Consider the following 72,089-nt stretch of genomic DNA (forward strand, 5'->3'; position numbering starts at 1 on the left):
TATACTGTCTTCATATATCAACCAGATCAAGTCTTCATTTCTCTTTTTCTTTTTTTTAATCTTTGTTCTTTTTCCATTCAAAAATTTCCAAAAGAAATTTCAAATTAGCTTGTCAATTACCACAGATAATTATCTCTGACTTGATTGAAATTGGATAGATACATACATTCATTTGTCTCCTGATCTGTAAAGAAAACTCTCATTTAATTTAGATCTTCTTTTATTTCTCACAATACATTTATAGCTATGCATATAGAGATTCTGTGAATTTTTCATTAGATTTATTCCTGGATATTTGATAATTTTATTCTATTGAAAATTCTGTATTTTTAAAGTAATTTTAATATTCTAATCTGTGCTGCTAGGATATGGAAATACAATTGATTTAATATATTGACCTTATATCCAATAATTTTTTTCAGTTTACTTATAAACTGTAAAGTTTATATTTTGTATTTCCTATGTACATAATCATATCAACTGCAAATATTGACAGTTTTGTTTTAATCTTTTCTATCCTTACATATTTTATTTCTTTTTCTTGCCTTAATGCATTAGCTAGTACCTCCAGTACGATGTTGGTTGGTAGTGAAAACTGTGGGCATCTTTGTCTAAAGTCTCAAACTCAAAGGCACACATTAACATTTTGCTATTAAATAGGATATTTAATATTTGTATTTAATCAATGTTTTTTATAAGGTTAAGGAAGTTCCTTTCTATTTCCTATATAACAGGGACACTTTTTACAATCATGATTAATGGATATGAAATTTTACCCCATTTTTATCAACTTATTAAATGAGATTCATACTTTAAGAAGCTAGCATACAAAGTTGAAAGTGACTTTAAGCATTTATTTGGCTATGTGATTAAAACTTGAATTTAAAGATGGCCTACATTCAGTGAGGTCAAAATAATGAACTTCCAGAATACGGAGGAAGATATCCAAAGGTTTAGAAACATAAGAATGTGGTATGTATTTATCATGTGAAACACAGTAACCTATTCATTATCTATCCCCCGGGAGGGCTCAGAAGACACCCCATTCACTAAGACATTGACAAATACCTTAGTCAAGTATCACCAGGTTCCATGAAACTGGCTCTCAGGGGTCAATCTTCTATAGGCCATCAGTGTAATGAGCTCTTTTTTTTTTTTTAAAGAATCTATTTATTTATTCATGACAGACACAGAGAGAGAGAAAGAGAGGCAGAGACACAGGCAGAGGGCTCCATGCAGGGAGCCCGATGTGGGACTCAGTCCTGGGTCCCCAGGATCACATCCCAGGCCGAAGGCAGCGCTAAACCACTGGGCCACCAGGGCTGCCCTGTAATGAGCTCTTTATGGAATGATTCCTTTGTGGCAGCAATTAACCACAAAGGTACAATAATAAGCCAAAGGAATGTCATGGCTATCAGAGAGCCTTGATCTTTAGAGATTGGCCATTTAAACATGATGGACTTAAAAATTAAATAGATGACTATCTTTCAAAGTAGTATTGAAGGGGTGTCTGGATGGCTCAGTCGATTGAGTGTCTGCCTTCATTTGGGGTCGTGATCCCAGAGTTTGGGGATGGAGCCCAGCATCAGGCTTTCTGCTCCATGGGGAACTTGCTTCTCCCTCTCCCTCTGCCTGCCACTCCCCCTTACTTGCGCGCTCTCTCTCTGTCAAATGAATAATAAAACCTTTAAAAACAAAACAGAAACAAACAAAACAAAAAAGTAGTATTCAATCTATACAAATAGAAGGCAAGGAGAACCCTATGTCTGAATAGAAAAAAGTTAATACAAAAAAAAAAAATAGTCTTCTCACCAAGTCCCTAGACACAAGTTAGATGGCTAATGGGGAGTCACACCAAATCTTTTTCTCTGATATAACTCCACGCAATATAGAACGTGGCTAAATCAAATATGGAACTCTAGACTATTAAGTTGGCTCCCTTTCCATATACATTTTTTGAATAGGGTCTCAGGGCCCTAGTGTATTTTCTTATTTAGTCCTTTTGTTTTGAACTAATACTAGTTTTTCTCTCAAGTATCATTTCCTTATTCTTCTAGACCATAAAACACCATTTTAAAAAACCCTGAATATAGATAGGCATCTTCTGGGTCCCCTTGAAGGAGTCTCCCGACACATCAATGCCTGGGAACCTAAAATGCTGCCATAGTTCACAGTATTGGAGACATATGAAAATCAGACCATACATAGAATATTGGAACTGATGAGTTTATGGACCAACCTCATAGTTATCTCCTTTGTTTCTGAATGGTGTTACGGAAGATATACTAAGGAGTTTGCAGGATCCTTATACAGCTCCTAGGCAAAAACAAGTGAGCCTATGATTGTTAAATGATAGAGAAGGAAGTGAAGACAGGAGTGAAATGATATATGGAAAATGTCTGAAGAGAAACTGGGATGAATTTTGTGAAATAGTTGACCAACTACTGTTGTGGTAGTTGTGGAACAAAGTAACTGGATGGATATGAGGTTTCGGTAAGTGATGGGGGGTATAAATTTACTATTTCTAAGATACAACCGATCTAGGAAATGGCAAAGTCCACAATGAGACAAAGGAGGTGTGTGACTGAGGTAGGGTGAAAAATACTTTTATTTGATATGAAATTAGACTGAGAAATCGGTATTTTGAAAGCATCTTCCAACTCAAGGATAAGGGCAGGAGACAGGTTAGGGCTTAAGAGATGAAGTGCTGAATCCTCAATAAATTAAGAAGGGAAGCATGTTCTAAGTTGAAAAACATAAGCTCCAAAGGGACGCAGTTAAATTCAAGGAGGAGAAATTGAGTTGGGAAGTTCTGATCTTCAGTTATTTGAAGTATTAGAGCAAAAGAGGTCTATACAAGTGAAGAAGATTTTTGCAGTATAGTATCTGTTGAACAGAACCAGGCTTTTGTTAAGCACTGAATGTGTACAAAAGATAAAAATGGTGAAGAGTGTGAAGATGTAGAGACGTTTCTTAATGTAGAAGACAGAACTCTAAAGCAGAATAAAGAGAACCAGAGGAGAATGTCAGCCAGAGCATGGGCATGAGGGCTCCATCGAGAAGGCTGGCATGCGTCTTATGTGGGGAACAAGTGGATACAGTACGTTGGATACACGTGTGGTCCGATAAAGTCACCTGGCTGAAACATTACAAGAAAGTGAAGGCCAACTTCAGTTTTTCCTTTATTTTTATTTTATTTTATTTTATTTTATTTTATTTTATTTTATTTTATTTTATTTATTTTTATTTTATTTTATTTTTTTAATTTTTTTAATTTTTATTTTTTTTTACAGTTTTTCCTTTAATCCTGCATGTATTTACTCCCCGTTCGCCTGTCCCATCCCACCCTGAACTTCACTGTTGTAGCACTTTCTGTACACACATACACATACACACATACACATCCTTCTGTGAAAATGGAGTAGTGAACATACCTTTTGCAATTAGTGATCAAACCCTCCAAATATAAGACATCCCAGGAAATTCTAAAGACCTCCTTTATCTTTTTATTCCCTCCTTCTTGAACTGCAAAGCATCTTCCCAAAGTATAGTTTCCTGTACTTATGTTTCTTTAAATGTAAAGCCTTTTTGTTTCCTCTTAGCAATTACCAAGACTAATTGATGATTCAGCCCAGCCATCAGGGGCTACTCCCACAGGGCCTCTGGGTCTCTCCAAAGAGAATGTGAGCTGACTCCTACTCTCTGTATTTAGAACATTCCGACTTGAGATCAAAATTTTCTTTTATCCAAACTCAAATACCTTCACAACTATATCCCGGCCATTTATAGTAGTCTTAAATAGTCTTACGTCTTACAGCTTGCGAGTTATACAGTCATGATTCTCAACTTGACACTGAAATAAGGGCTCTATAGTCCTCTTAAACTAAGGTGGTCATATCATTTATCATCCAGAAAGGGTTGCTTTTGAGAGCAAAAGTATGTGTTATTAACAATTATAGTGAGACAGTTGACATGAACCAAGACCATTCTAGTGTGATCACTTTATTTTTAACCAACCTAGGACTTGGTGATGCTCCTTTAAAAGGCTCAGGATTCCGAATTGGAGAATGTACCAAGTTCTTATGATGACAGGGATCCATTATATAAGTCACTCAGCCCTTCCTACTACAGTCAGAATGACTTCAGTTTATTACCACATAAAATCATGTGTGCATATTTATTAACATACCTGGCTTAGTTTACTTGGAGATGAGTGGGGCCTCCATACATAGCGGAGTCAGACCAAAGCCCTTTTCTCAATATAAATAACTCTGTGCTAGAACACCGCTCAATCAGTTTAAGGACTCTGTTGCCTTGGCCCCTTTCCTATAATAATCTCATTAACAGAGTTTCAAGGTCCTACTATATATTTTTTTAGTCTTGTTGTTTTGCAAGAACTCCAGTTTTTCTCTCAAATATCAGTTCATTATTCCTCCAATACAAATAATTATAATTGACCACCATTTGCCTGTAGGGAAGCTTAGAATACCCCCATACATTTCTCCTAAAAGATCACCATAAGGGAAACAAGATTTTCCTTTTTATTCATCCTGAATAGCGTAAAATCTCAGGCTCATGAATGAAAGATAGGACTAAATGAAAAGGAAAATAAAAATAATAGTTAGCTTTTATTGAACCCTTACCATATATGTGGCATTGTCCTCACAAAGTATGAAACAGAAACTGTTATTACAGGGCAACTGGCTGGCATTTGGGGAGGATAAATCACTTGCTTAAGAGCATGGAGATAATAAATGCTACAGGGAAACTTGAACCCAGTCTGTAATATTCAATAATTGGAAAACATGTATACTTAAAAATGTTTTGAATTAGGAAATACGCATACTTAAAAATGTAAGGCTAGTTAAATGTTTGTAAATTGCTTTGTTTCTTGAAAGATGTTCAATAGCATGATTATAAGTCATTATTTTCATGCATATTGTAAACATAGGCAGAGAATCATGGACAAGCTTAGAATTATATACTCTACCCAAAATTGCTGCTTTTTTTGTGTTTGGTTTTCTTTCCCCCCAAATAATTATCTGTTGCACAAAAATAGATGTAGAATGTAGTTACTCATGTCTAATCAAACCCACATGATTCTTAATGAAAAAAAAAGCCTATATTGAAATTAATATCACAAACCCCAAGTTTCAACTGCAGCAATTATTTGAAGCAGGAGGAAACATTCCAGAGATGGTAGACACAGCCACAGCAGCCTCAGCTTCTCTTACGTCATGGCTTCTAGCTATATACGTTTTAGATTTTTTACTAAGGATAGGTGCCAACTATTCATGTTAACTTTTTTGCTAACGAAGAAATTAGCAGATACACGTTATGTTTGATCACGGGCCCATTTTCATCTCTCACAAGAGAAAAAGGTGAACATTAGGGTCCACGAGTTTTGTGAAGGACGTCTAGGCAGATTGTGATATCGACTTTTACAGAAAATGTGATGCTTCCCTTTTGCTGTTTCCAGAGGTCACGTCTAGACCAGATATTACAGTTTAAAAATGACATAACATGACCTCATGAATAATCTGAGGTCTAACTTTGTGAACTTCAACTACAAAGTTACATAGAGATTCACCGAATATAAGCTAGATGTAGGTAATTTATATTTTGGTCATGCCTTAAAGGAAAAGATAAGAGGAGAAACGCTGTGGGGAAGACTAAAATGAACAGTCACCATATAATGGGCAGTTAGTCAATTTAGGCCACCTGGCTATTTAAAATGCTGATCACTTCCAAAGACCACTGGTTCTTCTCCCTCTCTGAATTGTTTACTTTACAAGATGCAAGATATGAGACAACCAGAAATTATGTGGAGGAGATTCAAAGACTATTCTCAGGGTCTGGAATTTCAAGTGACTTGTTTACTAGCATCTAGGAGAGAGTTTGGGTGCAATCGATTTTCTTTTTAGTGGTCATTTTTTCAAAATACCCTGTAGAGCCAAGAGCATGAACAAGTTTTGTTTGCTTGCCCTAAGATATTTAATCCTCAATCCTTTGTTTTAAGCATTTTAGACCTTAGGATCTTGATGAAAGAAAGTCTTGATTCGGTTTTGTGACACAAGTGAGCAGCCATCGCTTGCAGCCCCTGGCCTGTCATGTGTAGGATGAACAGTTCGGATTGATTGCGTACTAAGCTCCCCTCCATTTCTGAAATTCATTCATTTTAGGAAGATATGCTATATATATGCATAGGAAGAGATGCTGTTTATGTTGTTTCTGTTGTTATTATCTTATCCTTGACTCTCTCGTATCTTTGAAAACACGACATGTAGAGGAGACCAGTAAAAACCCCACACTACCAGGGCATCAGCTTCTATAATTCAACAGAAAACAAATTTTAAAACTGCATCTTCAGTTAATATGAGTTAATGACTTTCTCCGGATTCTTGTTTTCTTCTGTTGAAAAGAGTTTCTCTGTGGATTTTTTTTTATATTACTTCCGTATCTAAAGAGGTCGATTTCTTTTTATTTCCCCAAGTGAGAAAAAAAATACTCTAGGCATGAAGTCACAGGTGAAAATATTTCTCAATGCTCTGAAATATTCTCTCTTATACCATTTTGAGCTTCTCCAAAGACCGTGTTTGAGAACACAGGAGAATGCACCTCTTTGCTGCATGGATGGAAAAGTATGAGCAGTTCAACTAACCCTGCCTGCCAGAGATGTGAAGAAATTAAGCTTATGCTTCTGGATCACAAAGATGATCTTCCCATTTCTTAGATGGTTTTATTTTGAAGGTTATTTCTAAATAAAATACTGAACTCGGGGTCTTCCAATCACTGACAACATTCTAAAAGTGTACATCGGGTGCTTAAGCCCCAACTGAGGACAGATTATGCAAGTAGAATATGGAAAGTAATTTTATCATGAGCCTTTGAGGGTGAAAAATGGTGATTCCCATCAAGCTGAAGGTGAACAAATGCCCCAAAGCCCTCTTAGGAGAAAGGACTAATGCAGTTGAAAATCACAGATCTTGAAGACCCCCTCTAACTGCTTAGCTCTCATGTGGATCAAAGGCTCTGAAAGTGCATGGGACAGACTGTGGGCATCATAAGTCAGCAGTGTTTGAAAGATAAAGTTAAACAAGTTTTCATACACCAGAAAAGAATGCAACGCAATCTAAATAAGATACCAGAGGCAGGCGATGGAATGAACTCAAACAGATTGAATTATACCATAGGAAGGAGCATATTCAAATAAGAATTCCTATTACATACTTTAGGGGGAAAATAGTGTGCTGACACAAATATTTGAATTGTAAAATAGCAAAAACAAATAAAAACAAACCTTAGTGCAAAAGGCACGAAAACAGCTTTAAAAATTAGATTTAAGATTTTATTTTTAGAGCATTAGTTCACAGATAGTTTTTTTGCTTGTTGGAAGACGAGATTTGCAGTCATTTTTACAGGGTGACGCATCAGCGGAACATTTTGGGAAAGGAGAAATGGGAAGGAAATGTCTCTCTTATTTCTGGATGCAAACAAGAAATCCGTCCGGGTAAGTTACCACCAGTTTTATAGGAGAAGGTGGTGTTTTACAAGCACTTATAAAAATAGTGGGACTTTGTCTCAGCACTGTGACATTTTGATATATTGGATATATTTACTTTTTAATTAAACTTTCTTATCACTTCAAACTGTTAATAGAGAAACAACTTTGTCTTTAATAAGGCAAATGTTCTAAAGGAAATAATGCGAGTGGGTTTACCAACACTATTTACAGTCCTTGAGATGCTACGACAGATATTTAAGATAAAGTTATTAGTCTACCTTGAAACTGAAAATAAAATATCAGGCATTTTTCATTAGAAAAAGAACATCAATCCTTTTCCAGTTTTGTCTTCCTTGTTATTTTATCTCTTCTTCTTTGTTCTTTCTTTTTCTTTCTTTAGTTGCTTAAACTCTCACAAAGTAGTTTATCTGTCCTGTAAAAGCTTTTCTCACACTTTACCACGTTTCAACTTGTTTTTATTGTACTTTTACAGTTACAGCGATCAAGTTCCCCTTAAGAGAATCTGAGGTGCTTTGCTAAATTAATTCAGAACTCCCCTTGCTTAGAATGGATGCCCTTTTCTTTCTTTCTTTTTTTTTTTTTTTTTTTTTTGCCCTTTTCTTTATATTGGAAACTGTTCTAACGGCAGATAACCTTGAAGTCAGGACACGTCATGACATATTCATCTATTAATCTCATGCTTATGTTAAATGCTTCAACTAAAGCTAAAATCGTGAGGAAAACATTGAGCACATCTTGTTAGGGACAAAATTTAAAGCTGGAGACAACTCATCTCTGGGGATCCAATACCTGCAAAGTTTGGTTTATTTTCCAAATAATGTTAAGTATCGGGTAAGTACATTAACTTGGATTGTCCCTGTATTCTGAACACATTCTCCGTGAGAGAGTGTTTGGGCATAAAGAGACTTATTTTCTTGAAATTACATGCTTCAGAAACCTTTGCTCCATGCAAGAAGGATCTGGAGTCTTGTTGGCCTAAACATGGACAGATGTAAACTACTCCCCATGACTTTCTCCAAATCTCATAAATCTTATACTCTGCCCCTACCCACAGCGAGAGAGAAGTACATCTTCAGAAAATAAGTAATATCGTATTTCATAATATTTTCTGACCATTTAAGTCATTGCTGCGATTCAGCAGGAGAAGAATCAGTGGCTTAAAAATCCGACAGCTCTGTTCAGGTTCATTCCCTTCTGGTCAGTGGAGGAATCAGCCAACTACAAACTCTTTACCAGTAAAATGGAAATACGTAGACTGCATTGGTTTCCTGACAGCATTGTTAAGGCTGAGTCATATTTTGAAATCACAGTGAAGATTGGTGGTGTAGCTGCATAGAAATAATAATGAGGATAAAATATCTGGCATTCTGCTTAGATGGCAAATGGCTTTAATTTTGTTAAAAAAAAAAAAAAAAGATCTAAATCCACGCTTGGACTCCACGAGGGCAGATGGAGTCTTTAACGCACAGTGTAGACTCTGAAGAAGCAGAACATCCTCATCTCACACCTGCCCTGGGGCAGAGAAGTAGCTACGTTAACTTACGGCGCTTCCTCCTCCTTAAAATGTTCTTTATTCATAAATCCCAAGGCACATCGAATGGTCATTCTTATGCAAAAGACAAGCAAATAAACGAACAAGCAAAAAGAAAGACCTTACTGGTGTTTTAAACCTTCCCCCCTCCCCAAAGGCATGTGAGATGGGAGCAGAGGAAGGCAGGGGGGGGTGTGGATCTAAAAAAAAAAAAATCGATCAATAACAAAAAATATCTGATAACGGTGAAAAGTAATGGTGGTTCGGCGGGCTTTTCTTTCTCGAGAATTCTCTCGCTACGTGACTTCTGGTACTTCGGGCTTCCCCGCTGGCCGGCCGGAGGGGCGCGGGATGGGGCCTGCGCGGGCTGGGCCGCTCCTCCTGCGGCGGAGGCTCGTGCTCGCGCCCGGGCGCGTCCTCGTGGAAGCGGGACCAGCTGCTTCGGCCGCGCTTGCTGCGGGCGCCGGGCCCCGCCGCCCCGTCCCGCCCCCGCCTGGGCCCCGCGCGGCCCCGCAGCCCCGCGCTCCCCGGGGGCGACGCCGCAGCCCTCGGCCGGTGCAGCGAGACGACAAAGAGCCAAGAGGAGGACGCTACGCGACGCTGCCCCGGGAGGAGCCGCCCGGCGCGCAGGGGGTTAAAGGCATCATCGCAGCCATTAGAGGGAAAAGTTGCGGCGCGGCGAGCCCGGCGGAGCGGTCCAGCCCGCCCCTGCCCACTCCCCACTCCCCACTCCCCACTCCCCAGTCCCCGGCTGGCGCGGCGCTCGGGGAGGCGGGGAGCGCGGGCTGACGCCGGAGCAGCCGCCGCGCCGCCAGCGCGTGTGCCCCGGAGCCGCCGCAGGATGCTCGCCGCGCCGCGCCCGGGGCTCCGAGGCTGAGCCTCCGCCGCGCTCCGCTCGCGCTGCTTTTTTTTTTTTTTTTTCCTTTTTTTCTTTTTTTTGGAGGGGGGGGGGCTTTCTCGGCTGTTGGCTACGCTGATGTGACCCCCCCGTTCTCCCCTTTCCGGAACGATGGGGACCTTCCTGGCGCACGTTGGGTTCGTTTTCTTGTCCGCTCTGTGCGTGCAGCCAGGGCTGCCTGCCCAAGGTAGGTGCGGCCCGGTGGGCGCACAGGTTGGCCTGCGGGGTGCGCGCGTGCGGGTGCGGGTGCGGGTGCGGGTGCGGGTGCGTCCTCTGTGCTCAGACGGCGGCCGAGCAGACCTCGCGCGGTCCTCAGGCAGGGAACCGCGGAACCGTGTTCTGCGTCGGTTGCTTTTCTGCAAAGTTTATTCAGTAGGAGGCAAAAGCTAAAGCCGAGAGCAGGTCTACCGGGTGCCTGACGACGAGGGGGGTGCCTGGGCGAGCGCGCACGCGGGTGAGTGTGAGTGTGCGTGAGTGTGTGTGCTCGGACCCGGGTGCACGCACGGGGCAGCCCCTCGTGCATGCACGATCGTGGCCCACAGACCGGGCCGGGGTGGGGGCTCCCCACGCCAGCCCCCCGGGGCAGCCGGGCTTGCTGTAGACTTCCCTCTGGCTGGCTCCTCGCGACTCGGTTTGCGTGTGTGTCTATCAGAGGACCCGTGCAAAGGCACGACTCGCATCGCAAGCAGCAGAGGCGGCAGCTGCAGCAGAGGCGGCAGCCGCCCGGGGACCCCGCGGGCAGGACCTCGCAGGCTGCGGGGGTCGTTCCAGCATCACGAACCGATCAGGTCCCCGCCGCCCGCCGCTGCATCCCTCCCGCCAGCGGAACCGCCGTGCCCCCCCCCCCCCCCCAGCTTGCACAGAAAAGTCGTTTTCACACCAGAATGGTCTCCTTGAACTGAATCTGCGACTTGCTTGTGTATAAATACAGGCGCACTTCGGTTGTGATCGTTTGGGTATTTCATAACGATGTGAGCATCAGCCCGTCTTTGAAAAGTGGGGGGGGGGGGTGCCTCCACCCCCAAATCAGCCCTGCGGCCCCCCACCCTCCTGTCTGTGAGTGTGTGCTGCAGCCGTGCACTTCCGTTAGCCACAGATCTCTCCAGGGCTACTTTTAGGGAAACATCAGTTCTTCCCAAACATGCCTGAGACCCCATAATAAGAGCAAACCAGCCAGAGCATTCCAGGGTAAAGAAATGCCTTTGGGAGAAGGAAGGGGAGGGAGGGGAGGGGGCATTTCATTTTTGTGAGTTTCCCCTTAACTCTGTATTCTGCAGACTAGCAGGGTCAAGACTGATAGTGAAGAAGGAAAAAAAAAAAAAAAAAAAAAAAAAAAAAAATATCCAGTGACTTCAAAACAGGCTTTACTCTGAACTAAAACCAAGTGTGTGATTCCCCTATGCCAGGGTGTATGGCGATTTACAATACAATGGCTTGATGGGGACAAATATAAAGGGTTAATCTGGGGGGGGTGGGAAGACACATTCACAGCTTAGAGAGTGAGCATTTTGTTTGGCTGCTGTGGCCTTAAAACCGCGATTGCTAATAATTGCTTTTGGTGCATCAGGAATGTGCATTTTGACAGGGAATTATGATGCATTGTCTGGTTACTCGAAACATCCAGTTAGTCATAGACTGTTTAGAAACTTCGAGCAAGAGGCTCTCCCTCCTATATTGGCAGATTTGTCAGACACGTAGCTCGCTGGATCCCTCCGTAAGTTTTGGGTAACGCTGCGGTCTGACAAAGGGTAAATGCATCCACCCGTGGGCATCTCGGCTACCGGGGCCGAGTTCCTTGGCAAGCCCCTTCCTTAAGCTTTGCATTATCTGGACTTGGTCGACGACAAAGTTATTTCGACGTGACACTGCAAAGGAACGGGGACCAGGCAGAGGAAGGGGGTTGGGGCAGCAGGCAAAGTCCGGGATGTCACAGAAGTGTTTTGTTAGCCTTTTTATTATTATTATTATTATTATTATTATTATTATTATTAAAGTCCACGAAAACTGTAGTGAGCTCTCAGGGAAAGGGTCGCGGACACGCGTGGTCTGGATATCCCAAAAGGATGCGATTTCTGTTTTGCAGCCAAATTTACCGAGTTTCCGCGGAACGTGACGGCGACCGAGGGCCAGAATGTGGAGATGTCCTGCGCCTTCCAGAGTGGCTCTGCCTCGGTGTACCTGGAGATCCAGTGGTGGTTCCTGCGGGGCCCCGAGGACCTGGAGCCCGGGGCCGAGGTGGCCGGTGCGCAGGTAGCTGAGCGCCCCGCGTCCGTCCCGCTCACGCCCTTGGGGCTCCCGGGGCTCCCCGGGGACCCGCTGGCTCGCCCGGCGCGGGTGGCGCGGGGATGCCGGGCGGGGCGTCAGGAGCCAGGAGGGACTCGCGGAGTGTCCCCCCGTTAACCCCGGGGTCACCTGCTCCGCTCAGGACCCGCTACCGCTCGCGGGCCGCGGGGGCCACGGTGTGCCCACGTCTCCGGACGCACCTGGCCGGGCGCTGGGCTGGGAGGGGGGTTCTGGGTCCCCACCGCGCGCGCACACCCGTCAGCTGTCACCACTGAGGCTGGCGGAGGAGAGATGGGGAGGGAGGGGGGGGTCAGGGGAGGCGGGCGTGGGAGGAGGAGGGGCAGCAAGTGGAGCGCGGGAGAGTGGGGGCGGCGGCGGGAGGCGGGTGTGGGGGAGCGCGGGGAGCGCGGGCAGCGGGAGCGCGCGGCGGAGGCGGGGGGAGGGCGCGAGGAGGGGGGGCGGGGGGGGCGGGGGCGCAGCTGGGCCAGTGGGGCGCGCGGGGCGGAGGGCCGGGCCGAGCAGGAGGAGGAGCCCTGGAAGAGACCCCCGGGACGCGAGGCCGGCGGGCCTGGAGGGGGGGGGGTCCCCCAGACTTCCGCGGGCTCCCGGGTGCAGCCCTGCGGCCCCGCCGGCCCGGACCCACCTCCCCGCGCGCGACTCGCCGGCGCCCCCGCGCGGTCCCGCCGCCCCGACCGCCGTGCTGGCCGCCTGGTCCCCGTGCGCCGCCCCCATCCGAGCCCCGGGGAGCCTGCGCCCCGGGCCAGGTCCCCCTGCGCCGCCCCCATCGGAGCCCGGTGGGCTGGGCTGCCTGGTCCCGGTGCGCCGCCCCCATCCGAGCCCCGGGGAGCCTGCGCCCCGGGCCAGGTCCCCGTGCGTCGCCCCCATCGGAGCCCGGTGGGCTGGGCCGCCTGGTCCCCGTGCGCCGCCCCCATCCGAGCCCCGGGGAGCCTGCGCCCCGGGCCAGGTCCCCCTGCGCCGCCCCCATCGGAGCCCGGTGGGCTGGGCTGCCTGGTCCCGGTGCGCCGCCCCCATCCGAGCCCCGTGGAGGCTGCGCCCTGGGCCAAGTCCCCCTGCGCCTCCCCATCCAAGCCCCGCGGGCTGGGCCGCCTGGTCCCCTTGCTCCGCCCATCGGTGCCCCCGAGGGCTGCCGTCGGTGCTCCACGGGGCTGGGCTGCCTGGTCCCCGTGCGCCGCCCCATCCGAGCCCCTGAAGGCTGCGCCCTAGGCCTGGTCCCCGTGCGCGCCCCAGCCGAGCCCCCGCAGGGCTCTACCACCTGGTCCCCTTGCTCCACCCCATAGGTGCCCCGCGGGCTGGGCCGCCTGGTCCCCTTGCTCCGCCCATCGGTGCCCCCGAGGGCTGCCGTCGGCGCTCCGCGGGGCTGGACCACCTGGTCCCCGTGCGCCGCCCCCATCCGCGCCCCGTGGAGGCTGCGCCCGGCCCAGGTCCCCGTGCTGAGCGGCCTCTCCCCCCCGCAGGTGGAGCTGGTGCCCGACCGAGACCCGGACAACGACGGGACCAAGATCAGTGTGAGTATCACGGCGACAGGCGACAGGGGGCGCCTGCCTTTGTCACCTGCCGGGCCGGCCAGGCCCCAGGTGGAGGAGCATGAGGGCCTTATAGGTCTCTAAAAGCCTTTTTCAGCTTCTTGCCCCGAAAAAGGCAATGTCATGAACGCAGGGCAGAGCCAGCTTTCTCTTTCTTACTTCTCTGGGTACCTACCAATTGAAGCAGATTTAGAGACGATACAATAAAATCATTCATTTCAAGACCGCAGATATTTCAACGATTACTAGAGAGTCGTTTTGCCAACCAAAGAGTGGGGAACTTTTTCTGTTAGTCTTTTAAACAGTTACAAGACTATAGGAGTATAGGACTGCAATTCCAATCTTCATTCAAAATCACAGAACTAGTTACCCTTTAATAGGAAGTAAAATACTAACTTATGACAATCTTCCTAGGCAGGAAAAAAAATTAAAGTATCCACGAGGATGTTGAAATTATATTGAAAACAACTCAGTTCTCAATGTAATTCATAAGGCATGCAACGTATTTCTAATGAACATGTTTAAAGCCGTAAACATATAAAACCAAAAGCCAATATAAATATAAAACATAATTGGAGGAGGTTGACCTATCGAAAACATAGAGATGTATTGCAACTGTATTGTGTATTACTTTTTAATAATTCTATATGAAGTTAGAAATAAAAAGGAAATTGTGATTTTTTGACTATCGCCAGTGAAGCCTTCTAGAATCACTTTATGTTGCTAGATCTGCTTATTTCATTCATAAACAGTAAATAAGTTTTCATTACTAGAAATGAAATAGTTTTTATAAAGTCAGAAAGTACAGGGTCTACTTGGCATATATATATGTGTGTGTGTATGTGTGTGTATATGCTCTATATAGGAACATAGATAAGTATATATTATTTTTATTTATATTCATTTTAGGAATCTAACAATCCAATGACCACCATTAAGAAAGAAAATTTATACTGAGGCTGTTAAAATAGTAAAAAAGTGTATAAGATTGATACTATATCACAAGCAAAAGTTTAAGAATATATTGTACTAATAGAGTCAGAATCTGTAAGTGTATAATCTCAAACTGGAAGCAAATGTCAAACAAAAATAAAACTACAATTTATATTCATAAACTCACTTTTTAGAATATTTCAAGTCAATTATAGAAACTACTGTTTTCATACAGTGCTAGAAAGCTTTACTGGTAAAATCAATTGTTGACAATACTTATCTTAAATATTTCATTTTTTACGTATATAGTGGCTAGATTGTTTACTGACTACTCCTATGTCACCCTTCACCCATAAGTATATCCTCCAAAGACCAGTGGGGAATAGCCTTACACATCTCAAACTAGGGCGCCATACAGTTAAGATACATGATCAAGCACATAACTACTAATACTATTACGTATTCCAGAAGTTCAAGAAGTCTAGTGAATCAGCAAAAGTTCTAGTTAGAAACTGAGGTAGAAAAAAGTTTATTCTGTTCTCAATTTAACAGGATGACCTTGATCATGTGTCTTAAACCAGCAGTTGTTAACTTAGAATTCTCAGGAAGGCTTTTATGAAACACTGATCTGAGCTTTGCCTCCTTGAGATGCAAACGTAATGTTTCCACATTAATCCAAATGAGACCATTTTCTTTCTTTCTCTTTCTTTCTTTCTTTCTTTCTTTCTTTCTTTCTTTCTTTCTTTTTTTTAGAGGGAGGGAGGGAAGAGAGAATCTTCAGCAGGCTCCACGTGCCCAGTGCAGAGCCCTAAAGGGACTCAATCTTAGGACCCTGAGGTGAAATCAAGAGTCATAGCTTAACTATGTGGCCGAAGCCACACAGGCACCCCCAAATGAGACCATTTTCTAACAGCTCCCAAGATGATTTTAATGTGCTGTCAATGCTGAGAATCAAAACCCAAACCCCCAAGCCTCAGTTTACTTTAATGTAAAATAATAATTATGTAAGTACTCCAACTATTTCAAACTTTTGTTAAGAGACTCAACTGAGGCTATATTTGAAACTATTAATCCCTATTCTTTTTATTTATTTTAATTTTTTTTCTATTCTTTTTATTGTTTGTATATTTTTTTTATTGTTTGTATATTAATATGTAATTTTTCATACAAATAAATATATACCATAGTTGTGGTTCAAATATTGGAAACTATTTGTATATACGACTCTGTATGTAAAAGACAGATGAATATTCAACACGTTTCCTTACTTATGGCCATTTGAAAGTGTAAACTTTCCTCACTTCTTTTCACTATCTTTCAAAATCATGCAAATCCTTAAATCCTGAGTGTTTTAGGAAATCCATCATCCTGTCAATCATGGATAATATAAGATTTTATGTAAAACCTGGCTGTTCTGATAAAGATGCTTCTGAGCATACATGTGTATATGTGTATTATACATAACACAAAATCACATATACTTTTAATATTTACATATCATTTTGCTGTTAATCTGACATAAAAATTATTAGAAGAAATATGAGAGCCAATTTCAATTTTGAAAATCAGGCCAGTGTCTGATTGATGGCATCTCCAATTCCAGGAGCCTAAAGACACTACCTCGGCCGGGGTTATCCACTCTGACCCTAAGACTCCAGGTGATCTTAATCTGTACCCCGAGCCGTGCCACCCCATAACTTTTGGTAAGACTGCACCAAACATTTGAGAGGCCTGTTAAAGATTCAAGTCTATTTTGTTGGTACCTTTAGTGAGGCACCCTAATGTGGGGATAAAACATCCTCAAATTCTGTTGTGATCAACAGAATACTTTTGTGATCTCTCAGGGCTGTCGCCAGCAGTGAAGAAAAGAGGCTGTACAAACTCAATCCTTTACCATATTCTGTTTGTGCTTCATTTGGCTCGGCTATCCAGGCAGAGGTCAGTCTCAGGGTTGGAAAGTGGCAAAACTGCTACTGGAACGTGGGAAATGGGGACCACGTGGCTACTGGAATCTGGCGCTGGCTGGATTGAACTAATTATTCCATGATTTTGTGAAGCCAGTTGTTAATGCAATGGGATAAATATGACCTTCGGATTTGACTGTTGAGAAAATAAATAGCTCTCTGACTGTGGCTATGAGGCTATTAAGACCCTTTAATTTTCCCACATTAGCAAGCTCAGGAGCAAGGATGGGAACAAAATCATTTGATGTAGCACTTTATTATTTTTTTTTACCTGCAATTTTTCAGACAGTGAAAGTCCAAGGCAATGACATCTCTCACAAGCTTCAGATTTCCAAAGTGAGGAAAAAGGATGAAGGCTTATATGAATGCAGGGTGACAGATGCCAATTACGGAGAGCTACAGGAACACAAAGCCCAGGCCTACCTGAAAGTCAATGCCAACAGCCACGCCAGGAGGATGCAGGCCTTCGAAGCCTCGCCCATGTGGCTGCAAGATATGAAGCCTCGCAAGAATGTCTCAGCAGCCATTCCCAGCAGCATCCACAGCTCTGCCAACCAGCGAATGCACTCCACCTCCAGCCCTCAAGCGGTAGCCAAAATTCCCAAACAAAGTCCACAATCAGGTATGGAAACCCATTTTGAGCCTTTCATTTTACCACTCACAAACCTCCCCACAGGAAGATTGGTCAAGTAGGGTAGACAAATTGATGTGTGATGGTTCTAACTGAGACCTAGTTCAGTTGACATAATGATGAGATGAGACACGGGGAGCTTGAGGCTCGCCTTCACAGAGGATGTGAGTTGCCCCCTTAATCGCTGACAGTGCTTCATATACAGGGACCTAAGAGCTGGACTTTTTTTTTTTTTTCCCTTCTGTATTTACACATTATAAGAACAGTAAATCATGTAATCTTGGTTGCATTATAAATGCATGTTCATTTTCTCTACAGATTTATGTATTGATAATGGCCCAAATTAAGAGACTTTCACTTAATCAAAATGTAAATGAAAGAGACACAACACATTTTCAGCGGCCATAGCTTTAAGGCAGGATTGTTTTCCAAGGGCTTTTGATTTTGAAGGAGAAACTTCAGCTGCCTGTGATGAAAGTGATGATGATAATGGGAGGAAGTGAGGGGGGATGAAAGGCAGTAAGTGGTGCAGAGATAAGGCAACTCCCGTAAATGTGCCTTCGATGCCAATTTAGGAGCTTAGTCACACATTTCCAAAGTCAGCTGTGCAAGTTAAAGCTGTTCTGAATAGCATTAATTTATGCAATCACTCAGCCAATGGAAACTCATTGAAGTTTTAACCTTGATGTGGGATAAAGGCTTCTTGGAATGAGCAGTACCCTGCACGACCCGTGACTGTTCTGTATTTTCTTCAAACACTTGACGTAATATTACAGGATGAAGGGAGCATAAAAATACTGATCGTTCTTTAAGTTTTTCCCTTTACACTTTATCATTGAAGAATTATTGATACTACTATTGATAATAGAAAATTACGTTGCTAACATCCAAGGTCACTTCAGCCATTAAATACGAAACCTGGTCACTTCATTCGGATGATTTCGATTACCTATGTACATACATATTTGTGTATATGCAATATACACACAATTGAACAGCACTTTTTCCTACTCATGCATCATGTGCTAATGGATATGATTTGTCGAGAGCTTGACTGAGGGTCCCTGGGAGTTTGCATTGCCTTTAAATGTAGGTGAGCAATTATCCCAGCATGCCTTGGTCATGGCAGTTTCTGCCAATCTGATGAATACATAGTTTAGTCTCCCAGCCTCTCCAAGGCTCAATTCGTGTGGCTTTGTTTCATTTTCATCTTTATCATCTTTTTTGTTTTTCAAGTTAAAGAATAAAACCGTAGCTAGAATATATATGTACCTATATACATATATGCATGTACATCCACATACATATCTGTATATATATGTGTATATATATATCACACAGAAATAGTATCTAGAGTTAGAATTTTTGTAGCCATTATTTGATAAAGACTCAGTGGTTTTGAAGACATTGTCCCCCTCTCTTTGATGCGAAAACTAAAGAAAAAGCCAGATGCTAGATGCAAAATTACAGAGTAGCCTCAGCAGACAGTTTAGGACCTTATCTGTGAGAAATCCAAATCCATGAAAGTCAGATTATTAGCACACATAGAACATTCCAAACTACAAATCCTAAATCTGTTTCATTGAATAAAATCAAATGGATTGCCTAGTCCAATGGAGGAATCTAAGCATGGAATGAAATGTTCTATTTCTAAATTATTTACTTTAGATTAAATAATATGCTCTTAAGAGTATCTATTTTAATATAGTTTTCTTAGTGTTGTGATTGGAGCTAAATGGTACAACTCTAGATATCTTCTCACAGTTTTCAAATAAAAAAAATCACTGCCTAATCTCACCACCAGCCTTACGTGTTGAGCAAGATGGAAGAAGGGATGCTGACTTCGTGGAAGTCTATACGCATCTAAAGCCTTCTTCCTGTAACAAAGATTAATATGAAATATATCAAATTCTTTAATTTCTATTTTTTTCTACCAATGAATACCGGAAAATATTTTCGATACAATTAGTAACACTTTAACTTCTAGTTCAGAAGCTGGAGTGACCTAGCCACTCATTCTATACATGTGTAAGTTTCTGTGCTTGCACAATTAGTGTATAAAATACAATAATTTGTATTTTTGGACGGATATTTATATAGTAGATTCACTGTAATACCTATATCCTGATTTATGATTTTGCTTTATAATTTTCCAGGTTATATCCAAATAAAGCTGATTTCAATACCCATGCTTCATTTATTCACTCTCCATCCTTTCAAGAGCTTCTGTGCCAGGCACAATGATTCAAAAATGGGAGACATACTTCCTCTCCTCAAAGAGTGTATATTTTTATCTGTGACCAAACAAAATATTTGTAAATTCCATTGACCATGCGTCTTTTATTTTTCTTATTCTATTAAAGGCAAGACAAAGGCAAAATCTTGCTTTTACAGGTTAAGAGCGATAGTAGCTTTTTGTGTCTTCACTTACTACAAGGAGGCATGCTTCATCCATGGTACATAGGACACTGTGATATTAAGCTGTGTTACAAAAGGCTGGTTAATCTGGCCTTTTATCTGCATGAAAGTCTTAGACTTCGTTGATTTAGGCCAAATCAACTCTTATTCATAGTATTTTTCTGTCAAAGAATGCCTGTCTCTATGCAGGAAAAATATTAGCTGAAAGTTATTCAGTATATATACATAGATGTAATGTGCAAATTATCATAGAATTAACCAGTTTTCCTAAAGCAGAAATTTACATGAAAAAAAAGATAGAGAAAGAGCCTCTTTCCATCTATACACCACAAGGTAAAGATTTGTCATTGAATATAGCTAGTCTCATATTTTTTCGGAAAGTTAGTGAGCATGTGACTATCCCCTCCTGCTTTAAATGGTTTATCTTTATGGCTTCTCCTTTTAAATTCATTTGATAATCCACAATTAAAACCAAAAGAATGAGTAAGAATGATAAAAGCAAACAGATAAACAAAACTTGGCTTTTGCAACCCCTTGTTTTCTCATCTCCAGATCTTTCGAACTTTCACCAATTCTGTACCCCCATAACTAACATTAGAAGAAATGTCCTATAGGTGTTCTGAGGAGGACAAGTTCCTGATTCTAGCGCCTAGTGGTTTCGTTTCACCTTCACAGAGAACACGGAGACTTCCTTGAGCCTCTCCCCTCCCCTAGTACCTCACTATACTACACCATCCTCTACTTGTGTCTTCCTGTCTCATCCTGCTTTCAGGAGCCAAAGAGACCCTCCATAGTCCACCCTTCTAGTTCCCGCTGTGTTCCTGTCTTCTTTCCCCCTCTACTGACCACCCCCCAAGCCCTGAGAACTGTCGAATCCGCCCAAATCCAGCCCCATCCGCCTCCCTCAGCCGCCAGCCACCATCTCACAGTGGGCGCCACCTCCTGCTCCCTGTGCTAGCACCTTCTTCACTGCTGGTCCTGCAGACTCAAACCCTGTCCCTTCCCCAATCCTGAGCAGTTGCTAGGAGCCTCTGTCCTTTGGTGTCCTCTTGATTGGCTGTTAGAGTTCCACTTTCTTTGTTGGCTTCACCCCCCCAGATGCCTCTCTTAAATGTGGTCTTGTCCCATTCCCAACTCCTTGATCTAATCATCCGTTGTTATGATTCCACTGCTAACTCTCAAAAAATTCCTTCACTCAGGTTTCAAATCCTGATTTCTTTCTGGAGAACCAGACCCGCGTTCATTATGGTCCCCCAGGACATCTCCACACATGCCTGTACCAGCACTGCGGCAGGGTAGAGACGGCTACACATGTGTTGACTGGGCACCCATTGGGATGTGGCCACTTTGACAGTAAGGGTATGAAGTCATGTTATGCAAGAAATGCAATGCCAAGTCCAGACGTAGCCTTCCTGAGGGCTGGCAGCAGCTGCTGAGGCCCCTTCGAAGCCAGGCACCAGATACGAGTGCAACTACCTTGAGACCACCTGATTGAGTGAAGCCCAAGCAGCCCAGCCTATAGCGCCAGCCCCTGCTGCTCTTTCAACCAGCACTGCACAGCTGAGCCCAGCCAGCACTGACTCGTGAGAGAAAAAATTGTTTGAGGGTACAGGTTTTTAGGGTGGTTTGTTTCCCAGCAATATCTAGGTTGGGCCCCTAAATGCAAACACTCAAAACTGAGTTTATCTTCACTTCCTCACCAGAAAGACATGTTCTTCCTCTGGTGTTCCCAGAGTCTTTTCATGGCGTCATCACAATCACAGGTCTTGTGGAAACCTTGAAAACATTCTTACTTCTCTTCCTTCAGTTGCCACAATGAATTAGTCATTCAGTCCCACTGTTTCAGTCAACAGGGACTTCTTTCTCAAGATAGGCCCTCTTCACTTTCCCCATCTCTTGGAACAGCACCTAATACTTTACCTACTTAAATTCTAATGCATTAAAATAAATAAATACATTCTAATGCCTTGAACAGATCACAACAGAGCAAGTATGAAATAATTAGTATTTCCAGGACCCCATCACAAACTTTCAAGGCCTAATTTCCACCCTTGTTTCTCCTGAGTTCCAAATCCTCACGCCCATAATCTTTTTAATTGGTATTTCCTCAATGTTTCCCGATTGCTGTCTTACCTCTGTGACTTTGCAAATGTGTTTTCTCTGCGTGGGTCTTTCCCTCTGAGCTGAGTTCCTACTCAAATGCAAATTCTTTTATAAAGCTTCCTCAGATCCTCTTGGAATTGGTTATTTCCTCTTTCAGGGCTCGGCAGCAACTTGTTTACACTCACTTTGAAGCCATTATTGTGCATTGTAGTGTAGGAATTTTTCCTGGGGCTTTCCTCCTCTCCCGGCTGGATTCAGCCCTACATTCTGGGAAGCCTCTGTCTCAGCACAACCGGAAGGTTGGTCATCCAACCATAACTTCTAGGCTACAAACACTACAATTTGCATTTGTATCCCTCCAGGTGCCCAGAACCAGAGGAGCTCCTGTTTGCGGGAGAAAAGGAAAATATAGGGACAGTAAATCTTTGTTTTCATCTTTTTTCCTTATAATTATATTTGCATAAATAGATAATCCTGCCACTATTCCAAAACTGACCCAGACTCTAAACTGTGTTTCTCAAAGTGTCGTGCACACGACCTGAGCCAGACTCAGCAGGGAGCTCGTTAAAAATTCATATTCTAAGGCTCCACCTAGCAGCTCTTGAATGAAAGTCTCTGAATCTAGGACCAGAAATAGGCATTTTTATGTGTAGCAAATTGTGAAAATCATTAGCTCTAAAAAGTTCTTATGGATGGGGAAAATAATTGTATCATTTACTAGGAGATGTGTATGCATGTGTGTGTGATGCCACAACATGTTTTTTTTTTTTTTTAGAAACGGGTCTTTTCCCATTATTTTACAGTATTGAGATGGACTTTTGTGAAACTGTTCTCTTCCCTCGTGATCAACAGCTGGCGCTTTTAAGAAAACTGGCCGTGGTTAAGGGGTGGTTATGTTTCTACGTGTGGAGTCTCTAGTCGCTCGGCAGGGATGCTGATTCTCTGAACTCCAAAATATGATTATTGTGTTTTCACCATGAGGTGAACCTGAGCATTGAGAGGCAGCTGTTGCTACAGCTGGTAGAAGCCAAGAGCTCCCCGAAGCTCCTCTGCTGCTGATAACCATGGCTGCTTTCCAAAAGTGGCCAGATTTAGCAAGAATGGTCCTGAAACAGAATTCAAAGCTGGTAGGGGGAGGCAGATGAGGGGCTGAGGGTCTTGCAGGAGATTGTTTTCCTCATTTAAAAAAAGAGGAAATGATGTGTTACGTCTAGGTAGAGAGCCAATAACATAATTTAGACCTTAATGTTGATTTTGGTTTAAATGATCCAACTTGGCTGCTTACACAGGTTAAATTAATTTGATCATTGTAATTCTATCAGTTAAATGGCTGCTATGTAAATCAAGTGTCTATGAATAAGATGAAAAATAGATTTGAGGCAGTGCTTTAGATAATACAGGCCACAGAATCCGTTAGAGCTGTGTTTGAACCGGAATTAAGTAGATTAAAAGTCTATACTGGCTAAATTTACTCATAAACCATATTTAACTCATTGAAATTCAGTAACTAGCTGAGTCTATAAAACCAATGCACAGCTATATGTTGGAAGGGCTTTTCTGTGCACGACTGGCTACATTAGGGTTCACGTGTGATTTCCAGGAGCTCTGTAATTGAGGAGACATAAAGCAGAATTGCCAGTGTTGCAAGCTCTTATCTCTAAAGATTGCATGATCCTCGAGATTTCAGGAAGCTGCCAGGGGAGCAGCTATGTGGATAGATGACCAAAGGTTTGAGAAGTTGCTGGAAAGTCTTAATTTTGTGGGTCAGAGTAACACATTTTCTAGAAAAGACAAGGGTCCCTTCTCCCAAGAAACACTGCTGCCACCTATAGCCTAACACGGGAGCATTCATTTCAGCTGCAAAGGGGCAATGGACACAGAAACAAGGGAAGAAGGAAGGCCCTTCCCATGTCATCTCCATCACTCACACAGCTGGGCATGTCTCCCTTTCCTCATCTGTTAAATGGGAACTGTGATATAAATTTCACCAAGTTTTGAGGATTAAATGAAATCATATACAAAGAGAGCTTGGCATTGATCAGGCCCTCAATAAGTGATAACCAGCTGCTGTATTAATATGTTAAATGTTGCATATGCTTTTTTATTATTCTGATTATTATTGGGAGCAATGAGGTGCTGAGAGGAAATGATCTAAGCCACCTGGCTCTGCTGTGGTGAATATTTTCCTTACTGGGTGTGTGTAGGTGCGGGGTTAAAGAAGACTGAGTCTTCATTCCTGGCTTATGTTTTATCATGTAATTTCATGATACTTGAAAAATCTTGATAAAGTATCAAGTATCTTGATACTTTGAAATTTCATGATACTTGAATTTCATGATACATGGACTTTCTTTTTTACTTCTGTCACCATGCCATTAACTTATGATAAATATTCCCCTATATAATGATACTAAATATGTTAGCCACGAGCTGTCTTGCCCAAGGTCGTAACTAGATCCTTACTGTAAAGCATAATAAAAATTCCAAAGGGTTGTTAAAGAGTTTGAACTCTGTGGCCTGAACAAATTACATGTTTTTGGAAACCACAGTTATGCACGCTGGCTGCTAACATAATTAAATTCAAGCTTTCAAAAAAGACCCTCGGAATTTTTTAAATCATACAATAATTATAGATACATCTGAAAACAAACAAGTGAGAACAGTTAAAAGCTTAAAAAAGAGAGAAAAATAAAATGGATTTAGAACCCAAAAAACCCTTTGCTTATTTGTTGAGTGAGCTGTGTACAAAATATCTCTGAACCTCAAGAGCCATTATTCATAAAACAGATATTAACACATAGGCCCTAAGGGCCATTTTCAGCATTAAGAGACATGATGTATTTTAAATATCTATCAGAGTAAACTTGGCACTAGAGTAAGTTCAGCAATGGTTGGTTGCTTCTTTTTTTACCTAATGGACTTTAAAGCATATTATTAAATAACTACGATTTAAAAGGGTAATAAAGTAACATAAATATGAATAGAGATGAAAGAAAATAAGAAGCCTGGAAAGCTCTAAAATTACATAAAATATTATAATATCTGGTGAGCTGAAAATATAAGAATTAAGGAGGGATTTATTTGATTAATAAGTGACAAAAGGAAACATTATAATTTATATATATCCACATGAACTCAAATTAATTAAAGAGCTAAGCAGAAAAGCAAAATCAGATACAGACAGATTAGCATAAAATCAGAAGCCCGAGGCTTTGAATATTTAAAGTTACAAAATATACAAGTGAAAATAACATCTTACTATAAGTAATTTAAAATATTTGTTTAATTAAATCCAATTTAAGTAAAAAGTGATAACAGTAGACAAGGATTTATATATGTTTAATACTTAGGAAAAGAAGAAAATAATCTCAGGTTTATATATGTTATGATTATGCAATCCGTTCCAAATGATTTGGAGATATCGAAATAAACTTAAATCAATTCTCTATTTGACAGCAAAACCCAAATAGAAAATATTTGGGGAAAAAAAAAAAAAAAAGAAAATATTTGGGGGCATAATATATAATTTTCAATAGTAACAACAAAAGCTATAAATTATCTAGTTTTTTTAAACCATAGCAAGCAGTCTAAATATAAAGACCATTAGAACACTTTGTTCAGAGAGTTTAAGTTGGACTAAATGAATATGTATGTTTTTGGATGGACAATCTCAATTTTAAATATGTCAGATTTTTCAAAAGTGTTTATAGACTTGATGCAGTCTCAGTCAAAACCCTACTCTTTTTTTTTTTTAAAAACTTGACACCTATAATTTTGGCAAAGATTTTTAGAATCCGCGTTTATCATCAAGGTTACAGTGACTCAGGCATTTTGCTATATGATGACTTACACGGTGAATTGGTACTTCCCTTCTGGAGGAAAATTTATCTGGAGGGATCAGTCACAGGGCTTTAAATCGTGTGGCTTCTCCTGCCTGAAGACATGCTCCTGAGAGGAAATTCCCAAAAGATCAGCAGTAAAGCAGGCCCAAACCCATGAGACCCAGGGACATTTCTCACAGAAGCCTTCCCAAAATTGCAAATGCCCAAATGACCAAAAGTAAGGAAGTTGCCTAATGAATGTGTTAAAATGTTAAAACCATGCAATGAATATTACATAGCTTCTGAAATTAAGTTTTAGTGAAATTAGATAAGATTCAATATATAAAAGAATGAAAGAGGGTACAAAACAGTATTTTTTAAATCAACCTTAGATGCTTCCATAGAAAAATGATAAATATACGAAAATGTACATCAACAATCAATGTTATGATTTTTAATTATTTATTTTGTGTGTATAATTAACATTTATACAATGTTAATTTATTACTTTTGTCATATGGAAAAAAAAACACATTATTTACAATTTCCCAGATTTAACCATAGGCCAATGACAGGGGCTCCTGGGTGGCTCAGTCAATTAAGCATCTACCTCTTGATTTCAGCTCAGATCATGATCTTGAGGTTGTCAAACCAAACCCTGCATTGGGCTCTATGCTCAGTGGAGAGTCTGCTTAGGATTCTCTCTCCCTCTGTCCTACCCCTCAACACGCTCTCTCTCTTTCTCTAAAACAAACAAATCCTAAAAAAAAAAAAAAAAAGATGAACCAATGACAGTTCATGAGAGAGAAAATTAACAAAATATATTCAACAAATTAAAAAAAGCAAAGTAAAATAATGGATATGATTGTAGAGGTCGTGACAAATCAAAAATATGTACATACGCACATGAGTGTGCATATATATATTAAAAGTACTAGTATGAAAGTGGTATACTCGGAAATTGCTAGTAGCATTGAAATTAAGAACACTGTATTTTATTTACTGGAAGCTGGATGAAGAATCTGACCATCAAATTATTCTTTTTGTTTTTCAAACATAATGAGTGTGCTCTTGATAAATTTATTTTGATTAACCTAATCAAGCACATGTAAAGTCCATAAATTAAATATCCTGCAATCATTTTTCCTCTCAATAGTATGACTCATTCAGCCCCCAATTCAGAAGGAGTTCAGAGTGGTGAGCAATGGTGCCGTCATTGGGACTGTCAAGGAAAATTAGTACCTTGGAAGATTTATAAATGATAATTATGTTTTATTTAATATGTCTTTTAAAAAGTCTGAGAGAGCATTTTTGCATGAATTTAGAACTTTATATGCATAAAAAAACCCAATATAGGTTAAAGTCTTAGTGCTTGAATTAAAGCAAATTGTAAAATTAGGAGTTAAAATTCCTTATTCCACAAAACTGATGACTGTGGAGCCATTGAAAAAATAAAAAGTAAGGAATTACATGAAGGTTTTTTGTTTTTGTTTGTTTGTTTGTTTTTTGCCTTCATAGGAGCATTTTTAATACAGATTAAGCATGCAGTCACTGTACATTTTAAAGGGTCTTAAGCATTGTGCAATGGGGGGGTCTATTATGGGACTGATTTTTCTGTGTTATTTATATGTTTTATGTTATAGACACATTCTTAGCAGCATCTTCAGTCATTTGGAATATTTGAGTCTTAATTTTTCTGATTAAATACATTTATTAATTTTCTCATTTCTCTTAGCATTGTAAATGGTTAATTTGAAAAATACTATGGTTAGGGAGCAAGCAATAGAAACACAACTACTAAATAGAAAAAAAAAACCTTTAGAATGTAACAACTCAATTTCAAACAATCTTCAATCTTCAAAATACAAGTATTTTGAAGCTAAAAGCTATGTCTTGATATTTTTGGTGTTATTTCAGTGTCTAGCATTGTATTTAGCATGTAATTAGAGTTTAATAGATGTGTAAGGGTTGGGTATGGTGTTTTGGTTTATGTAGAGGACAAACCACTGCTGAGAAGATGTATGAATTCTTGTGTGATTCGGTCAGTCTCTAACAACACAACCCAAACCCCCTGGGCGTTAATGCGGAATGCGCTTGGGCCTTCCTTCATTACATACCATGACAACAACAATATTCATTTACTTGAAATTATATTTAATATCAAATTATGTTTAGGAAGTTTGATGAGCAGTCCTTGGCAACTGTGTACTTCTATTGTATCTGCATGCCTTGATAAAAAGGATATGGATTAAATATATGTATATTGCTTCATCTCTGTGAGTTACTTAATTCTGATGGCTAAGGTCATTTCTGTTATGAAGATCACTTATAAAACATCCTAATTTAGGTAATTTTGAAATAGCTGGATTAAGGAAAGGGGTAAAACCATTGGCTCAACTTTGGAAAATATATCGGTAAAGTCTTAAAACATTTTCTTATGTTAAAATAAGTGTGTTTTCTGAAGCTATTTAACTGATGTTTTTCTATATCCTGTTGGCATTAGGTCCTCAAATAGTTTTTTCCTCAAAAGCAAACATTGCTGAACAATTAAAATTAATTTTTAAATGTAGGCAAATTACTGTATGAATTATGTTGGTATCTTTACTTTTCAATTTATATAAGAAGATAAGTGAAAATTGAAATTGCTTATTTGCAGATTTTTTATCTTCTCTTTCCTTTACTTCTCTGTCTTCACTTTGAGTGTCTGAGTTGCCATTTCTGTAAAAATGTGAGCTGTATTTCTTTCTTTGATGAAGGATTCTTCTCTGTTGATGTTGGAGAGGGGCATCTATGACAATGTGCAGGAAGAGCGTAGGTGGAAAGAGAGATCCTTTATTTCACCAACTAGTGAGTGATCACTCAACTCTGAAAATACAACTTGCTTCCCTCTCCACTCAGTCATCAGCACTTGTAGCTGTGGGACACGTTATATGAGCTTTTCTCACTCACTAGGGCACGCTAGTCCAGCACGCTCTGATGCAGAACCATCCCACACTGTCCCCAGTTGTCCTCATTATTTCCTCCACTCCCCACACTGAACGTGCTATTTAAGCTCTTTGAGAAATTTGCCGTTGCTCGTCAACACCATCAGTGCCACAAAACCACATGTGTATATGGTCCCTGATGGAGAATTTGTGATCATTCCAACAAGATGTGGATTAATATCCACCTTTGCATTATGAATAAAGAATATGCTAATTAAAAATGAAAAAACACACGCAGAAGGCATATTTAAACTCTATGAGTAAATAGTTGCAAGCCCCTGAGCAGCGTTTATTCATGTCCTGGTGAATTAGTGCTAATAATACATCATTCTTATCCAGGCATTAAAGGAGTTATCAAATGAACGTGATATTAGAAACTTAACTGTCTGGAAACATTTTGTTTTCTGCTAATTTATATTCTTCTCCATTCCATTTTGTCAAAACAGCTCATATTTCCAAGTGTTTCTAACAGGCAAAATTGAGAAAGGCTAGAGAGGTTATTGGCATGAAAAATCTCCAGAGGAGATTAGCTTGTAGATTGAAACCGAACGAGTTTTGAATCTCAGCGGCATCACCTCCTAGCTGGGTAAACTCACACAGGGCAGTTTCAACTGCTTAGCTCCTTAATTAGGAGAATGATGATAATAACTTCATGAGACCACAATCAGAGGTAAAGAAATAATAAGTGCTCAAGAAATGTTTGCTCCTCCTGTGTGTACAAGATGAGTCTTACTTGGATGAATGAGTTGCAATGAGTGTGTTGTTTTGGGATACACCATGGCCTCAGCAGGTGGGAGGAACCATCACTTTACATGCTTGTTCTCAAGTCACTGTAGAAGGTGGAAACCCTGAAATCCTGCCAGGACTAGGGTCTGGAAGATTCTGTGGTGAATGGCATATCAGCCATGCCCCTTGGCAATTAGACCATGTGTATGTGGGCACCTGCACTGTTTTTTCCCCTCTCAACTACAATAAGAGGCCTTATAACTAGAACAAAGGTGTAAATTTGCTGACTAAAGGAAAGAGAAAAGGAAATTTACGCAGCTGCTGCCAACATGCCAGGGCACAATAGAATAGGCAATTTATGTATTAGGTCAAAATGAAGCACATTTCTTTTAAAAAATGGATTTCTGGAAGAAATTGGCACTGGATCCATAAGAATTCTAATAAAAAGATATTCTTTTCAAAAAATTATAGGATAAAATCATCCTATTATTTGACCTTTCCCCTTAAATAGTGATTTAGTATGTGCAAACCTGAATAAAAATTGCATTAAAAGCTAGCTTAAATTTTCTCACACAGCTATTTTCATTTCGTAAAGCTGGCATCTGTAATAAAAGAGAAGTATGTCAAAGGGCCTGTCTGTTCCTAGAGCTGTAATGGACACTCCGCTCTTTATAAACTTGGCCTCCTTACAGACAAAAAAAAAAAAAAAAAATTTGACTGTTGCTTCTTTTATCATTGGGGCATTTTCATTTTTAGATTTGTTCGGATGATAAGCCTCACTAATATTCACTTTTATAAAATAAAGACTCTGGAGTAAGACCACGGAGCCACACAGCAGGAGAGAAATTGTCATCTTCCTCTTTTCTTGTTCCTTTTGATTCCACCAGATACTCAAACAAGAAAAAGAAGAGAATTATACCCAAATTTACAGGCAGATGCCCTGAATTGATTGCTCCTTATGTTAAATCAATAAAACAGTGGTTCTCACATAGGAAATTAGCCTATCAGAAAATATTCACAGCCAAGAGAAAGTGAATACTTGAAGAGCTCTGGTAAAATTTAGATGGGATAAACTCTCCAGATAGTTGTCTGAACTCACCACGTAGTTCTTTGAGTTCAAAACCCATATCCTCTCCTGATGCTTTTTCCTGGTAGACAAGAGCTCCAAGGGTCTTTCTCTCCCCATCGCTAACTCATGGTGGCACTTTAACAATCAACTTAACTTTCTTAGTCCTAAACTATCAAATTGAATAAAAACCTTGGGAAAAAAAAGAATTTCTTAGAAAGAAGAGGACATGTAAGAATCATGGTGGAGACACCTTTTACCCAAATATTTAAATGAATTTGGATGAACCTTTAAGCTCCCAAAGCCTATAATATGAAAAGTTCAAAATATTATTGTCCTATGACATTGGGTACACTATACGGAGCAAAACGAACTTTACTTCTTATTTATGTTTAGGAAAACTCCAAGTCTGATGATGTTTTTGTGCCTAGTATTTATCAATTCAGAGTTGGGGAAAAGAAACAGATCAAATGCAATTTTTTTTTCCTCCGAAGCATATGATAGCCAGTGCATTTTCCCTGAAAAGATCACTGCGCATTCAAATAATAGCTCCACCTCTTGACTTAACAGATGTGGGGACAATGGAGGAAGGGCCTTTGCTTCAGAGAGTTTCGTAAAAAGGGCCTGGGCTCATTCTAAGTTGATCTGACTTGCATTGCTGTTTCTTCATATCTCTAGAATGTGTTCTCCGTGTGACTTAGGGCAAAGCATTCCATGTCCCTGAGTTCCATTTTCCTGATCTGTACATTTACTCTACAGAACTGTTGAGGGCTGAACTAAGACAATGCAGGCAGATTATCTACTGCATGTTCCCTGACCCAGAGTAGATGCCCATTGCATTTTGGTCGTTTTGGAAGTTGATGTGAACCAGAGGGACGCCACACCGTTAAACGAGCCCAGTGCCTTCCAGCCTCATGACCGTGGGTGCAGGGAAGGAACAGCAGTGCAGATGGAACAGTTGAAAAAGGAAGGCACTAAAAGGGAGCTCAGTTCTTTCATCCGGCGGACAGATGAGTGGACAGATGAGCGGGGCAAAGCCGACTTTGCAGCCCAGGAAGTGCTGAGTGAAATGAGGCAGGAAGCTGCAGGACGGGGCTCTCCGTGGCAGTGGTTCTCAGGATGTGCTGTGCCTGCAGCCCAGCTCCACTGCATTGCACAGAATGCCAAAGTCTCACTCCTGGGCTGTGAGTGTTTTTGTTTTATTTTTATTTTATTTTTAAGCAATAGATGGAATTTTTTGTTTTTTGAAATAATTATAGTAAGGATGAAATACTGGAGGCTTTTTCTTTTCTTTTTTTTCTTTTTTTCATATTTCTCCTTAGCCAAACTCTCTTTCGGCATGGTCAGCCCTGTGAGAAATGCTTGCATTTCCCAATCTCAGCGAAGGTGACGTGACACTGGAAATAGCATGAGGTCTAAGAAGAGCTGAAAAGTGGAAGCTAAGTTTCTGCAGTCCTTAGACTTCTAAGAAGACTTATTAGACTTTTCCATTTGCAAAATGGAGAAAATATCTTACCTATCTTACAAAGGCTTGGGGAATTATACCTGAGAGAGCACTATGAAAATCTTTAAGCATAAAAACAAATGAAAGTCATCGTCATTAAATAGAAGTCAAAGGACATCACGAAATGGCATTCTGAGTCAGAGAGAAATCTAGGTTCTATTAGGCTGCTCTCCATCTGGGCACACTACCTGTACATTTTCTTCGCATAATTTAGATAATAGTATGTCTCTTTCTTCCTCACAGGGAATTTTATGTAAGGGGCAAAAGTATTAAGACTCTCAAGGCATTGTTTTAGACATCCAGAGTCAGAAAAGAATCGCTAAAGTTTTGTCCGTTGCCTTTCATGAGTTTACAATGTAATCAGTGTGTTCAACTCTGAATATAATGGATTACAAGTCAATGGAGGCCTTGCTAAGGCTACTGGAGAGGCAAGGCCCATACACTGTGAAGTTCAGAGGAGAGTGAGATTACAACTGCCTGTTGGGAACACACAAAACAGAAGCAGATTATTCAAGGGAAAGAGTTGCTTAAATTCATGGTCACATTGCGGAGTTAACAGGTCACCCTGCCTGGCCTGGGCATAAGGCGAAAGAATCCAAATAAAATAGGTGATCCAACACGATGTCTGTCATACTAATATGAAAAATATAATAATAAAATAACACACAAACAGTTATGCTCAATGTAGAAAATGTAGAACAAGTATGTATGTATGGGAACAAATGTAGAACAAATATGTATTTGGGATCTTAGAAATGAGAGGCAGCAGAAGAAATTCTTGCTCAGAGCTCCCAGCTGCAGTCTTGGCTTTTATTATTTCATGGAAGTAAAATGTTTCTATTGGTGAAGATAAGAATAAAGCATGATGAGTGGCCAAAGGTTGCTTTTTACAAAAAAAAAATAATAATAACTTTCTATAGAAGAGAGTATAATGTGTTTGATAATATTGTAATACTGGGTAGTGTACATCTGAATGGAAAGGACTATGATGTTTATTTGTTAAAAGAACACAGGACAAATGACAGCATTTCAGAGTCTTAGATTTCACTAGATCTGTGCGTTTACAAAGATAAAGGAGTACATATTTCCTCATTCAAGACCATAAACAGAAAGAAGAGAAAAACAATCAGTGATTTGATGATAAAATTGCTTTAGAATCTAATGTACAGGGGGAAAAAAAAGTGCTTTATAATTGTCCTGACAGAAATACATTGCATTTAATAGAAATATGCTAGGAAATGCATGTACCTAGAACAGATGAATGATTACTAGAAAAAAAAAAGTACTATGTTACGGTGGCATATTGCATATCTGATGGCAGTTCAGAATTTTAGTAGCCTTAAAATACTCTTTACAGTATGCAGTTGGGTTTCTTTCTGATTATACTGCTAATGTAAATATTGTTTTAACTTGCACACGCTGGACATAGTATGGTTGGAAATGTTGGATCAGAATGAAGCTAGCTGTTCCCTTCATATCTTTTTGGTAATGATGGGCTCAGGCATTTCCTATGAAGGGTTGATTATTTGTGGAAGGGGCAGCATATAGTACACGACCTGAGCAGATGTGAGCCAATCTGCAATGCCATGCTGAAAAGGAAACCATTATTTCACAAAATATCTTTTTTGAAGAAAGAATCATTTTGCTTCTTTTTTTTTAAACATTTTTTTTAAACATTCAATATCAGACATATTTGTGTCAAGTTAACTGCATTTGGCTATTCAAGACCATGTAATCATTTCCTTCCTTCCTTCCTTCCTTCCTTCCTTCCTTCCTTCCTTCCTCCCTCCCTCCCTCCCTCCTCTTTCTTTCTTTCTTTCTTTCTTTCTTTCTTTCTTTCTTTCTTTCTTTCTTTCTTTCTTCTTTCTTTCTTTCTTCCTTTTTTCTTTTTCTTTCTTTTTTCTTTTCTTTTTTCCTTCCTTCCTTCCTTACTTTCTTCTATTTGCCTTTCCTTTTTTTTTTTGATGAAATGAATCCTTGTCAAAGAATTTCTCTTTACAAGATAGTGAGAATATATATTTAATTTTGGAAAGTTCGGATGCTAGTGGTTCTATGTAGATTGTATATATTTCCCTTGCATGAACTTTGTACTGAGAGCTGCACATGACCTATACTATTATTTTTGCATTGTTGAACCTTCTACCAAGCCTGAATGAAGGCACCTTGCAGAGACTCACCATTTACTGCAGGATCTTCAGCTATTAGGTTTCTGTGAGGAGATAATGTGCTAAATATATGGCTCACTTACCAAACAAGGACAATCAACAGCAGCACTAGAGTAACCTAACCAAAACCAAAACCAAACCAAAACCAAAAACAAACAGTAATGCTAGCCTGTCGAAAGGCCATCTTAGAATCCCCAAATGTTTATTCTACAGTGATGTTTTGAGAGCATGTGTTTTTGCCTCAATTTTTATCATTGGCAATATGGACCTGAACATGATTTAGCGAAAATATTCAAAAGATTGAATTTCCTTACCCTTACCCCTTCAAACTGTTTCAACCTATCTCCAATTTAAAAAAAAAAAAAAAAAGAAAGAAAGAAAGAAATTCTTTGAGCCTCATCACGTTTTTGTTTTCTTTCAAACAAAAGTATTTAATGCATAATTAGTAGCTAGAGGCTTACTGGATAAGATGTATGAAGAAGAAAATGTAAAAATACAATTTAGCTCTCTCCTTTACATTGCCCTCAAGCTCTCAAAAATTTCTAACTCTTGATAGCATTCATTTTTCCTTTGATTTCAAGGGTAAACAATTGAGAAAAAAAATGCCCTAGTGCACCCGTCCCAGAACACATTCTCCCCGCCCTTGAGAAGCCTGCTGCTCTCAGAGTCGGTTATACTCCTGTGGTTTTATGCTTATGCAGTAGTAAAACGGGGGATGTGTATTTTCAGTATGAATAGAGGAATAACCAAATGACTATAGTGAATGATCCTTAAAGAATTACTTGAGGGAAGAGTATTTGGATTTGTTCCTCTCAGTGTTCCCAACCATGGGATGGCAATGTTTGAAAACAGACAAAACAAGACCAACTTCCTGGGACTGAAATACTTTGTATGTGTTGTTATTTGCAGTGCATGCCAAGACATTCATGAGCACCAGAGCCAAGCTGGCGAGCTAATTAAATATATATATGTATGTGTTTAAAACAGCCTAATAAGGAGCATTGGAAATCTTCAAGATGAGCGAATATCTTATAACTTCTTCCGCAGGTGCGAGGATAGCTACAAGCCATGGACTTTCTGTCCTGCTTCTTGTTTGTGGCTTTGTGAAGGGTGCTTTGCTTTAATCTAAAGTGCTGACTTTTTTCCAATATCACTTTCTCTTCTTAAAGCAAAGAGCAAATCGCCTGTAAAATCTACGGAGCGGACAGCAAAGTTGACCCTAAACTCCAAGCACCACTCTGCACCCACTGTTCTCTAATTACCTACCCAAGGAGCGCCTGCTTCCGGAAGCATAAACGAAGAGGCTATCACACGCTTTGTTCATAACATTTTCTTGGGCAAATCACTGATCTTTTATTTCAAGAAAATTAGTGTGAAGTGATAGGACATTTTCTAATAGCAAGATCTATTTTTTTTTTCCTTTTCTTTCGGCTACTTAAAACATCTCACTGACTGCTCAGGGGTTGGCCTGAACGTCATCGGTATAGTAAATATCTACTACGGATACCACTGATTTCCTACTAAAAGACACATTATCTGCAGGAAGCAAACAGGAATCAAAAAGCTACAGAACATAAACTATCATCAAACAAAACCCCTCTTTTGGGGCAACAACAAAATCATCGACACTGCAAGTCAACAAGGAGAACGTTACTTTAAATAAGACATAATAAAAGAAAGATTTTTTTTTTTATTTTCTCTTTTTTTTTCTTGGATTTTTTTTCTCCTTTTTCTTGATTCTAGTTCTTGTTCAATGGTGGCAAGTGCTGATTATGGCCAATCCCTGTCAATCCTGGGAGGTTTATATAAATACATTTTGAGTGTTCTATATTTCAATGTATTTTGATTCATTTTGCAATTCCTGTATATGCAAACTTGACAAATTCTGTAAATTGCTTATAGTATGTGTGATATAACTTCAAAGTAGATAGACTATGACCCTCATGCAAGCTGATTTTTATCATTAAATATATAAATATATACATATAGAGATCTATATGTTGGGCCACCAACCAACTTTTTTTAGATAAAGCATTTGTTTTTCACTTATAATTCATATATTGTGTGAATTTTGTAATGCCTTGTTTCACTTCCACAGGTTTGACAGCTGCAGATGGTATCTGTTGCCCTCTGCTTCCTTCTGGAAAATGCATATTCAAAATTGTATTGGTCTCTGATAAACGAATTAATTTTGTTGTGTGTATGCTGTGCTGAAATTTGCTATGTTCCTTTATATATGGTGTTTATTGAGGTTTGAGGGTCTCTTGACTCTGAAGAATGTACACTCTCTGGTTTTGACAGCTATCCCTATATTATTATCATCATTATTATTTTCAAAATGCAATGTTGCTTCTAGAAAATTTGCCTTGGAGGTGAATGTGAGAAGGTGAAGTGATCACCATGATTACCTAAATTCATGGAAAAGCACTTCTTGCTGTGGCTAAAAATGCTGCTTCCTTTGACCTTTATGAATTCATGTAGCTTTGTCACTCTGTTATTTGCTGCTAATTATATTTTAATGTCTCTTAATTAAAAATTAAAATTTGGTTGTTGGCTAAATATAATATGCAAAAGATGTCTGCAAATCCCCAACTAAAGAAGATAAAATGTGTTCAAGTTTTCACTGGTTAAATGAATTATAATTTTAAATATTTCATTCTTATTTTTGGCTTTATGATAATTCAAATTATTTTATTTGGAAATTTTTCTACTCTGGCGAAGAATGATAGGCAGAACTATTAATGTGTTCCATATATACTATGGAATAGATACAGATCGAGACAGAAATGACCGAAGTTTTCCTTCCAGAGAGATTCTAACATTTTCTTTTGTAACAAAACCAGAAGATCATCTTTGTAGGACCACCAGCTCATAGGCTAAGGTCCTAAACTGAAGCTTGAAGGCAATGAATACCTCTGCTTTTCAAAGGTAAATGCATTGATTTTCTGCTATTCAATTACAAGCAATGTGCATATTTTCATAATATCTTAACATTATCTTTGAGAAATAATGTTTCAGGCTAAAACTTTTATTGACTTCTTTTTGTCCATTTGGTTTATTATTTCAGTCTAATGAGAAAAAAATAAAGGATTTAATTGCGCTATTTTATTAACCTAGAAATTTATTTTCTTTCAAAATTTAATACTAAAAATGAATAAATTAATGGTAAGATAAATATTAAGTCTATCTGACCTCTAAAGATCACATACATTCAAGCGTAAATTACCGTACTGATTCAATCAGGCTGGGAAATTCCACCATATAATTTACTTTTACCCAAAGTTTAGGTCATGAGATTGGTCAACTCTAAAGCAAGACAGATATGTATCTGTATCAATGATGTTTACCATGCTCGCTCGTAATAAAGGATATATGCTGGCTTGGGAAGAATTCTCACTAGATTCATTGTGTCAGTGTCCAAAATAATGAAGTCTTCTTTGTCAGTGGGCTACCAAGAGTCTGACTAACTGGCCTCTGTGAGAGAGAAGTATCTCTCCAAACTTGAAAAGCTAATGTGTAACCTTAAATATTGGACAGAAGCATAAAAAACTAAAGAATCTGTCCAGTGGTTTTTACCTTGTATCCTGTGCTCCCAGAACTACTGCTCATAGGTAACCATGACTCTAGAAACAAAGATTGAAAAATAAGTTATATAACTTTCTCAATCTTGATTTCTAAGGTTATGAAATGTTTTTCAGAAGAGGAAGTAATAAAAAGTTGAAATTTCTTACCTGAATTCAAATCAATGCTTTAGTTCTTTCTTAAAGATTTACAAATTGCTTACAAATGAAACGATGTACATGAAAACACTTGAGGATGAAATAAGATAATAAAAATTATCTGAACCAGGAGCTCCTGATCTGAGTTAGTAAACAAGCTTGGTGGAGTTTATGAACCCACTAAAATTATATGCATATTTTTGGATATGTGTACTTTTTAAACCTTTTATTTAAATTCCAGTTAGTTAACATACAGTGTTATATTAATTTCAGGTGTAGAATTTAGTGATTCAACACTTCCATACATCACCCAGTGCTCATAACAAGTGCCCTCCTTAATCCCCATCCCCTCCCCTCTGTTCACTATCAGTTTGCTCTCTGTAGTTAAGAGTATTTCTTGGTATGCCTCTCTTTTTTTTTCCCCTGACAATTTTGTTTTTAATATTTGTTTTGTTTCTTAAATTCCACATATTAGTAAAATCATATGGTATTTGTCTTTCTCTGACTGACTTATTTCACTTAGCATAATACTCTCTAGTTTTATCCATGTCATTGCAAATGGCAAGATTTCATTCTTTTTTATGCCTGAGTAATATTTCATTATATACATATATTCTTTATTCATTCATCAGTCAATGAACATTGGGTTATTTCCTTAATTTGGCTATTGTAGGTTATCCTGCTATAAACATAGAGGATGCATGCATCCCTTTGAATCTGTATTTTTGCATTCTTTGGTTGAATAGCCTGGTAGTGCAATTGCTGGGTCATAGGGTAGCTCTATTTTTAACTTTTTGAGGAAACTCCATAGTTCTCCACAGTGGCTGCACCAGTTCACATTCGCACCAACAGTGCAGGAGGTTTCCCCTTTCTCCACATCCTCAGCAACACCTGTTGTTTCTTGTTTGTTGATTTTAGCCATTCTGACAGGTGTGAAGTGATATATGTGTAATTTGTTTTATGTAGATGATACCTTCCATTCATTGATTCTAAAAGTGATTGGATTATGATTTGCTGGCCCAAAAGAAGAATGCTTAGATGTTTTTGAGCACCTAAAAGGACCTGATTATTATTCTGAACTAAATTACCTTAGAGTTCTTAGAAGCAAGACATCTTTAAGGAAATAGTATGAATGTATGTGTGTGTGTGTGTATGTATTTGTGTACATGTATATACATATATACATAAAAGAAGCATGTTTCTAAATCCAGAAAAAAAAATTCTTTAAATTTCTTATATACTGCATGGAATAACAGATATAAGATGATGTTTGTTGAATTCTTAGAGCCAAAGCTAAGAACATAAAATACAAATTTTGTGAGATATATATATCAAATAAGCAGTCTTGGTTTTGATCTTATATAAAAGACAAAATGTCTAAATATCACTTAGTAGTACTTCCTATAAGAAGAAAATAATTGCAAAAAGTAATTGTAATCTAAGATAATATATAAACTGTGATGATTGTGTCTTATGGTTAAAACTATGAAGCTACAAAGTACATGTGCAAGTAATTTCAAACATGAGGTCCAAATAATTTTAATTTTAGAGTTTGGTTTTTTAATTTAAGGAACCTCTACACTCCACATGGGACTCAAACGTCCCTGTTTGACCCCATGTCCCAAATGACCCTGGGATTGAGTCACATGTTCTTCTGACTGAGACAGCCAGATGCCCCCAAAATAATTTTACTTTTAGAACTGCTCATCAATTAGGGGAGCAGTCCGTCATTCAGAAAGTGTTATAAACTTCATCCTTCCCGTGATGGAATAGTTTGTAAAGTCCTTTCCGGTACCTAGGGAAAGACAGATAGGAAACATCCAAACACAAGGGTATATAAAATGATAAATTCTATGAGGAAAATCCAGTAGGATGATATAAAGGAATGTGACTGGAAGTGATGGGGAAGCTGTTCAGAGAAGCCAACACTTAAGCTTGAGTGACAAGAAGCTTGTCAGGGAGGATCTCAGAGAAGCTTCCAGGGAGAGGAAACAACTTGCACCAAACTCCCAGTGGGAAGTTCATCTAGGCTGGATTATGCACTAGAAAGAAGCAAAAGTACTGTAAGTGAGGGGAGAGTGGCAGGATATGAGATCAGGTGAAGGAGAGCCAGAGAAATGAAGCAAGGACAGAGGAATAGAACAGTTTGTGAAAATTCCAATGTGAGCTATTCTGAGATCCAGACACAGGCTCTCCAGACCTGACTTTTTATCGTGTATAGTTTCGCGTGTAAGCAAGACTCCTTTGGGAACAAAACTGAATCTCTAAAATAGTTAAGTGATACTTTTGTATTGCTCAGGGATTTATTAGGCATGAAGAAATTTAACAACCTTTTAATGCTAATTTACAAGTGATAATTTTGAGGAGGAAAAGGAAAGCAATGAGAGAAAATTGGTACTGCTTTTAGTGTAGTACTGAAATAGTTATAATTTGAAATAAAAACATGAGTATAAAATTGAAAGTACAGATAGGTTGAAATAAGAGATGCCTAGGCACTTGGTAAAATGTTGTAATTAAAAAGGTAAAGAGAAGGGAAAATCTCTACCTGTACAGAGAAAAAATGGTGATCCAAAAAAAAAAAAAAAAAGGATCACAGAGTCCTCCACAATACAAATCCCAGAAGACAATGGATTAAAAAGCACAGTGGGAAAAATATTGTGACAAAATAATTTTATACTTAGTTAAGTTATACTTTGATTGTTTAAGAAATAAACAAAATCATTCTGAGGTAAGCAAGGCTCATAGAAAAATTGCATATTATCTATTCTTCTTGAGGCTATGCTTACTTCCTATATGTTCCAACTAAGATAAGAATGAAATATGATGTTAAAAATAAATAGGCATAATATAAACTGTCTACCACATAAGCTCTGAAATTGTGTTAAATCTAAAGAGGCATTGAAAATTTTATGGTATTTTACTGTATATAAAAAGAAACAAATTTTACAAAATAGGACTTATCCTTATTGTGTGCATGCAGTGAAATGCACTCTAATATTTTCTATTTTGTTCTGTTTCTTTTTTGCTAACATTTGTCACAGAACATTAAATTGATTTTATAACCCAACATCTGAAAAAAAAAAATCCACAGGTGCATTTTATTCCAAAATTTAATATAAATAGTAAACATAAGTAAATGGTAGTATATAATATAAAACAGTAATTTAATTGAGTTCTAAACTCTTATTATATTTTTAAAAACCAGGGAGTCAGAGATGACCCAAGTTAAAAAATATATATATATTCTTTCTCCTGTACTAAAGTGGCATGACTCCTATTGGGGGTAAGGGAGTAATAGAGCTATTGTACATGTCTATGGTCTTTATGTTCCATTTCAAGTTTGTCTCTTTTTCTTTTTTCTGGCTTATTATCATCAGAGAAACCCCTTCCTGTGTTTGAGATATCTTTAACCCTTAGTTATAACTGATCAGGTCCTCCAGAAGACATTTCCTTCTTCAAAGCTTTGAGAACTTTGGAGAGATAGCAGACCAGGATATTTGCAGTCTACTTCCATGACTGGCCCTAGATACCAGAGAAGGATAGAAGAAATAACGGTCGTGGTATTTAATCACTAGAGGAAAGGCATACATAGTGACAGGTAATAAGAAGCAATCCTAGGGAGCACTTGGGTGGCTCAGTTGGTTAAGCCTCCAACTCTTGATTTTGGCTCAGCGTCATGAGATGGAGCCCCAAGTCAGGCTCTGTACTGGGCATGGAGCCTGCTTGTGATTCTCTTTCTCCCTCCCCTCTACCCCTCCTCCCTCTTCTTCTCAAAACACACACACACACACACACACACACACACACACACACACTAAAGAAACCAACCAACCAACCCAGCAACATCAGAAAGGTAATCAGAATGTCTGACCTAAATTTTGAATTTGATTGTAGAATCAGAGGAAATAGAAGAGCAACCTTCTTGAAGAAACGCCTGGATTTGTATGATTCACCTTTCCTTGGAAACAGAGTTTCAAACCACCATACTAAAGTTGCATTCCAAAAAAAAAAAAAAAATAAATAAAAAAATAAAAAAAAAAAAAAAAAAAAAATAAAGTTGCATTCCTCATCCAAACTCCTCATCAGAGTTAGATTCATTAAATGGATCACTGATCCCAAGAATAATATTTTACGTGAATCTTGGGAATATTACCCTCAGCATCTCCCAAAGGGACTAAGGTGCTTGGAGAATACGTGTGCAATGAAGAAAGAGATCATTCAGACCTGGTGTGTTACTGGGCAATGACTCAGAATTAATACTATATCCTGAGGTCCCTGGCATATCTAGTGGAAGATGTAAGGGGCAGGCAATTCCTAGAATATTTCCCCTTAATCTCTTGTTGGCCATGGGGACCACTATACCCACCTACATTTCCCCCAGCTCCTAAAATCATGGTTGAAATGTCTAATTTGAGTAATAGAAGAAAAACTCTACATTGTTTCTCTGTCCAATTAGCTAATGGCCATGTTTCTGAAGGACCCTGGAATTTCTTGTTTACCAAAACATTTCAATAAGAAACTTCAATGACAGAAATAAGTGATGCTGTTAAAGTCATGGATAAAAGCATTTACCTTTCTTTGGTAGTACATAAGACTGCTGAGTCTTGAGTCTAGGTTAGCACAGGCCTTATTGGGTGCTGAGTGCAATTGTAGCTGATGGTTCAAATAAAGGTACTTACAGAGCAAATTAGCAGAGCTCTTCGCTCCTGTCCTAGAATTAATAATTTGTTTTTTTTTTTTGCTTCATTGCAGAAAAATTATTTTAATAAATAAAAGGATTGTTTTGTTTTACCGAGCAGAGATTAAAGTACTCCTTTACCATCTTGCCTCAAAGTTACATTGATTTGCCAGGTCTGAGTGTCAATCTAGTTTTCTTCACCAGCCCCTCAGACATCCTATTGATCTTTCACATTGATGGCATCATGTTGATAAGATCTGGAGATTGGGAAAAAATAGTGCCATGGAGCCCTCAAAAATATACATACACTCTACAGGATGAAAGATAAACTCTAAAAAGATACAGGACTACAACAGCGTCAAGTATACCATTAAACATTTAAGGAAATATAATACCAGCTTTTCGCAAAATACTCCAGTGAACAGAAAAATAGAGCATGTTCTCCAGCTCTTTCTATGAGATTAACATTGTCTTGCTAAAAAAACTTCACAGTAACAGTAGGAGAAAAGGCACTTACAGGTAATCTAACTCATGAATATAGGTGCAAGAATTAGCCACAAAATAGCCAAATAATTCAATCAACATAATAATCACATAGAATAAACATGGTTTGTTTCAGGAATGCACAGTTGGAAAAAACAAAGATACAATTCTCAACAGTCATATAGTTTCCAGAAGGAGACTCTAAGACAGTATAATTGACTTATTTGGGAGGTTCAAGAACCATGAGCCAAAATGAAGGAAAGAAGACACAGAAGACAGAGTGTGTTGTCAAGCCAACTATCACTGCAAACAATTGGAGTTTAATCCTATGGGGAAATTATGCACCTGCATAAAACACACCTCATTGTTATCTCCATCCAAAGGAGAAGCTGGAGTATTTCACTACAACATTAACAGAATAAAAAAGTATGTACAGATCTCAGTAGATGAAAAAAAAGGTATCTGATGAAATTCAATATCCATTCATGATTAAAAATTCTAGAAAACTTGAAAAGTCTTTCCTCATCAATGAGCATTTTCAAAACTGTTGTAGCAAATACCATAATCAATTATGACACATTGAATATTTTTCCTTTATACTCAAAAATATGAGAAGACAATGCAGCTCACTCTCCCACATTTATGTATTATATAAATATGTGCTTAGAAGCATTTTAATGATCCATAGTTGGGAGGAACACCAATAATCATTAACAGTAAAATATACAAAAATATACTATGTTCATAAAATAATAAAATAATACATAAAATAATACACCAGATAGCAAAGAAAACAACTCAACTAGGGCTATTTATAACATGGATGAATTTTAAAGCTATAATTGATACTTGATTGATTAAAAACATAAGGGATATTGTTTTATAAAATTCAAGAATAAGTAAAATTTAATCAGTGTCTGAAGCATGCCAGAAAATTTCTTCTAAAATGAAGAAATATGTCACACCTTATCGTCCCTAATACTAAAGAGTCCTATGTTTCATGGGCCTGTTTGGATTTTGGAAACACACACACTATATATAGTCCATTGTGTTGCTCTGATTTATTAAATGACCTGAAAGTTTGCCAGGTTTGAGTGCCAACAGAGGAAAGGAAGACTTTTTATCTGGTCCAGGCCATGATGGAAATCACTCTGCCCATTGGCTCTCAGCTCTACAGGTCCAATTGTGTTGATAGTGTCTTGTTAATATATATGGGGTCTGCTAAAAATCTTGCTAGGAGAATCACTGTGAAAATCACTTGATTTTTTTTGTAGTAAAGCCATGCCTACTGTGGCAGTTTATTCATCCACTTTTAAGAAATCATTTGCCACTGTCCCCTGGTAGAAATTAAATAAAGATGGGATACCAGGCAATTATGCAACCTGTCGAGACTTAGTGTTATCTATAAAGTCCAGCATACTACTACATTCCTCCATCATGTAGAAGTAAGAAAGTATCTGAGGACATGCTGAAGGCACAATAATTACATAAAAATGTCACACTCTCTGTTCCCATATTCCCACCATAAACATCAATCCTCAATCAACCCACATTATAGTGTTGTGAGGAATTAGTTCTCCATAAAGGAAAAGTTTAAATTCAATTTACAAATGATTTTGCAACCAGAAATTCCCCTTTTAAAAGATATCTAGAAGGCATACAAAACTTGACCTGAAATATTCAACAGCAGATCCTTGACAATCAAAATTGCATATATACATGTTTGTATAAGTTTAATATGTACATTAGATAGCACGATAAAGACAGCATTCCAAATCACTGGAAAAAGAATGATTCTATCAGCAAATGTGGAATAATTGATTAATGATTTGTGGGAAAAAAATTCAAGCAAAATAAAGTTAGGAAAGAGGAAATTAAATGGCAATATAAGACTTAAACTAAATTACTTAGGCAAAAAATTCAAAATCGGAAGAACTAAGAGAAAAAGCACTTCATCATATATGATACACCTAAATCAATATCCTTCCATACTTTTAAAAACTTAGTAAGCAAAAGAACTTCAATTTTAGTAAAAATAAGAGAAAGCAATGACAAGATCAATGTTTTGTAAACATAAGTCTGAATTTTAGAAAAATTGATGTTTTAAATGTTTTATTACAAAATATTAAAAAACTATGAATTATATTCTCAATTCTCTCAATAATATTCTAAAAATTATCTTTTAAATGAACCACAGGATAAGAAGAAATAATAAAGAGAAACATAAAAATAATGAATGATATAATAGAAAAATCTTATAGAGCAGATATAAAGGAGAGTTGTTTGAATAAATGATAAAATCGGCAAAATTCTGGGTGATAAAGTCAAGAAAAAAAGGAAGAAAATAAAATGTTAAGACAAAACAGAAGACAAACACTAAAAGTTACAAAAGAAGATAAAATATACGTCTGATTATCTATAGTAAGTAAAGTGGCACAAAAAGCTCAGGATGACAAGTGGCGATCTCAGCTTCCAATTCAATGGAGCCACAGGTATGCTGATGGAGGCATACCTCCTTTGAGAACCAGAATCTCCAAAAGAGCAAAATTTGAAAGGGACAGAAATCAACACTTACACGTGAGTGGGTAATTATGTACCATAGTGTGAGGAGCCACTCCTACTTCCAGTCTTGTTTTCTGGACTCTTGTTTGCTGACTTTGGAAAAATCAGCACCACATATCAGATGCTGATTCAAATCATATAATATCTTTCTGGATATTGGTACCAACTGGAGCTTAACTAAGTCTCAGTGGACCATGTCTTTGTCTTATCAGACCAGCTGCTTCTGGGTAATGGAATATGTGGTAACGCCAATGGATTCTACGGACATACATCCTTTGGCACACTTCTGTGTGAATGATTCCTTGCTCAGAGGTAATGTTGGGATGATGGTGCTGGCAAAAGTGTTACTTAAAGGAAAGAAGTTCATATACAGAATTCTTGTATGTTCTGATGTAACAAATAGGCATCCCTTTCATGATGAAAAGAATCCAGTGTAATCAAACTACTACCTATCAGGTCTTCTTGAGAATGGTGCCATGTCTGGAGCTCAGCACTGGTTTTTACCAGAAGCAAGATGGATATTCAGCAGTGCAGCAGCACTAAGCAGCCTTTGTGTTGGGAAGCCTCAGTCATGGAGCCCAAGCAAATGTATTTGATATAACATGATATAGGATAATGTAAGATTGTAATGTGGCTAACAAGGTAATGATCACCTCTATAGATGATAAATGATATTTGATAAAGTTCAAAATTCTTTTTAAAAACTTTTTGTAGGGGTTCCTGAGTGGCTCAGTCAAGTAAGCATCTGCCTTTAGCTCAGGTCATGATCTCGGGGTCCTGGGATCAAGCCCCACAGCAGGCTCTCTGTTCAGCAGGGAATCTGCTTCTCCCTCTCCCTATGCCTCTCCCTGCTGTTCATGTTCTCTTTCGGTTGTTCTCTCTTTCAAATAAATAAAATGTTAAAAAAAAAAAACAACTCTTTGTAAATTTGAATTTGAAGTTTGAAGTTTGTTCAATAAAATGAACAAAATCTATCTTATACTACAACAAAACAAACTGTTAGAATGTAAACACTATAAACACTTTTATCAAGCTAAGAAACACAACCAGGATCCCTGTTATTGTTATTTGATATTTGTTACTTGATAACAGTGATTTGATAATCAAGCCGGTGTGAAATACAAAAATAAGAAACAAAAACTAAAAGGAATATAATCATCATAGTTTGGAGATAAATAATTATCTACTGAAAAGCACAAGATTGGTAAACTAGCATATATTAAGGCTAGTAATTGACTAAAATGTGATTAAAGATAAATACTAATACAAAAAAACAGCATTTTCCTCATGTCAGTTAGAAGAGCATAATGAAAAAAGAAATGCATTCACATTGACAACACACACAGATTAAATAAGAATAGCAATATGATGAAAGAGGTCAGATCTAAGTGAAGAAAACAAAAAATATTGAGGGCACAAAAGAAAATTAATCATTGGAAACCATATCATATCCCAGAAATAGTATTTTTAAAGATGATAATCCTTCCTGAAGCCACACATTTCCAAATATATCTTAGCTAGGATTTTTTTTTTTTTTTTTGGAATTTTGCCAAATTACTTTAAACTTGATCTTGAAAAAGAAATGAGGGAAAATAGCCAGAGAAAAATTTTTTGAGTAATGAATGTAGAGTTAACCTTCCAGATAATGAAAGTATGATAATTAAAATAATGTGGCTTGGGCCCAAATATTGACAAGAAGATAAATGAAATACAATGAATGTTCTAGAAATACTCAAGTGTATATAAAAAAAAATAATACATGACAAGGTGATATGAACAAGCAACTGGGAAATCAGAATTATTCAATCAGTAATTATGATTTGATGAATAGGTGGATGCAGAGTCACTGTTCACCATGAATTCATGAATATTCTGGGTGGATTTGACAATTAAATGGAAAAGAAGACAGAAGAAAAAAATTTGTGAAAAAACTCATAAGCACAAATCAGAAATTAGCAATTATAAAGGAAATTAACATATAAAATGTGGAAAAATATAAATTTTCTGTAAGAAAGATAATTTTTGAAAGGTAAAGGTACATCTTGGATAGGGAAAAAAGAAACAGATAAGTAGATTATATTCTTAATATTTAAGAACATCATAAATATGAAAGGAAGACATTAACTCTCTAGTTGGAAAGTTGGCTACAGACAGTTATTAGACTTGGACAAAAGAATATATTTTATATATATTTATGTGTGTGTGTATATATATGTATACATATATATAATGTAGAGGAAATTGAAAGTATAAGAGAACAATTTTTAAAAGATTTTATTTATTTATTTGACAGAGAGAGAGAGAGAGAGAGAGAAAGAACATGAGCAGGGAGAGTGGTAGACAGAGGGAAGAGGAGCAGGGACCCTGGTGTGGGACTTGATCCCAGCATCCCGGGATCATGATCTGGGTTGAAGGCACTTAACTAACTGAACCACCCAGGTACCTAAGAACATTTTTTTTATAAAGCCATGCAAATATATTTGAAAATATAAACATGGAAGGAACAATGACATTATATACTCTTTTCATTAACTCAATACCCTGTAAACATATATATTTCCTGGGTGATCTTTGGCATTTGGTATCATAGAGCAAATGTCTGAAGCCAGATCAAATTTTATTCCTAGGATGGTCAACTGCTTTTTTCCTCCAGAAATTTTTAAGACTTTTTTTTAAACCTTACCATTAAATTTGTTTTGAAGATACTTCTTTTCTCACACAAATTATCTGTTCAACCTTAGCTCAAATATCTCTGTCATTTTTGTTGATAGAATACCTAATGGAAATTTTGGAATCTTTTGTTCAGAATAACTGTTTTTAGCTTAAACTCTGAGCTCATGACAGATCCCAAAGTATGCAAGAAACTATACATATCCATCCTGCCTAACTATGAAGCACCTGTCTGACAATGAACATTTGATGGGCAGTCCCCCCGACCTGTTCTTACACAGAATTCCAAAGTGATTTGCCCAGGTCCTGGCACATAGCAGGTGAACAATAAACATACCCTTTTATTGTTACTTTTGATGACAAGGTCACTACAGAACAGCCCAGATCTCCATTTCTGTGTAATCAACATGAGCCTCATTTTCTGAGACAGCAGTTAATCCACAGATAGGGAACCACAACACAGGGATGACTCAAGTCAACATAATACTGAAAAAGAACAAAGTTGAAGGACTGACACTGCCTAAGTTCAAGACTTATTATAAAGCCACAGTAATCAAAATAGTGTGCTGTTGGCAAAATAGACAAATAGGTCAATGGAGCAGAACTGAGAGCCCTGGAATAGAATTTGTGTGGACAAATATAGTCAATGGTTTTTCATAGGAGAGCAAAGGCTATTCAGTGGAGAAAAGATAGTCTTTTCAATATATGGTATTGAAAACTGGGTATTCATTGGAAAAACAATAGATGTAGGTGCTAATCTTATACCTTTCCCAAAAATAACTCAAAATACATCTAAACATAAAACCTAAATGTAAAACATAAAACTCCTAGAAGAAAAAAAAAAAGAAAATCTAACATGATGATAGACTTGGCGATGACTTTTAGATACAACATTAGGTACATACTCCTTGAAAGAAAAAATTTGATAGAGTTCTCCTTGAAAGAAAAAATTGATAGAGTTTACTAAAACTTAAAACTTCTGTGAAAGACAGTTACAAAAGAATATAAATACAAACCACAAAACAGAAGAAAATATTTGTAAAATGCATATCTGACAATGAACTTATATCCAAAATATAAGAATTATTGAATTTTAATAATTAAAAAAAGTCTTAAATATGGGCAGAAGATCTGCAGGGATGCCACCTCATCAAAGGAAAATAGACTAATGGCAACTAAGTATGTGAAAAGATGCTCAATGTCATAAGTCTTAGGGGAATTCTGAATTGAGACAATGAAATACTACTACACACCTATCAGAATAGCTAAAATTCAAAACACCACTGAATGCTAGTGAGGGTGTGGAGCAACAAATACTCTCAGTCATTGCTGGTGGGAATTCAAAGTTGTACACACATTCTGGAGGACAGTTTGGCAGTTTCTTAATAGCTAAATATAATGCTACCTTATGATTCAGCAATTAAACTCCTAAGTATTTTGCTGAATGAGTTGAAAACTTCTGTCCAATCCAAAACTTGCACATAAACGTTCATAACAGCTTTCACCATCACCAAAAACAGGGGTGGCCTAGATGTCCTTCAAAAAAGTACATGGATAAATAACTGTAGTGCATCTGTGCAATGGGATATAATTCAATGATGAAAAGAAATTAGTAATCAAGCCATGAAAGGCTTAGAGGTACTTTAAATATGTGTATATAATATATACATATATATATAGCTAAGTGAAAGAAAAAACTACACACTATATGATCCCAACCATATGACATTCTGGAAAGGCAAAACTATGGAGAAAGTAAGAGATCAGTGGTTGTCAGAGACTTAAGGGGAGGAAGGAAAGATGGAAAGGTAGAGAGCAGGGGAATTTTAGTGGCAGAGAAACTATGTGTACGATACTATAATGGTGGTTAAATGACATTGTGCGTTTGTCAAAACCCATAAAACTGTACAGAAGAGTTGTTGCTAATGTAAACTATGCACTTTATTTAATAATAACGTGTCAATATGAGTTCACCAGTTCTTATAAATATTACACTAATGAGAGATTTTAACAATAAGGAAAACGGGGGCAAGAGAAAGTATAATCTAGCTCTCTGTACTGTGCTCAATTTTCTGAAAACCTAAAATTGTTCTAAAACATAAAATTTATTAATTAAAAAAATAGGTGACTAAGGTGTTTTAAAATATGCCAACACAACTTACTGTCTTTCAAAAAAAAAAAAAAAAAAAATATAAAGATACTCTAAGTACAAACTGAGTCAGCTTGATTAAGGTCAAAGATTTTGATAGGATTGTAATAATCACTCTACTATTATTTGTACTTCTTTAAAATGACATGCCATTGTTACTAACTAAGGCATGAGGTCAGTATCTTCAATTAAAAATCAAACCAAGCCATAATTAAATCATACACCAAGATGCAAAACATATATTAAAATTTTAAACTACTAAAAATTGTATGATGATGAAAATTATTCGGCGAAAACTATAATATGAGCAATGAGCCCTTAAAGCACAACATCGTATGTATGTCTACATCACACTTAGTTAGGAATTCTTTGCTGTAAGATTTCATTCTGCCTGCATCACAAATTCAAAGGTTTGAAAATGTGAATCATAGATCTTTGGGTAGATGTTAACAGTACATTCCATAAGCCCCCCCCCCCCCCCCATGAATTGTGTCTCTGTATTCCTAACATAGAGTAGACTCTTACTTGGAGTAGAAAGGCAATGCTTGCATGTAAATAAAAAGAAAAGAAAGGAGAGAAGAAAGAGAGCCAAAGAAAAGGATGAAGATGCATTGATTAGGCATTGAAATGCCTGAGCTCATCATCAAAGCTTGATGGAGCTCTGAGTATTCTAACATCTAACCAGCCTTTTCATGGATTCAAACTTTGGGGAAATCATAAAGATAGTCAAATTCTCCTGTGTTCGATTTATATTTCAAATTTCTGAGAGTATACAGAAAGTGTTAGATGCACCATTGGTTGCCTTGAAACTGAGCTCATTTCCACCTCTGCCTTATGCAGATTTTTTAAAGCATCTGTTTTGTGTGAGTATTGTTTTAATAACAGTTATGGAAGAGGCGAATGTGTCTAAAATAGTTTATATACTAAGACAGAAATGCCTTACTTTTTTATGATAGCCTCATTTCATTTTTAAGTTGGCAGCAACAGTATATTTTCGCATATTCCTCAGCACAGAAGTTTACCTACTTCTAGCATGGTTGGAATGGTCAGTATTGGCACATCATTTAAATGTTGTGATGCTAACCAAAGAGGTAAAGGATCCATACCCTAAAAACTACAGAACACTTCTGAAAGAAATTGAGGAAGACACAAAGAGATGGAAAAACATTTCATGCTCATGGATTGGAAGAATTAATATTGTGAAAATGTCAATGCTACCCAGGGCAATTTACACATTTAATGCAATCCCTATCAAAATACCATGGACTTTCTTCAGAGAGTTGGAACAAATCATCTTAAGATTTGTGTGGAATAAGAAAAGATCCTGGATAGCAAGGGGAATATTAAAAAAGAAAACCAGAGCCGGGGGCATCACAAGGCCAGATTTCAGGTTGTACTACAAAGCTGTGGTCATCAAGACAGTGTGGTCCTGGCACAAAAACAGACACATAGATCAATGGAACAGAACAGAGAATCCAGAAATGGGCCCTCAACTCTATATTTGACAAAGCAGGAAAGACTATCCACTGGAAAAAAGACAGTCTCTTCAATAAATGGTGCTGGGGAAATTGGACAGCCACGTGCAGAAGAATGAAACTAGACCACTCTCTTACACCAGACACAAAGATAAACTCAAAATGGATGAAAGATCTAAATGTGAGACAAGAATCCATCAAAATCCTAGAGGAGAACACAGGCAACACCCTTTTTAAACTCGGCCGCAGCAACTTCTTGCAAGATACATCCACGAAGGCAAGGGCAAAAATGAACTATTGGGACTTCATCAAGATAAGAAGCTTCTGCACAGAAGAAACAGTCAACAAAACTCAAAGACAACCTACAGAATGGGAGAAGATATTTGCAAATGACAGATAAAGGGCTAGTATCCAAGATCTATAAAGAACTTATTAAACTCAACAGCAAAGAAACAAACAATCCAATCATGAAATGGGCAAAAGACATGAAGAGAAATCTCACAGAGGAAGACATGGACATGGCCAACATGCACATGAGAAAATGCTCCGCATCACTGGCCATCAGGGAAATACAAATCAAAACCACAATGAGATCCCACCTCACACCAGTGAGAATGGGGAAAATTAACAAGGCAGGAAACCACAAATGTTGGAGAGGATGCGGAGAAAGGGGAACCCTCCTGCACTGTTGGTGGGAATGTGAACTGGTGCAGCCACTCTGGAAAACTGTGTGGAGGCTCCTCAAAGAGTTAAAAATAGACCTGCCCTACGACCCAGAAATTGCACTGCTGGGGATTTACCCCAAAGATACAGATGCAGTGAAAGACCAATGCACCTGCACCCCAAAGTTCACAGCAGCAATGTCCACAATAGCCAAACTGTGGAAGGAGCCTCGGTGTCCATCAAAAGATGATGGATAAAGAAGCTGTGGTCTAGGTATACAATGGAATATTCCTCAGCCATTAGAAACGACAAATACCCACCATTTGCTTCGACGTGGATGGACCTGGAGGGTATTGTGCTGAGTGAAATAAGTCAATCGGAGAAGGACAAACATGTGGTCTCATTCATTTGGGGAATATAAAAATTTGTGAAAGGGAATAAAGGGAAAGGAGAGAAAATGAATGAAAATATCAGTGAGTGTGACAAAACATGAGAGACACCTAACTCTGGGAAATGAACAAAGGGTAGTGGAAAGGGAGGTGGGTGGGGGGGTGGGGTGACTGGGTGATGGGCACTGAGGGGGGGAATTTGGTGGGATGAGCACTGGGTGTTATGCTCTATGTTGGCAAATTGAACTTGAATAAAAAAATAATAAATGTGTGATGCTTCCTTGCATTTTATTATCTGTGATTTGAGGGCAGTGAATGAAAGTGATTTACATAAGCTTCTAAAATTACAATTAACTGTAAAGACATTAAATGTGCTCTCAGATGAGAGTGACACGCATCTTTCTGTTATATATTAATTTGATCTTCCTTCTTTTCCTTACTATTTCAGGGAGTAAGAGGATAGAAAAAAAAATAACTCATCAATTTGAAAAGAATGTGTGTTTGGGCATTGGGAAATAAGTTTGCAAGTTGCTCTTGGCATTGGACAACAATAAAGATAGCCCTGGGAGACCTATCTGAAAGCTTTATAGGAGGAAGTTCCATCAAAAATCTGTACAAACTAAATATTAATTACATTGCTAGTATGAGAAGTAGGAGAGATAACATTACTGATGCCAGAACTAAATTATCAGCAAAACTGGACTCTGAAATACATACTGACGCACTACTATTCACTTCAGGTCCAATGCTGTTTTCTCCGTAAGATGCAGTAGAGGATTTAAAGATTAAATGGCTTCGTGAACTATTGCTATCAGGCACTAACCTGTTTATACATTTTATAATGTCTATGTGTTTACTGTAAACACCTAATAAATTAAGGAATATGTGTGCAATCACAATTATATACAAACCATATATCATAAACAATTTGGAATTTCAACAAGTCACTTAATTTCTTAAATCCAGTTGGAAACCAGTAGATGCATCCAGTATGGACAGCATGACTTTCCTTAAAACTTGTCAACATCTCTCATTTGCCAATGGAGCATAAATTATATAAATAGGCAGTGAAGGGTCTCTGAGGTCTGGGTTCACCCTCCCATCTCACTCTCACCCCACAGGAATCCTTCCCACATACCGTCGGGTCCAGTCAAAGGCTTATTCATCACATCCTCATACACTGCAGTCCAGGAACGTATCGCTCAAGGCTGGGGGCTACACATCTCAGGCTGTTTCTAAAGCATGTCTCCCCAGATGACACCTGCCCATTCTGTTATTTTCAAGAAGCGGCAGGTGCTATGAGAATTATCCTGAAAGGTCCAGGACAACGATATCTGCACATTCCTCAGGTCTGTGATGATTTGTACATCCAGAGAAGTATTCTAAGACAGAAAATAGATACAAATAGTAATACTGAAAGTCGCCTCTCCACTGCATCTTCAGCATCTTTCTCCCCTGCCTTGCCACTTTTCTTTATTTGTTGGCCTGCTCCAACCCTTGCCTGTCTTCCCCACTCTCTGCTCATCAGATTCATTATCTTAAACTTCAGATTATTCCTCTGAGTTTGTACGGGAGGTGTTATTGTTATTGGGTGTATTTCATTTTAGGTGTCTCATTTCAAGACACAGACTTCAGGGAATTTAAATGACACGGCCAAGACAGTGCAAAAGATGGGAAAAGACAGGACTCTAAGACACTCTGTTTCCTGAGCTGGTGTCTTTCCCCCATACCATGCTCCTTTCTATTAAAATGATGCCTTTCACCAGAGAAGTAACATGCCAGTGATGAGCCACTTAACCTCCCTGATCCCCAATTTCCTCATCTGTCAGTGGGAATTATGTGTCCTGCCCTGTGCATCCTACATGGTGGTTGCAAGGAGCAAATAAGATAATGCATGTGAAGGAGTTTCTGAAGTGCTAATAAAAAATTAAAAATGTCACTTTATTATCTCGACATAGAAGACAGCTGAAGAGCTGTCTTAAAACCACCAATTTAATCTCTTACTACACAGGTCCTTACTAGAAACTGAATCAAGGTTTGGATTAAACGGATGTCTGATTTGTGATTTCCCAATTTCCAATTAAAATGGTCTTTAAGGTACAAAAAATAAAAAAATAAAATGGCCTTTAAGGTACCAAGACTAGTATCGAACTTGCAAAAGATGGAGCGTTTAAAAAATTTTAGAAACGTTTCTCCTAAGACTACAATACTTTACAATTGAGTCAGAAAACCAATTGGACCTAGATTAAACTGAAGTCTTGTTAGAAAGTTCCAAAATAAAATCTATGAACACTGATGAAAACAAATCCTATTTCTAAAGACTAAGATGGACAGTTTGTGCATTGCCGCAATTTGCAAGCATTTCATATTAGGTATAACATCAACAAATCTGGATTTAGAACTGCCCTCAGAGGTGTGCCACGGGCACAGAGCTACCTGAACCCTCCATGCTCCCTGCTGCAGCTCACAGAGAGAACAAGGTTGTGAGCAAAAGAGCAGTGGGTCTTCTGCTGAGGGGTAGCTGCTTGTGGGGTAGCAGGAGAGCTCCACTCTTCAACCCATAGGACTTGATAGGAGATGGGCAGAGTCCTGATGTCCCACAACCTGGGAACTGGGGGTTTTCATCTCCACTGCCTTCTCTTCAGTGCCAAACCATAAGCCAGGTGTCAGTGAAGGATGATCTCATCTCAATCCAGCAGAACCACACGAGATCAATCCCTGGACATTTAGGTAGGGACTTTGTTTGTCCAGCAGCTATCAAGCGGATACGAGAATTCATAAAGGACCAGGATGGAATTCAGAAGGGCCAAAACTAATCCAAGTACCCTTGAGAGCAAACAACAGCCCTTGACGGAGCTTTATGAGTTCAAATTTTGCAAAAAGAAAACTCAAGTATAAATTAATTAAAAAACAAATGAACCGACAATAGTAGAATTTATTAAAGAGGGTTCATGTTGGCCACAAAAAAACATCAGACGCGTATGTTACCAGTATTTTATTTTATTTTTTTAAGATTTTATTTTATTTATTCATGAGAGGCAGAGAGAGAGAGAGAGGGAGAGAGAGAGAGAGGCAGAGACACAGGCACAGGGAGAAGCAGGCTCCCGTGTTACCAGGATTTTAAAAATAAAAGTTGTAAAAAATAAAAATAAAAGTTGTAACATATAAAGTCCAACTATTTGTAACCAATTCTAAAAATATGCTCTCCAAAAAAAAAAAAATGACCTCAAACATGGGAAAAATAATCTACGTATCAGTTCAATTGTTTTATAATCGAACTATTATTTTAATGTGCAAAAGACATGTAAGAGTTTGTAATATGGAAAATTATTGAAAAATATAAAAACATGAAATTTTATAAAAATGTGATGATGAAGATAGCTAACACTATATATATATACACAGTGTAGCAAGCACATTTCTAAGATATTTACATATTAGCTTCTTTCATTTTCATAAACATATGGTAGAGGCACTTTCTCTTTCCCCTTAGATGAGGAAACAGTTTCCGAGAGGTTAAGTAACATAAATTAATGTCACAGAGAGATGATGTGGCAGGATCAGGTTTTAAAGGTTCCAGGTTCCAAATTCTTGTAATGGCTATATCAACAACAATAACATATATATGTATATATATATGAATATACATATATTGCATAATTAATGCTGACATGGTATAAACCAAAATATTATTAGTCATTGTGTTGAACTATGACAAAGATATTATAGACCTTTTCAACTTAGTAATTTTTATTTTTTTATTTACTTTTTTTTAGTAATTTTTAATTATAAAAAAAGAAACAACTTACTACTTCTAAAATGTGAAAGTGGTCACTTTATTAAAAAAAATTGTTACCATACACCTATACCAATGTAGGTGGAAGAATTAACACACACAATATGAAAGACATCATCTGTACAGCTGTGTAGCCAAATCGAAATGGGTATCATGTATGTTAAAGGACTATGTTGGTGCAGTGCTCAACTGTCACCAAGTTGACTCGACTTAAGGGACTCACATTCCTATTCTTTTTATTTAGGGCTTCTTTGTTCCTTTACTGGTATTTTAAAAATGATCTAAAATAGGGACGTCTGGGTGACTCTGTGGTCGAGCATCTGCCTTTGGCCCAGGGCATGATCCCGGCCGGGGTCCTGGGATCGAGTTCCACATCAGGCTCCCTGCATGGAGCCTGCTTCTCCCTCTGCCTGTGTCTCTGCCTTTCTCTGTGTGAATAAATAAATAAAATCTTTTAAAAAATGATCTAAAATAAATACATATTAATATATTCTTTAAATATCAAGGAAATAATGGCAAATAATGCTTTTAAACCAGATTGAGTGAAAAGGTAATAATATTCAGAAAAATGAGGCCATAAAATGTACAAGTAAACTATGCAAAACTTACTAATGAGTATACAATTAATGTGATTTTGAACTTCTCATCTCTTAGGGTATTTTTTTAAGTTTTTATTTAAATTCCAGTTAGTTAACATACTGTTTAATATTAGTTTCAGATGTACAATTTAGTGATTCAACTTCCATACAACACCTCGTGTTCATCACAAGTGCCCTCCTTAATCCCTATCACCTATTTAACCCACCCCCACCCACCCACCTCCCCTCTGGTGACCATCAGTGTGTTCTCTATAGTTAAGAGTCTGTTTCTTGGTTTATCTCTTTCCTTCTGCCCCGTATTTGTTTTGTTTCTTAAATTTCTTAAATTCTTCATATGAGTGAAATCATATGGTGTTTTCTTTCTCTGATTTACTATTTTCTTTCTCTGACTGACTTATTTTGCTTTGCATAATATTCTCTAGCTTTATCCACATGATTGCAAATGGGAAGATTTCATTTTTTTTAATGGCTGGGTACTATTCCATTATATAAATGTATCTATATCTGTATTTATGTATCTATCATCTATCTATCTAGAGGTCTATCTACCTTCTTTATCCATTCCTCAGTCAATGGACATTTGAACTGTTTCCATAATTTGCCTATTATTAATAATGCTGTTATAAACATCAGGTTGCAGGTATCTTTGTACCTTTGGGGTAAATACCTGGTACTGCAATTGCTGAATTGTAGAGTAGTTCTATTTTTAATATTTTGAGGAAACTCCATACTATCTTCCAGAGTGGCTGCACCAGTTTGCATTCCCACTAATGGTATAAGAGGGCTCCCCTTTCTCTGCATTCTTGCCAATACCTGTTATTTCCTGTGTTGTTATTTTTAGCCATCCTGATGGGTGTGAGATGATATCTCATTGGAGTTTTGATTTGTATTTCGCTGATGATGAGTGATGTTGAGCATCTTTTCACATGTCTGTTGGACATCTGGATGTCTTCTTTGTAAAACTGTGTATTCATGTCTTCTGCCCATCTTATAACTGGATTATTCATTTTGGGGCGTTAAGTTTGATAAGTTCTTTATAGATTTTTGGATACTAAACCTTTTGCAGATAAGCCAAACCTTTTGCAGATAAATACCTTCTCCCAATCATGGGTTATCTTTTAGTTTTGTTGATTGTTTCCTTCACTGTACAGAAACTCTTAATTTTGAAGAAATGTCATTATTTTTGTTTTTGTTTCCCTTGCCTCCGGAGATATATCTCGTAAGAAGTTGCCATGGCAGTGTCAAAGAGACACTATCTGTGTTCTTCTCTAGGATTTTGATAGTTTCCTTTCTCACATTTAGGTCTTTCATCCATTTTGAATTTATTTTTATGTGTGGTGTAAGGAAGTGGTCTGGTTTCATTCTTCTGCATGTTGCTGTCCATTTGCTAAAGAGACTGTCTTTTTCCCATCAGATATTCTTTCCTGCTTTGTCAAAGACTAATTGACCATATAGTTGTAGGTTCATTTCTGAGTTTTCTATCTTAGATAGTTTTAACAAAGAATAAATTTTATGAGCATAAGTTCAGGCATCCACACTTTGGTATTAGTCCAGACCCCACACTGACCACCTCACTCAGTGATGTTTTTTGCACCCAGTGTCTCAGTTTCCTCACACACAAACTAGAGATAATAATAGCACTTACCTCATAGAGTTGTTGAGACTTAATAAATGTGATGTTCATGTAAAGTTCTTAATTAGAACAGCACTTGTGTGCAATAAGTCTTCAAGATCTGTTAGCTATTATTTTAATCTAGAGAATAAAGTAACAGACAATTAAAATAGGCAGCACCATATCTTAATAATATTCTCTTATAAAACAGTAACTCTTGTGGATAGGGAATAGGGCTGTCATAGATGACAATGAAAAGACTAAAGCCTTGTTACTCAAACTATATTCCTTAGATCAGCAGTATCTTCATCACTTAAGAATCTGTTAGAAATTTAGAAGCTCAGTCTGTTCTCTTCCCTCCATCTGAATCAAAATCTGCATTTTAACAAGACTTCTCAGAAACTTTAAATGCATATTAGTAGCACTGTGTACAGAAGAAATGGCTTTCTTATTATGTACCTTGTTCTGAATACCTGAGGTCAGGGACTCACATCACATGCCTCTCTTCCTTCCATGTATTCTCTCTTAAACCTCTGACTTGAGGAGTCCCAGCTTCTTTTGATAAAACATGCCTGCCTAAGACAGTCACCTCTCACAACTTCTTTCATAGTTAAATTTTGATTCAAATGCTAAAGAAAATATCTGCCAGACAGACATATAGACCAATGGAACAGAACAGAGAGCCCAGAAATAAACCCACACACATATGGTCAACTGATCTTGGACAAAAATGCCAAGAACACACTATGGAGAAAAATAATGTTTTCAACAAATGGTGTTGGAAAACTGAATATCCACATGCAAAAGAAATGAAATTGGACTCCCACGTTAATCTATACACACTGTTCACTTAAAATGGATGTAAGACCTGAAACTGTAAAACTCCTACAAGGAAACATATGGGAAAATCTTTTTGACATTGGTCTTGGCAATGATTTCTTGGATATGACATCAAAAGCACAGGCAATAAAAGCAAAGATAGGCAAGTGGTACATCAAATAGGCAAGTGGTACATCAAACTAAAAAATTCTGCACAGAAACAAAAACAAAAACCAAAGCAAACCAAAGCAAACAACAACAAAACAATCATAAAAATGAAAAGGCAACCTACAAAATGGTAGGAAATATTTGCAAATCATTATCTGACAAAAGGTTAATATCCAAAATATATATGAAACTCATACATTCTAGTAGTTAATAAATAACTTGATTAAACAATGAATAGACATCTCTCAAAGGAAGACAGACAAATGGCCAGTAGATACATGAAAAGATGCTCAACATACTACTTGTCAGGAAAATACAAATCAAAACTATACTGAGATATTACCTCTCACCTATTAGGATGGCAAATAGATGATAGATAGATGATAGATAGATAGATAGATAGATAGATTAGATAGATAGATGATAGATAGATAGATGATAGATAGATAGATAGATGATAGATAGATAGATAGATAGATAGATGATAGATAGATAGATAGATGCATCCATACATATATACAAGGTTGTGGAGAATTGGAACTCACTGTTAATGGAAATGTGAAATGGTGTATCATGTGTGGGAAACAGTATGGAGATTCCTCAAAAAGTTAAAAACAGAACCACCACATAATTCAGCAATCCCACTTCTTGGTATATATACCTAAAAGTAGGATTGCTGAAAATTGAAATCAGGTTCTTAAGGAGAGATCTGTGCTCCCATGTTCATTGCAGCATCATTCACAATAGCTAAATCGCCATCAACGGATGACTGGATAAAGAAAATCTCTCTCATACACATGCACACACACACACACACACACACACACACATGAGATGGAATATTATTTATCCTTAAAATGGAAGGGATTTCTGCCATTTGCAACAACATGGATGAACTTGGAGGACATTATGCTAAGTGAATTAAGCCAGGTGCAGAAGGACAAATGCTGTTTGATCCCACGAATCTAAGGAATCTAAAATCATCAGATTCATAGGAGCAGGGGATACAGTGGTAGTTGCCAGAGATTGAAGAGTGGGGGAAATGGGGAGTTGTTGTTTAATGGGCATAAAGTTAGTTACGCAAGATGAGTAAGTTCTGGAGATGGGCCGTACAAGACAGTAGCTATAGTTAACACAGTATTGTTAACTTCAGAATTTGTTAACAAAGTAGATCTCATGTTAAGTATTCTTAGCAAACACATAAAACAACAAAAACACAAATGGACACAAGAAAACTGTGGAATGTGTTGGATATGTCTATTACCTTGATTGCGATGTTGATATCATGGATGTTTGTATGTCCAAACCCCAAATTGTACATATTACAAATATGTTGCTCTTTGTATATCAATTATACCTCACTAAATCTCTTTTAAAAAGGAAATATCCAAAACAAGATAATATATGAAACTTTGGTTCTATTTTAATTCTATTGCAAATTGCTTCTATCAGAACCTGACTAAAATAACCCCTGCTCTTTCTGAAAATGATCACTAGCCACCATAAGGGCACAGTACGCCTTACTAAATTATGCTGTCAACTGGAAATTAGCAATTGACCTGTGGATCCCTTTTTAATAAGAACATTCCTGCTGGTATTGATTTATAGGGAGCATTATTTCCTGTTGCAATATGAGTAGTAATAATTTTTCCTTGGAGGCACCTTATGTTTTTAAGAGTTCCTATAACAAATGAGATTTTAACAAGGCAGGAGTGATTTTATGTGATTGGAGGCTGTTTGTTATGCACTAGTGATTTGTTTAATTGAACACAATCTAGAAGACTTCAGTATTACAAACACACATGAGCAACAACTGCTGAGAACATATCTAAAAACAGAAATGGAACTTGAGATCATGGAAACATTGGGGCACTTTTAAACTTATGAGCAAAAAAAGGCACCCGATTTTAATCTGGAGCCATCTAGAACTCCCCAAAACATCTTCAATTTCCAAAATAATATTAGAATCTTGCCTTTTTCTAGCAAATATTTTTTTTAATATTTTATTTATTTATTTATTCAGGAGAGACACAGAGAGGGAGAGAGGCAGAGACACATGCAGAGAGAGAAGCAGGCTCCATTCAAGGACCCTGATGTGGGACTCGATCCTGGGTCTCCAGGATCACGCCCTGGACCAAAGGCAAGCACTCAACCACTGAGTCACCCAGGTGTCCCTCTAGCAAATATTTAACTTGCCTAAGAGTTGATTGTTCTGTGTGGACAGGAGCAGGACGTGATCATTTGTTGATGTCCTGTATCCTAACACAACTGTGATTTTCTGCTCTTACTCACTGAGCCAGCCTCTTTGGGGTCATTCTGTTTTCCTTGATTAATTTGCTTACTATAAGAGACAATCTCATTGAAATGGATGAAAGCATATTTTTATTTAGGCAGATGCCTTGTTAACCTCAAGCTTTCAAAAGAGAATATCAATTCTATCCATAAGTTATTATCTGTGAAGTCATGAAGATTGGTCCTCATTAGGAAACATAAATTAAGTACACCCATGCTTCCTGTTGGGGCACACAACCTTGAGGTCATTGCCCAGTATTTCCCGAAACCCTCACTAAAATAATCCACAGTTCAGAGGAAGGGTTGCCATCTTCTTCTGAATATATTTGCCCTTCATCTCTAAGTCAAAGGAAATCTGAGAGCTAGATGCTTGGACCACACTGGCCACAAGAATTCTTACTGTTATTCTAGTTCACTTTAGCACAATTGTGTGTATGTCCAATGAGCGTCCATATAAAAAATGAAGAAGCTATAAACACATTAATAGAGCTTGTGTAAATTATGGCTGTCAAGATCACTTTATGTACAGCACACAATGATCACCCCTGAAAGGAAGTCCTGGTTGGTGCTCATAGAAAACTAGTTGTACATCTTCTGAAAATTTAGTTTACCCTCAGGAAACTGCATTATATAATTAATGAGTTTTCCTTTTGCTTTTAGTTGAAAACATGACATGTTGAAAACATGATCCAGTTCACTCAATTTTGCCTCACTCTTGGCACTCCTTTATGGCCCCATTTTAGTTTATTTTCTGTTTGTCACCTCCACTTTTAGCATCTATCATTTTCTAGGCTTTTTGTTTTCTTTGAAGGTGCCATAAATCTTCTATGGAAAAAGATGCAGCTTGTGTCTGAATAATAGAAACAAATGACTGCCCTCTGGGAGACCACTCTGCCCACCTGAAGCTATTTACACTTTAGTGACACCTTCTTCTTAACAATCAAATTAGCAACCACCATCTACATTGTACCATATGCTTTAAACTATTATTAAAACAAGAAAAAGATACTGCGTTGATCAAACAAGAGGAAACTTTGCTGGCCACAGAATACTTTATTCCTGGGCTAAATGGGCAAATGGGAGAGAAAGAGGTGTAAAGAGAGAAAAATAACTGATGTGCACTTACATCCTCCATTTAAATGGATAAAATAATTTCTATTTATGAAAAATGGCCTCTCTTTAATAATTCCCTAGAGTACATGACTACTAGGAAATTTTTCTTCCAGAGATTTTGTACTGGCAGAAACACTTTGAGATGGGGTATAAATTTAAATCATTCCCAGAAGCCAAAGGAAGAAACTTTCCCCACACACACACACCCCGGCTTTATTGAGATATAATTGGTATGTAAAACTGTGTTAATTTTAAGCCATACAATGTGATGATTTGATATGAGGATCTACTCTCTTGGCCACCTTCAAGTACACAACAGAGCATTATTAACTATAATCACCACGCTGTACATAAGATCCCCAGAACTTGTTCCTTTTATAACTGGAAGTTTATACCATTTAAAAGAGCACAAAAGTAGGTCGCTGGGTGGCTCAGCAGTTGGGCGCCTGCCTTCGGCCCAGGTCGTGATCCTGCAGTCTCGGAATTGAGTCCCATGTCGGGCTCCCTGCATGGAACCTGCTTTTCCCTTTGCCTGTGTCTCTGTCTTTTTCTCTCTCTTGTGTCTCTCATGAATAAATAAATAAAATCTTAAAAATAAATAAATAAACGAGCACAGAATAGCAAGTTGTGTTACATGCTGCTGTCATGTAGAAAGGTGAGCAATGAGACATTATTAGTGGAATGGGCAACTTGGGTTGTAGATGACCTTGTCAAGTGAGGTTTTGGTGGAATAGTTACAGTGGAAGCCTATCAGTGTGGGTTCAAGAGAGAACGTGAGATGGAAAAAGGAAGTACAGGAAATGTTTTCCAAAATTTCTTTTAAAATAATGACAGATAGTGGGATGCTGAGGGGTCAGGGAGTTATTTCTTTTAAGAATTTCTTCCATGTATGATGATGATGGAAATGGTCCAGTAGAAGGGAAATTTAATGATTTACAAAACAGAGATGATTCCAGTGCATCCTTGAATTGCAAAACTGGAACCGAAGTAACTATGGAAATGAAGGAGCTGGTTTCAGGAGCATAGGGAGTTCACTGTAATAAAAGGCAAGAAAGAACATGCCTATACTAATGTAGGTAGATCAGGGTGGGGACTGTGAAAGTTCTCACTTAATGTTTGTATTCCCTCATAGAAACAGAAATAAGACAGGAAGTCATGAATAGAGGAATAGAGGTTTTTGGAAATTAAAGGAGACTTCTGAGTGAGTTGGAAAATGAAAAGATAAGGGAAATGCAATCTGATCATCTGGAAGCACCAAAATCTCTTTTAAGTGGACTAGTCATGTTTAATGGAAGTCCTACTATTATCATTGTGTTTTCTCTGGTTATTTTCAGTTCCTTGGTTGCAAGGGTAGGATTCATGGAGAATTGGAATGAACTAGTGTGAGATTTATGGAAGTGATTAGGAGGTTGGATTAGGAACTCAAAGCTAGACGTGAGTGGAATTTGAAGACAGTGACAAGGTCAAGGGTCAATTTATTGGAGGGCTCATTGGGATGAATGTTGCTGATATTAGAATGTAGATGTAGTGAGTTAAAAAAATTAAGGTCGTATTTAGAAAATGGAACACTTAAAACTGAGCTTATGAAGGAGTTGCAGTTATTGGCATTGATGGTAAAACATTGATGGTTAGAAAAAAATGATGATTAAAACATGGGTGGTTCACAGTCATAGTGGACAGGTTCACTGGAAGTAGAAATCTCGAGAGGCCCCAGGGTATTGGAAACATTTTCTGTGAATATACTGACATAACAAAAACTCTGAATCATGAGTTAGAAAAGTGGGTAACGAATTAGCAGCTAAAATATTCTAGGGAAGAGGGATAGCAAGAAATAAGAGTAATACATGATATACCGAAGGAGCATGAGCTAGCTTCAAAAAATCCTGGGTTTTATAAGGGAAAAGCTGGGATAATGATCTGGAAACAGTAATGAGAAACATTATAGACCTCTATTAGTTATTTATTGTGGCATAACAAATGAACTCAAAACTTAAAATAACAATAATCATTTATTATCTCTCATAGTTTCTATGAATTTAGACAAGCCACAATAGGTACAGTTAATCTCCACTCCATTAAGCCCGGGACCCCATTCAGAAAACATAAAGCCTGAAGGTGGAATGCTGTGAAGTTTCATTCACTTCCTGGCTTAAAAACTCTGAGCCTAGCTGGGGTTGTGAGCTGTAGGACCCCCCCCCCCCACGGCTCTCCAGGTGGTCTAGCACACTGGCTAGGTTATAAGGGCAAGTGCTCCCAGAGGGAGAGAAAGCTAGGCAGACGCTGCATTGCCTTTTACTGCTTAGCCTTAGAAGTTATGAGGCAACACTTTGCTATATTCTAGACACTGAAGTAGCTACAAAGGTCCAAGACCAAGAAAAGAGAACATAGACCCCACACCCCAGTGAAAGAGCGTCAACATCCTGATTGTATGAAGAGCATATGGGATGGGATATACAAGGAAATGGCCATCTTCGAGAAACGTAATCTGCTACAGCCACTAACTTAAACTCTAGGATCAATTGTAGAAGTGTAGAAAGAAAGCATACACCTTTTAAGAGGCTCCCGGGAAAGTAGGACATGTAGTTACACTAAAAAGTTAAAAGAGGAATAAAAAAGGTAGTTGCGGAATATGTGGAGCATTTTCCCAACTCTACACTGTGGAAGAATTTTCAGGGTGGAGGAAGATGATGATCTGAACCACGTTAGGATATGCATAGCCAAAGTGGTAAGAGTCTGAGTGATGAAAAGACAAAAAACAAAACAACTGAAGACTTTGGCTTCCCTTGGAAATAGAGATAAACAGAGGTGTAGGGCAGGATGGAATTAATTCTCAGGAAGGGAGAGGAATTGGTCTTGTTAGGGGCAGTGGAAGCCCTGGTGGCTGATCCAAGCTGGGCAAGGGCAGTATTAAGTCTGGCAGAGGGATGGCAAGTGCCAAGAGCATTCAAGGCACATCATGACCAAGAAGAATTGATCCCAATACAGCCTAAATGTTTCACATTAGAAAAACAATTAATATAATCTCTCTTATTAACAGATACTGTGAGGAAAAATTATATACTCACATTAACAGATGCTGGAAAAGCATTGGATAATATGACACTCATTTAGGATAAAAAGAATGCACTTAGCAAACTCGGAATCAAAGAGAACTTTTGAACCTGATAGTGTGTCTACTAAAGAACTCAAGCAATTAGCATACTTAATTTTAGAGTAGTTAAAGGAATTCCCTTTAAAGTCAGGAACAATTCAAGGATACCTGCTAACACTGCTCAGACATGAGCAACAAGGTATGAAAATGAATAAGAGGTTTATAATTACAAAGGAAGAAACAAAATCACTATTCGCAGATAACATGATTATTTACAAAGAAAATCATGGGATCCTGGGTGGCTCAGTGGTTGAGGGTCTGCCTTCAGCTCAGGGAGTGATCCTGGGGTCCCAGGGTTGAGTCCTGCATCGGGCTCCCTGCATGGAGCCTGCTTCTCCCTCTGTCTGTGTCTCTGCGCCTATCTCTCTCTGTGTGTCTCTCATGAGTAAATAAATAAAATCTTTTTTTAAAAAAAGAACTTTATTTACAAAGAAAATCAAAGATACTCCACAGAAAAATTATTAGAACTTACTAATCACCAATATACAAAATTCAATAACTTGTCTATGTATCAGTAATAACCATTTAATGTCCTCTTAATACAATTACATTCCAAACAGGAAAAAAAGAAATACCTCAGAATGAATATTGAGATACCTAAGAATATATCCAAAAGAAATGTGAAGCTGTTTAAGAGGAAATTATAAAACATTTTACTGTAAAACATAAGATCTTTAAAATGAAGAGAAATTTGTTCTGTATTCACGGATAGAAAGCCTAAACATTGTAAAGATGTCAATGCATCCCGAATTAATCTATAAATTCGATGTAATTATCATAAAAATCTTAACAGATTTTTCACAGAACTTGGCCAGATTGTAAAGGAGTGAAAACAGATCCACATGAAGAATCATGAGCGTGGAATTTCAGAGCCACAAGGATAATGAGCAAATCTTAAAAGCCCCCAGAAAGAAAAACAGGTCATCACTTGACAAGAGATTTGGCCATTGGTAGAGCATTTGACTTTCTGGCAACATGTCAGAAGCCAGGAAGCAGTATAGCATTGAGGTCAAAGTTGAAAAATCTCAAAAAAGAAGTGAAAGAAGAAGGAGAGCAGGAGAAAGAGGGAGAGGAAGAGGAGGAGAATGAGGGGAGGAGGGGGGTGAAGAAGAGGAGGGGAAGGAGGAGAAGGAGACTGGAGAAGACCTCTTATCCACAACCTTCTCAGAAAGTTGCTAGAAAATACACTTCACTGGAGAAAAGCAGGAAATAACAAACAGGAAAGGGAAATCTCAGGCAGCTCTGACATGTGCCATACATTTTGCTGTATGTCGAACCCTTGTGTCGAAATCAGTGGTTCTCAGAGTGGTCCCCAGTCCACTGGAGAACTTGTTAAAAAGGTAAATTCAGGGATTTTTTCCCCAGACATACTGGATCAAAATCTCTGGGACTGGAGTCTCAGCAACCCATATTTTATCAAGCCCTGTAAGTGCTTCTGAAGCAACACAGGTGTGAGAACCCTTGACGCAGTGTGCCCCAAAATTCAGCTTTTAGGTCACAATTACCTCCCTAAATTCTGCTATAGGCATCAAACCTGAATCTTTATTTTTTGAGGTTTTATTCTAAAAATAACACATGGTCTGTGTTAACATCTTGGAAAATATAGAAAAAGATAAATGAGAAAGAAAAGTTATTTACAATTCCATGACCCAGAAAAAGTGGTACATTTATATTTATTATATTACATATATGTGTGTGTATTTGGATTATGCAGTATGTACACTTTATATATTCTTTTTATTTTCTATCATATAATGAATATTTCCTGCGTTATTGAAATATCTTCTACAACCTTATTTTACTAGTGCATATTTCATAATACAGTGGTAGTATGATGCATAATTTTTTTTTTTTACCAATGAAAGTAGAAGCTTTCTCTAATTCTTTGAAAGAAATAAATAATGCTACAATGAATTTTGTCATAGTTCTCTTTTGCAGTTTTGTGTCATGGTTACAAGCACAGACCCTGCAGTCAGCATGTTATTCCTCAGCATGCCATTCGCTCGTTGTGTGGCCTTCTGCATATTTAATTCATCTCTCAGGGTTTCTGTCTCTCATTTATAAATGGGGATGCTACTACTTTTCATGGTGAAGATTGAGCAGGAAAATACATGTAAGGCACTTAATGTAGTACCTATCTAAAACTAATGCTGAAACTAACTCTTAATCACTGCTGGTAGGAAGAGTGGATTGCCACAGCTACCCTGGAAAACAATGTGGTGCTAACCTTGTGAAACTGAACTTGTACAAGCCAGTAGTAATTCCACTTCTAGGTGCAACCCCAAATTCTTGCACATATACACAGTGAGATGTGTGCAAGAATACTCATAGCACCATTTTTTAAAAGATTTTAATTATTTATTTGAGAAAGTGGGAGCACAGAGGGAGAGGGAGAAGCAGACTCCCTGCTAAGCAGGGAGCCTGAATCAGGGCTTGATCCCAGGACCCTGAAATCATGACCTGAGCTGAAGGCAGATGCCTAACTGACTGAGCCCTCCAGGAACCCTTGTAGCATTCTTTATAATAACATAAAAACCAGAAACAATCCAAATGTTCAGCAACTGGAGAACAGATATATCATGGTACCTTCGTATAAAGGGAATAAACTATAACTAAACAATGACACAGATGAATAATAAAAACTGAGGAGAAATTTTAAAATGTAACTTATATTTAAAAAAAAAAAACACTGATGCTAAAGGAAAGTGAATCTGCAACTGTAGCAACAGTAATACTAGCAGGAATAATAACCGTGTATTTTTTTTAATGGGTCTTATAAATTCCTAAAACCAAATGTTTTGGGTAAACACTGGACTAGTTAGGTCTTCTGTTTTCCCTTTCAAAAAAAAAAGTTTTATTGATCTATTATATAACCATTAATTTAAGAGAGTGGCCCTTCTATTACATCCCTCCTGACATGGTACATCTGCCATGACTATTTACTAGGCAAAAGACACTACATTGTTTTAATTTGATTTTTTTATGTTAATGATGTACAATAATTTTAGTGCAAATAATGATTCTATTCCTTAGCATTAAATCTGCCCAAACACTTTGGTGACATTTTCAGTGAAGATTGATAATTGCATTGACTTCTGAAAGTAAACTACCAATTTTTTCAAGGGAAGCACATGGGTGGTTAGGTTGGGATGGGATACCTACCAGTCTAGGTAGGATAAGTAGCGCATACAAGTATGGAGGTGTTAAGTGATGAGGATTCAGAAAATGGGGACATGCTTAATATAACCCTAGGAATATGTGTGTAGAATTTTAAGAGACAAGAAAGTCTAAAAAGATTGAGGGTAGGCTTTTAAACTATTCTAGGTGTTATAAATTTTGTTTATAGGCAACAGGGAACATTAAGAATTATTTAATTGATTTATTTGCGTTGCCAGATTTTGTGTTAGAATACTAATTGATGGTAGAGAAAAGGACTATTTGGAAGGAGAAAGCCTAGACATGAAGTACTAGGCTTTTGAAATCATCTAGGAGAAAGAAGGCCCAAGTCCAACAAAGCCAGTGGCTGTAGAGAATAAAGGGAATTGGGACCACGGCTACTTCAGAGGCACAATCAATAGGATGGTGAGTAATTAGACTCTGGCACTAAGTGAACGCTTTGCACTCAAGTTTTTACATTGGTCAAACAAAATGGAATTTTGCCCTAATGATTTAGAGAACATAAGGAAGGGAAGAGAAACACACATGTGTGTACACACGCACAGACACTTATTTATATATTTATAATAAGCCTCTATTTGGACGATTTTTGCTCCCATTTTTCAAGTGTATGTACTCACTGTTTCTTACAATCTGCGGTGTCACTGACAATCTTTCCAAACAATGCTCTGTCTGAAATTTTCTCTCTTCACCCAAAATATATTTTTTTCCAGTGCAGCAAACACATCTCTTATGCTTTATATCTTCATTTTTGCTCCTCTACATCATCATCTTCATCTTTCTCTGCCGAGTTATGTGCCATAGAAGTACATACCAATCAATATGATATAATCAATAGCACCTTCATAAAGGGGCTTCATCCACAGTCTTCCCTGTGCTCTGTCTTACTTTTCCCAGAGGTAGGATCTGTCAATAGAGAGCAACAGTGAAAGGGAGAAAGAGCAGAGACGATGAGGGTTGGTGGGGTGGTTCAATAACCCAGGCTCCCTCCCCCACCAAAGGAGAGCTACTGGAGGAGGCCCGGCCACCCCAACTCATAGCATTCTCTCACTTTCTGTCTCTCTGTCTCTGTCTCTCTCTCTCTCTCCCCATCTCCCCAGCTCCCCTCTCTTCAGGTTGGTTCTGAAATTCTGGGAACTTCTTTCCCTTCTTGTGTCTTCAGGCCTAGAGGTGGGAATGGAGAGCCTATTACCTATTTCTAGCTCAGGGTCCTGCACTCTTCTTTTTGATTTCCCTACATTCTGCCCACATCCATGTAAATAGTGCCTTGATTAAACTGTTGTCAAATTGCTCAAATTGAGTGTAACATCTGTTTCCTGCTGGGATGTTAACTGGTACAGAAATTGGTACTGGAAATAGCTCAAGGAAATAGACCTTCAACATGGGAATCTGGGATTGGGTTACTCTCTTTGCCATCAGGAAAAGGGGCATGAGTAACTAAGTGCATCTGGGGGAATCATGATTATTTAAATTAAAGTAGAATACAGTGAAGGTCAAACGGAGGGCAAGTTGTTGGAAAATCTGTTCACCCCAGCAATTAGTCTCCATGGTGATAAGATAGCTTTAAAAATTGTGGCATTTGGTGTTTTTTTTTCCTGATGGCTCTAGAGCAGAGGTTCTCAATTAGTGGCAATTATACCACCCAGGGAGATTTTGGCAATGTTTGGAGACCATTTTGATTATCACAACTTGGGGGTGAGGGTTACTCAGGGTAGAAGCCAAAGATGACACTAAATATCCCACAGCACAGAAAAGAGCCCCACAACAAGAATTATCTGGCCCCAAATGTCAACAGGGATAAGGTTGAGAAAGTCTGCCCTAGAGAGAAATGGAAAACAGTGAATATAGAATTGAGAACATGAATAAAAATCAGATAGCCTTGGAAAATAATAAGATATCCTCATCTCCTGGAGTTTTAGGGCAGATGCAGCTAAAGACCATGTCAGAGGTCTAGTCATAAGGAGTGTGGAGAGGTGCCTGGGTGGCTCAGTCTATTACACGTTGGACTCTTGATTTCAGTTCAGGTCATGACCTCAGGGTGATGAGATCAAGCCCCATGTCAGGCTCTACACTGGTCATGGCATCTGCTTGGGATTCTCACCTCTCCCTCTGTCCCTCCCTCTGCTCGCTTGTGCTCTCTCTCTCTCAAATAAATAAATATAAATAATAAATAAATAAATAAATAAATAAATAAATAAATAAATAAATAAATAAAAAATACATAAATGACTGGAGAAATATTCACCCTGCCAAGTCTCATACAAATCTAGATAAGGGTCCCGCTGAAGAGACCTGGGGCCATAAGACACAGGACAGGAACATTTGTGCTAAAAGAGATAGGCAGGGAACATTGAACTTCAAATCTTTCTGAAATGCCTGCAAGTGGAGAGAGTCACTAAACTTCCCCATAAGAAGGAACCAGGGTCCCCTTGTTTAAAAGCTTATGAATGGCTACATCTAAGCTACGGACACCCAGCT

The 72,089-nt window shown here is 38.2% G+C and overlaps 1 protein-coding gene across 5 annotated transcripts; it reads left to right on the forward strand.

The window, feature by feature from the left end:
* Positions 1-9,914: 9,914 nt before the first annotated feature.
* On the forward strand, positions 9,915-37,483 carry VSTM2A (V-set and transmembrane domain containing 2A). Of its 5 annotated transcripts, none has more exons than XM_041723603.1 (5): positions 9,915-10,141; positions 12,038-12,204; positions 13,713-13,763; positions 16,964-17,300; positions 35,144-37,483. In XM_041723603.1, the coding sequence occupies exons 1-5, from the start codon at positions 10,066-10,068 to the stop codon at positions 35,218-35,220; spliced, it is 708 nt and encodes a 235-aa protein (XP_041579537.1). In that variant the 5' UTR covers positions 9,915-10,065; the 3' UTR covers positions 35,221-37,483. The 5 variants fall into 5 exon arrangements, with proteins under 5 accessions (XP_041579537.1, XP_041579536.1, XP_041579539.1 ...); XM_041723602.1 differs by having other exon boundaries at positions 35,266-37,483; XM_041723605.1 differs by lacking the exon at positions 35,144-37,483 and adding an exon at positions 35,006-35,134.
* The last annotated feature ends 34,606 nt before the right edge of the window (positions 37,484-72,089 follow it).

The sequence above is a fragment of the Vulpes lagopus genome, chromosome 11 (assembly GCF_018345385.1).
Source record: "Vulpes lagopus strain Blue_001 chromosome 11, ASM1834538v1, whole genome shotgun sequence".
In the NCBI taxonomy this organism is placed as follows: Eukaryota; Metazoa; Chordata; class Mammalia; order Carnivora; family Canidae; genus Vulpes; species Vulpes lagopus.

Coding starts and splice junctions, on each gene's coding strand:
- VSTM2A (XM_041723602.1), top strand. CDS start 10,066: ATGGGGACCTTCCTGGCGCACGTTGGGTTCGTTTTCTTGTCCGCTCTG. Junction 10,142..12,037: donor GCCAGGGCTGCCTGCCCAAG/GTAGGTGCGGCC, acceptor TCTGTTTTGCAG/CCAAATTTACCGAGTTTCCG. Junction 17,301..35,265: donor CAAACAAAGTCCACAATCAG/GTATGGAAACCC, acceptor CTCTTCTTAAAG/CAAAGAGCAAATCGCCTGTA.